Here is a 69,190-nt window from a genome sequence, read left to right on the forward strand (position 1 = left end):
CCCAAAGGATGTATTGAACCTATTGACAGCCGTCAATATGGTTTTAGCGACGGACAAATTCTGTAGCTAAACATAAAAATTCGTTGCTAATCTTATTTAGCGACAGATTAGCGACGGATTTTCAAGAAGTTCTGCTAGCTACCGGCGATTTAGCGACAGATTAGTGATGGCGTTCGTAACTAATTTCAATTTTTTTTGTAGCGTTTAACATTATAGAAGATTAATTATTGGGGAGAAATAATTCTTGAACAAACTTCGAATCATATTAATATACTATAAGACGACTTAGAGATAGTCAGAGTAATTAAGGATATTACTAATTCTATCATACAAAGTTTATAACAAATGAGTTGTTTGTGGTTGATTAATATGATGTTAATTGCTAAGTAGCATTTACTATCTTTTTTCTTCTTCTTTTGGAGTTGCACGCTTATTCCTCCGTGAGGGTTTACCGAGACACTTGACAAGAGAAGGGATTTAGAAGTATTTAATACTCCTTTCGTTGCATTTTAACTTTCGCGTAAGCTTTTTTACGTCCACAATAAAAATAATAAATATAATATATAATTTATTAAGTTACCCCCATTAAATGTTATTTGAGAAATGAACATTATTAAAAAAAACTACTCGTACTTTTTAATATTAGAGGTATAGTTGAAAATAATTAAAGTTAAAAGTTAAATTATTTATTGGCCTTATTTATTCAACCCGAATAAATTGAAGTTACCATACATAATAGATTGAAATCGAAAGGAAAAAAATTAAATCATACTAAATTTAATTAGGTATGATAATGGTATAACATTTTAAGCAATCGAATATAAAAAATGAAGGAAAAATATTTTATTAAATCTCTGAAAACTCTCTACAGTTCTCACGAATCACCACACATATAATAATATAGTAATACCCCTATTTATAATATGAAATTTTACCTCATACAACAAAGGTATACACCCTATTTATTATAAACCAAAATTATTTTAAAATATTATTTTCTATAGCTATCTTTTATATTTTACAGCAAAATAAGTATTTATGGTATATACTACCATTGAGGCATGAAATAAGGCATGAAATACACTATTTATATTTTTTCTCTCTATTAGACATTTGGACATGCCTATTTTAAGATGATTGTTGTTACTCTATTCATGAATACATGACGCGAATACATGTGAATACATGCGCGTACAGCTAGACTGCCCTGATTTTAGGCGCTTTTTACAGTTGTATTCATGAATATAGCAACACGAATACATGAGAATACATGCGCATACAGTTGGACTGTCTGATTTTAGGCGCTTTTTGCTGCTGTATTCATGAATATATGGCGTGAATACATATGAATACATGCGCGTACAACCGGACTACCCTGATTTTAGGTATTTTTTTATTGTTGTATTCATGAATACAGTAGCGTGATTACGTGTGAATACATGCTCGTACAGTTGGACTATCCTGATTTTAGGCTCTTTTTGCTGTTGTATTCATGAATACATAGCGCAAATACATGTGAATACATGTGCGTACAGCTAGACTACCCTGTTTTAGGCGCTTTTTGATGTTGTATTCATGAATACAGCATCACGAATACAACGAATACACTATCATAACAACTGAATAGTAGCTATAGGGAGTAATTATGTAAATGATAGCTATATGAAGTTAATAGGCACTAAACAATAGTGATTTATGAAAATTCCTATTTATAATAGTGCAAAACTATTTCAACTGAAAACAGGAAAGTTTATTCCTATATTAATTTTGACTACAAATCTTATTTAGATATGAATTAAATAAATCAAATTCTAAATAATTAAGGTTTCATAATTTTCCAAAAAAAAATATCGACGAACGTCCCTATCGGTATGGCCACCAAATGAAAGACAAGGCACGTGGTCGACGTATGATTTATACGGTGCTTCAATAAATTGACGTGTCATGGTCAATTTGTACACTTGTGAGTCATTTGTCACCGTTAGATCTCCCATGCCTTACTTATTTGTCCGTTGCTAATATCTTTGGATTCTCATCATTTTTCTCCACTATTTATTCTTTTGTTTTATTTTAATTGATGGAACAAACTACATACAAAGTTTAAAAATTAATTATATAAAGCTATTAAAGTATCATGAGCTTAGAAGTTCATTAAGACAAACTAATATGATATATTACAATTAAAATTTCTTTGTTATGAATTTAAGTACTTGAAATTTACGAAATTTAAATTTTGTGTCTATTATTTGAGGCCGTTTTTCTATTGAGTTGACTGACATATTAGGGGTTGTTTTGTTTTTTAAAAATAAAATTTCCATCCCAACTAGGGATCAAATGCGATTTCCCTATCCCTTAATTAATTAGTAATAACTTGAACTCTGAGTTACCTACCGAGTAAAAAAAGAAGCATCTCACAAACTAAGCTATTCCTCTTGCACAAAAATAAGATAAACACCTCACAACTAATCAACAATTATTGTCGATCACCATCATCGTTAGCTACTATTAACACAAAGCTCTTAAGAGTGTTTTGTCAAACAAACAAATATCGTGAAATTTTTTTTTAAAAATCTCATATTTCGTAAATATAATATTCAATTATTATGTTATTAAAATTTTATATTTATCAATTTTTTAATAAAGATAAATTTTACAAATCAAGATATACTTAAATTTAGATTTCTAATTAATGGATACTGCACCCGGCAAACAATGGCGGAGCCACCTTAAAGGAAGGGATGTCAGATGATACCCTTTCGCGGGAAAAATAAATTATGTAGATAGGTAAAAAAATAAATTGTATATATATATATATATATATATATATATATATATATATATATATATATATATATATATATAATATGTATTGACTCCCCTTAATTTTCTAATATGTCTACTTTTATATATTTATACACCCCTTACCAAAAATTCAAGCTGCTTCAAATGTGGACCGAAAGAGGATTGGGAAACATATTGCATGTGAGAATCGTCCTAAGGGACAGCTTGCGTTCCCTTCTAGTGGCCATGTTGGCTGTTGTTTGTTGACTCTCTTCAATTTTGGGCGTTAAGTTTTCCAAAATTAACCATCTCACTTCTTCAATCCTTTCTTAATTTGTAACAAAGAATTAGATGAATAACTATTAAAAGTTGTGATGGGTGATAAATATTATTCATTTTAACCAAAAGTCTAGGGTCGATCGATGGATAACAAGTCGCATTTGATAGAGAGTATTTATCTCTCGAAATAGAATTTTTCAACAAAGTTTTGAAAGGCCATTTTTTCGCTGCTCTGATAATTCGAAGGGAGGCTGGACACTGTGAGATGGATAATTTATCTTGAGTGAATACCTCCTAAATAGTAATAGAGACGTGCGAAGGTAGGCTCAAACTAAGATTCTGATCGTGAGCGTAATGGTATAAACCTATTTGACTGCGAAACCGACAGGTCAAACAAAGACAAAAGTCGATCATAATGATCCGGAAGTCATATGTATTAGTCGAACCCTTAAATAAATACCGTGTTAAAAATGAAAAAAAAATAAAAAATGAATAATTATGTCACTTGGGAAGCTGACCATGGGCGTAGAGCCACAATCATGACACGTGAGTTCAAGTTCCTATATCTTACTTTTGCATACATCTCGGAGTACTTCAACACCCAATGAATACTTCGACCAATGTTCAACGGCAAAATTAAGAAATTGTAGCGATGTTCTATTTTTAGAATTTTATGAACGTAGGATGTGCTCATGGTCTCTTGAACTTTTGCTATTACAACAATAATATATTTATTATTTTTTGTTATATTAAAATAATTAAATAATGTGTGAATCGTTCACAAAATAAAAATTATCAAAAAGTTAAATTTTTAGCGAGTCAGATTGCTCAAAACATATAAAGTAGATTTTCAAGTTTCAGACATGTTAGATCGTGATAACTTGCGTAGAATCGACTTATTTTGACTGTCTAGATTTAGTCAACCCATACATTTGACACCTTAAGTTGGGTCATGAATTAAACTTTAATTTGGATAATGTGTTATATATATATATCTTACTCTCATCTCTAATGGACCACGAGAGCTCAGGTAATTCAGTAGCCTCAAAATGCTCAACGTCAATATTGACAACAGTACTCCATTAAAGAATCTGCAAGTGACCATGAATGTGGTCCTTGAGAAAAGAATGTTCTGATGTTGACGGCCTAATATATTCAGAATTTGAATTTGATAAATTCTAAATTTTTCATGCATTATCAAAAATATTGAATTCAATTTAATCCGTAGCTCAAAAGATACATCGGATCCATTTATAGGGAAATGTTCACATAACAAGTTGTTTAATATTCGTAGCTCAAAAGCTACATCCACCCCACTTATAAGGAAATGTTCACAGAACAAGTTGAGATTTTCATATCCGTATGTCACGTCCTTACTCGTTAACTAAGTACACGTGCGACACTTGACAACTCGCTCACGATCTTGCTATGCCAAGTCAGCCTTACTAAACTCAAGATCGCTAAGAGAATGGTAGAAAGAACACAAGAAAATTGTTAAAGAAAGCTTTGTATTAGAGAGAACTTAAATTGTTTGCTTGATGAAATACAAATGAATGACCCCCTTTATATACTAGTCTCCTAGGGGCTAGTGTATAAATATAAATTGTTACACAAGTCCTTAATATTTACAAGATAAGGGCTTTCTCTAGAATTCTCTACAAGCCTAGAAGATTCTAAGTACTTTCCTAGCAAATCCATAGGCATCTAGGGTCTTCCAAAGGAAATGGCCATACTTCTCTAGAATCTTCCCACAAATACTAGATTTTCTCCTATGTAAGCTTCCACATGGTATTAATATATAACAAATGGTGCCTCCATATCTCATCACACATGTTGTCTTCGGCTCATCCCTTTCTGCAATGCGAACCTGGTAGTATCCCTTCCGAATATCCACCTTGGTAAAGTACTCAGCTTGTCCAAGTGTATCGAACAAGTCAGTAATGAGCGGGATCGAGTACTTATTCTTCACTGTGACTTTATTAAGTGCTTGGTAGTGTATGCACAAGCGCAGAGATCCATCCTTCTTCTTTTGGAACAATACTGGTGCGCCGAAAGGTGCCTTTGATGGGCGAATGTGACCAGGATCTAGCAGCTCTTTCAATTGTTCCCTGAGCTCCTCTAGCTCAGGCGGTGCCATACGATATGGAGCAAATGCGGGTGGCTTAGCCCCTGGCTCCAATTCAATCTTGTGATCCACCTTTCGCCTAGGCGGTAAGTGCTTAGGCAACTCCTCGGGCATGACGTCTTTGTTTTCCTCAAGCAACTTTTCTATGCAAGGCGGCAGTGTCTCTTGAAAACTCTTGTCTTTCTCTAGACTTGCGATGGTTGTCAAGAATGTCGGCTTCCCCTTCTTGATCCCCTTGACAACCTGCATAACTGAGAGTTGTGGTTGGATCTGTCTGTGTGGCATAGTCACTGTAGGTACCATGCAAGCTCTTTCTCGCTCCATAACCAAGAGATGTTGGAGGTAGGGGTCAATCAAAGTATGACAATGTCTAAATAACTCTTGCCCCAATATGATGTCAAAGATATCCATAGCAGTTACGGTAAAGTTTATCATACCTTTCCAAGTTCCGAATTTGACACCAACTCCATTAACTACCCCACGAGCATTCTGTACCTCTGCATTCACACTCTTAACGTGAGAGTTAGTTGTAGCAAGCTTCAATTCTAGTCTCTTTGCGGTAGCCTCAGTCACGAAATTATGAGTTGCTCCAGTATCCACCATTGCACGAGCAGGCTTGTTATTGATGGTGAGATCCACGTACTGATTGCCATTCTCGGTAGGTTTGATAGCTTGCTTCGTGACAGCACCACATAATCCGATCATACCCAACTGTGCGGTTCCCAAATTCTCTCCTTACTGCTGCTCCTTCTGTTCATGAACCATGGCACTGAGGCTCTTTAGGTCGAGACAATTCCTGAAAACTGTGCGGCCCTCCGCATATGTAACATCCCTTCTTCTCAACCTGTACCTTCTACTCGGCGTAGCCCTGACGGCCACTCAACTTTTTGGAATCTTGAGTCTTGTAGTATTGTTGATGTATCTCCTTGCCTTTGCCACGGTCTTCCCCACATTTGAGATTGTTAAACTTTGTTTCTTTGCCTTTGCCTTTGTTGTGCTTGTCATGCGTGAAATCCATCAATGATTTGGCCTCCACTATGGCTTGGTCTATATCTACGACTTGCCAGCATTGCAACTCCTATTTAGCCTAATTTTGTAACCCGCCCATGAAGTGGAACAACAAGTCATCATTGGTCAGGTTGGGGATTTGAAGCATAAGGGTAGTGAACTCTTTGACATAGACATGTATGCTCCATGTTTGTTTCAACTCCCTAAGCTTGCGCCTCACCTCGTACAAGACATTGTTTGGAAATAACTGTCGCTTGAACTCGGCTTTGGACTGATCCCACGTGCTAATAGTACATAGATTTTTTATCCTCATCGGCCATCTTCCTTATCCACCATAGCATGGCAGTCTCTGAGAGGTACAACACTGCAGTGTTGATCATGGCCTCGTCGTCCCTCACTTTGCTGTGCCTGGAGTAGTTCTCCAAGTGCCAAAGGAAGTTTTCCACTTCTTGTGCATCACAAACACCTTTGAACACCCGGGGTTTGGGAGCCTCGATCTTGGCCTCCCTCGTCACCACAACATTGCTGGCTGCCTCGGTCACGCCAGCACTAACATGCTCCTCGAGTGACTCTATCTTTGCCTTCATAACATCGATAGTACTCAAAGCCTCCATGAGTCTGCACTCTAAGTCAGTGATGGTTTGCCTTAGTTCCATCTCGGTCTATATACGTCCCTCCAAGTCATTTCAGATACTCTCAATCTCTTCAAGAGTGTGCCCCTCAAGAACGCTAAGGGTGCCTTCCACCTTCCCCAAGTGTTGGCCAAAGATCTCCACGGCGTCCATACCCGCGTTCATCTTCATCACTCACTCTTTACCGAGCGAGACGTCCTCAGGCAGGACTTCTACTTCATCCTCGCTCCCCTCAGTAGCAGATGGCTCTTGGGATGTAAGCCCTTCGTTTGACACAACCACGGGTGGCACCTCCTGGCTCTTGTTGGTGGTATTCTTCCTTTTGTTACGGCCACTCTTGCCAGCAGCATCTTGGATGATATTGGCTTGGGTGTTGGCAATGTTAATTTCTCCGTCGTTCGCCATTCCCTTAGTTGCAACCTTTGCTCTGATACCACGTTATCACGTCCTTAGTCGTTAACTAAGTACACGTGCGACACTTGACAACTCGCTCACGATCTTGCTATGCCAAGTCAGCTTTACCAAACTCAAGATCGCTAAGAGAATGGTAGAAAGAACACAAGAGAACTGTTAAAGGAAGCTTTGTATTAGAGATAACTTAAATTGTTTACTTGATGAAATACAAATGAATGACCCCCTTTATATGCTAGTCTCCTAGGGGCTAGTGTGTAAATATAAATTGTTACACAAGTCCTTAATATTTACAAGATAAGGGCTTTCTCTAGAATTCTCTACAAGCCTAGAAGAATCCAAGGATTTTCCTAGCAAATCCATAGGCATCTAGGATCTTCTAAAGGAAATGTCCATACTTTTCTAGAATCTTCCCACAAATACTAAATTTTCTCCTATGTAAGTTTTCACATAATATTAATATATGCAAAATGGTACCTATATGGCATGGTGATGTGGCGGATCATCACATGTTGCTCAAAAGCTATGTCCGCTCCATTTATAGGAAAATGTTCACACATAAAGTTGAGATTTTTGTATCCGTAGCTCAAAAGCTACATGTACTCCACTTATAAGAAAATGTTCACAGGACAAGTTGAGATTTTTATATTTGTAGCTCAAAAATTACATTAGCCCCACTTAAAGGGAAATGTTCACAGAACAAGTTGAGGTTTCTGTATCCGTAGCTCAAAAGCTACATCCGCTTCACTTATAGGGAAATGTTCACGGAACAAGTTGAGATTTTCGTATCCATAAGAGTTAAGACTCGTGATTTCAGCTTTATTTATTATGTCATAAAACGTATTCTTTAGAAAAAAATAAACTATGCCCTAATTGTTTACACAATCGATTTTGGACCAGAAAAGTAAAGGCATCTTTACACAACTAGCCGGCCATATTGATTATTTACTTTTTCTAGTTATATACATAGTTTATACATTGATTATACATAATTATATATATATATAATACATAAATTATGTATATATTATATCTTCACCGGCTATTTTTAGTTTAAGTGATTAGGTGAACGACATTTTGGATTAATTCTTCAAAAGTAAATGACGAAAAAAGAATTTATGAGTTTTTAGCCACACGCGGTGTCCATTTGATTTGGACACGGTTATATAAATAATGAAAGTGAAAGTATATCCAATTTCAACTAAAATGAAATTAAGGTAGACATAGATTGACTTTTTGACAATTTGGTTTAGAGTGAAAATAATTAGTGAAAATTTGTATAAGTTATTACTGAAATGAACCTTTAATCAGGCCCGCCCACATAGCTTCATTTGACCTTCTAGAAAATTAATATAAATTATACGCTAATTATATACGATATCATTTGCATCATCTTGATCATTTAGAAATCATTTAAAAACTCCGTTGTACGTCAATCATAAACGACATGTTTCAAATATTTCCAACTGCCCACTTGTGCTTTTCCCCCCTTCTCTTATGTGTAACTACTAGCTCCCATGAAATGACGTGACTACAACAGTCATGTTGAGAACTTATTTGAACCTTATAAAAGTCCTGGGATCCGTCTCTACTGGCAAAATACATAAAGACCCCATTAAACTTGTTCAAAAAATAGGTTTAAACACTTAATTAAACGGGTGTTCTTTTACCCCTATTCTTGTTCGGAGTGAATTAAATGCTACCCTAACACATAATACCAACCTCACAATGTGATGTGCTTTACACACGTGCCACATCATTGCCACATCAGAGCCATATCAGCACCACGTTAGAGCCACGTCAGAAATTATCTAAATTTTGATTTTTTTAACCTTTTCGTTTCTTTTTTGTCTATTCATATTTTTTTCCTTACTCTTTATTTAATACACTAATAAATCTCTAATTAATTAATAAATTCCTCTTAATTATATTTTTTTCATCGAATTCTCATCCGTATATACACTACAAATTTAAATCCCTTCGATCTTGGTTTACTCTCCTCTTTTTTTGTTTCGTTATCTTATCATATTAATTATTTTTAATTTTTTATTTCAATCTTCAACATCCACTATGATTTTTTCTTATTTAATTAACCGCAACAGAGAAAATACGAAAAGATGCTATATTAATTTCTTAATTTTTAGAACAAAGAAAATTTCATTATCATGTTCTTAATATGTTGGGACTGAATAAAAGATGAGGCAGATGGCGAGAAAGAAAAAAATTAAAAGAAAAAAGATCGAGCAGATAGTGGGAAAGGAAGAAGATGAATAGCTGGGCGAATGGAGGGGGGGGGGGGGGGGGGGGTTTAGAAGAAGGAGAAAGAAGGCAGGTGGTAGGTTAAAAAAATGAGAGGAGCCCAATTTTATTTTTTATTTTTATTTTATTACATATTATCAGCGGGCCCATTTTTTAAAAAATTTTACGCTCTCTTTTTTTTTTTTTTTTTCCTTTTCTTTCATATAAGCCTTTAGGGTAGCATTTAATTCACTTCGAACAAGTTTAATGGGGTCTTTATATATTTTTGCCTTCTTTATACTCATTTTATATATGAATTTTACATATATTATACATCTGCCAGCTCTACTAGATGAGCGACTATTTAGGTAAATTCTTCTTTTACTAATTAGGCCTAATCCTTGCTCCAAATATGGGGAAAGTGCACAATTAACCACTAATTAGAGATGTCTTTACTCTTAGCCACTGTTTAAAATATATTTACTCTTTGGTCAGTGCTTAATAAATTTTTACCCGTTCGGACGAAAATACCCTTGTGCTAAACATGAGTGCTGTGTAAATATTAAGGACATGATATCCTTAACTTCATGAATGTTGTGTAAATATTAAGGACATGATGTCCTTAACTTCATAAATATTGTGTAAATATTAAGGACAAAGTGTCCTGTATTTGCACATTTAGTTGTTAAACTTTAGAACATCATGTCCTTAACTTCATATGTGCAGTGTAAGTGTTAAGGACATGTCGTCCTTAACTTCATATGTGCAGTATAAATGTTAAGGACATAATGTCCTTAACTTGTATTTGCACCTTCTGTTGTTAAACTTTAGGACCTCATGTCCTTAATATTTACACAACACTCATGAAGAAAGGGTAAAAACGTCTTTTTATATTAATTTTAATAGAGTAGTGGCTATTTTTGCCCAACATTAAAAATATCGGATAAAAACTAAATATCATATTAAAAAGTGGTTATCCCACACCATTTCTACACAAACTATCATTTCTCAGCGTCAATGAATGGGCTTTAGTTAGTTAAAGCCCAAACTTTACCGATACGACTCGATGCATTCTTTCCATAATTGGACCTATGAGGTCTAACTAAATTCATTATTTCCCTATGAGACAGCCCATTTTTCAGTTTTGACAGGAGACCATAACCAAACCGATCCAATTTTTGGTGGGTGAAGTTCAAAATAGCCACAGTTTAGAAATAGCCAAACTCATTGAAAACTAACCAATTTTTGGAATCCAAGACACTATCATGGATTTCAATAATCAGGGCGCTTTTACTTCTTTAAGTATGAAATCCATGACACCGTCTTGGTGTTTTTGCATTTACAGTGGCTACTTTTCAATGGATTTTCTAACACTAATTATTTTTTCAAAAATTTCGATCTAAAAAGTGGCTAGCTCGCTCGTACAATTGTTACATTTTTGGTTTGATTCTTCGGCCCAATGCTTGGGATAAGAGTAATTCGAACTCAATAGTCAATACACGACTTTGAACCTTGAAAATAGTTTAATGAAAAAATCATCAAAAAAAAAGTGAAATGAAACAATAAAAATGAGCAAAACCTTGCTTCTATTTTGTGATGATTAAATGATTAGATAGTTATGTAGCGTTTCTCTATAAGTAGCCTTCGATAAGGACATCCAATAATAATTGATTAAGTTCATTTAAAGAGTAATTCTCCTCACCAGATTATGATAAAAATGAAATGATCATGATAAAGTTATTATATAGAGATCAATTTCCTTAAGTTGCGATAAAAATGAAATGAGTAACAAACAAAGGTATTCCACAGGTCAAAATTACGACATAAGTTAATTTTGGCAAGGTTTTGTAAACATTAACCAAATTTAGTTTCATCAGCCACCAAAAGCACATGAATAGTTTTCCTTTTCATTTGCTTCTTAAAAAAACTTGTATTCAGGTTAATTTATAACCTTATAATCCAAAACTAACAAACCATCCATTAATCACGTAAAAGCACAGTACAGAATGTGATATTCTACCTAGTTATCATGGTTGAGAGTGACGAACAATAAGATTCTAGTTCTTCTATATAGATTTTTTTTAAAAAAAAACTATATATATATATATATATATATATATATATATATATATATATATATATATATATATATGAATATTAAGTACAGCAAAACCATTTCTTTCAAACTATGAATCTAGGTCCGTCTCAGCAGAGGCGTATGTAGTGTTATCGTACAGATTCATCTGAACCCAGTACTTTCGACACAAAGTTTAAGAATTTACTAAAAGTGTAACATATAGTATGTCCGAACCCATAACTTTAAAAATATAATAGGTTCAATACTAAGAACAGTAAAGCTGAATCCACCTCTGCATCTCAATACTCCAAAACTAATCCAACCAATCCATAGTTTGATGTGAAATTATAAGTTGATGGTTAGTAGTTTAACTTAATACATATTGTTATGAAATATCTTTCTCCACTGCAAATAAAATATCTTTCTATCAAGGTGAAAATAATGCTTTTCTTGAGAGTCCAACTAGCTGATGATTAGTGATAATACAGATTGTTAACAAGAGTATCCAACTTGTTTATAGCTCGTAGGAACCTATTTTATATTATTCAAGATTCTAATGATTATAAAATATAAATGATACTCCTTAACCATGTCATTTTCAATGTTATACCACTCTCTAATATTCTCATATACTGGATATAGAAGTAATCACACTTTCTTGTTTATCTATATCTATCCATCTATCTATTTATCTATCTATCTATATTCTATTAAAAGCATGAATACTCTATCGAAATGTCGTTCGCATTTTTTACCCTCATAACTGTATTCTGTGTTGGATATAATTGTAATTGTAATCACTATTTTTTTTTTTGGTGGGAAAAAAATCAAAACTATTTATTCTCTTCATTTATTTAGATTTACCGTGCTGTAAGTTTTTCATTGTTTAGAATTAGGATTCATTAGTGCCGTAGGGCTTTTACTTAGATTTAGTATTCTTTAGGTTTTGTTTAGGACTCTTTACTCCTTTAGGTTTAAGATTCTTTTATTACCAATGTTATTTTTGCTTAAAGATTCTTTAGGTTAGAGGTTTTCGTTTTTTTTTAAGAATTCACTATAGGGTTTTTAGAATATGTATACGGCAGTTTAATTTGGTGCATCTAATCATAGCAATGTTATCAACCACTCTAATTTGGTGTAATACGTTTACACACCAATACAATAAGCATTCTTATATTAATTCTTTGGTTGTGTTCCCTTGTTTCAGGATTAAACAACCACTGACGCAGGGAATAGCAGTACCTATTTCTTGAGGTAATTTATTTTTTTCAACATATGAATTCTTTCTCAAAGATTAATTCCATGTGTCAATCTCAATGAAGGTTAGAGTTAACATATTATAAAGTTGTGTATGTGAAAGGTATTACAACAATAGTTCTCATAGTCAAATTTTGTTTAAAAAAAAAAATTTGGCTTGACAAAAATTAGAACCAACTTCTGGAGACATTGGTCGTCACACACTACAACAAAAAGGGGCTTTAGCGGCAATAACAATAGCCGCTATATTCTTTACCTGCCATTGGTGTTTAGCCGTTGAAGCCGGGGTCGGCAAAGCTCTTAGCGGCCTTTCTAACAAAAGCTGAAAAAAGGTATGATGTATTGCCGCTAAAAATTATTATCTTTAATGGCAATTGTTTGTGGCAATTATAATGGCTGCTAAATCCAATCCAAAATAGCTAAATGTACTCCTTTAGCATCCATTTATACAGCCACTAAATCTAAAATAATTGCCGCTAAAAGTTTGCATCTTTAACGAAAATTATTGTGAAAATTAAAATGACTATAATATCCCTTCTAAAAACATCTTAGTTTGCCCTTTTAGCGTCCATTTTAACGGCTATTTGAACTTACAATGGATTTACACTAATTGAATGTCCTACCTTCATATTGGAGAGCTCTTGTATTTTTTTTTTATTTTTTATTTTTGGTTTAGCATACAAATTAGTTTGAGATTGTCACATTGGCTCTTATCAAATTGAATTTTTCTTTTTTTGTTTAATGTGCATATTAGAGATGGTTATTATCTTTATTTTTTTAATGATTCTAAGGTGAGTATTTCTATTTCAATTGCAGTCATTAAATATTTTTTGTTTTCTATGCCTTGCATATGAATGAGCATAAGATTTACGTATCTTGCATGTGTATTTGAGTGTAGTTGGTATTCAGTTCATTTAAATTAATCAAATATTTTAGCCCAGGCTACATAATAAATTTATTTTCTAGTATGTTTTATGTCTTTGTGAAATAAATATATAACTCGGTTCCCTCTGCAAGAGTGTCAACTTTATATAGTTTCATATTTGAAACAAATTGCAACCGTCGTCTTTATTCTTCACAGTCACGTTCAGCTCCACAATAATTAGACACATTTCTATTATATAGAAATGAGAAGTTGGTCGACCAAGAGCAAAACTGTCTTTTAGCTCCGTCATTTACTGCATGCTGGACATAATTCCAGAATTATTATGTTCCATTGCCTTCTTTCCACTTTTCTTAGTTGCTCTCACTCTCCCTGGTCTTCTTTTCAGAAAGTGTAAAGATCTTTCTTGCAAGCAAAATTGAATTGTCGTTTGTAGGCGTCGACAAACCCCTAGACTAGTGACTTCATGATTTTTCTCTGGTGGTTGAGGACATTTCTAAAGTTTGAAAAGCAATCAAACTGTTAAATATCAATGGTAAAAGATGTAGTTTTCTCCTTAAATTTCAATCTTTTCCTTGCTTTATAGTTGTTCATAGATTCTTATAAGCAATTTATGATCGGAATTTTAATGAGTTTTCTCAAAACCGGGTTTGGGGATTATATTAGAATTTTATTTAGAAATTGGGGCTTTTCCTTTTGAGTTCCTGAATAAGCTATGTTTCTACATTAGATGTGTGCTGCTCTTACAGGTGATTGCATTTTATGCTCCAGTAATTGTGAAAATAAGCCCTTAACTTTATTGCCCTCTATGGTATCTTTTCACTGTCTCTGTGACAACATATTTCTGACTTTTCTTGAAGGCTGTTTTTTGTATTCTTGTCTCTTTATTTTTTTTAATTTGTTTTAGAATTTTGTTGGTGATTACGAAGAGCTTATTTGGGCTCTTTTTGTTTTGGCAGCATGCGATTCCAAATAACTACTCTTATTAATATGAAAAGGTGTAAGAAACAACAACCTTTGCCATCGCTGGCAAGTTGCAAGTAATGAGTGGTATATTAAGAGCAATTTTATAACATTCATATAACTCTTGGAGTTTATATTTACACTTTTTGAGATCAAAGCTATAGTATAAGAAATATTCTATGAGAGCTATATTGAATACTAACTGTCAGAAGTTAAAAAGATTTCATTTTGAGAACTACAGTGAATACCTACTGTTAAAAGTTGAAAAGATTCCACTTTGGATAACTCATCATTCACATGATATCATAAGTCAATTGAAGTATGCATTTGTAATATTAAATATGTAATAGCTGACTAAAGAAACAAAGACTGATCGTAGGACAAGACCCAAAAACAAATAAGTTAGGTGAATCTTGCGAGTTCTTCTGCTCCGCATCAAAATTTCTTTATCTTGATAATTTATTTATGGTTATTAAAATTGAAAAACTAGACATAGGTAATTTCCGAAGGTCGGTAGTGCTCAGTCTCTTCGTTCGTAGGCTTGAATCACATTATTGTAAACTAGCTTTGTTAGAAGATATCACACTCACTGCCACAGCTGAATATGCTTCACATTTTCAGTATATCAATTAATTTGGTTCAACTAAGATAATGAACCAGTGGATGGTCACTGAACAAGTATGAATGTCATTTAGTGCTAAGATCTCTCCGTATGCTATTTGCAATCTCTTTACCTTAAAAATGATTATATAAATATATGAGATTTCACTGTAATAAAAAGTTTCTCTTTTTGGTACAAAGTAGGATGTGTCTTATATGAATTAGTACATTAAGATGTAGCTTAATTATTAACCGTCTTCTAATGCCCAATGCCTTTTGAACTGGAAACACTGAACAAACATTGTAAAATGCTACTAACGACCTGCCAAAGATGACTGACGAGGTTTCATGCTTAGCTTTTGTGATGTTATATAATTCTGTCATTATTTGCACATTTCTTAGTTGTTCAAATTTTCAGTACCAATATCAACAAGTGTGGTGAAGTTGATAATTTATTCTCTGGGTCTTAGATCTTTTTCTTGAATATGCCTAGGCTCCTTCAGATGATGTAGTTAAAATGGTGGTAGATAAGTTGTTGGTATAGTGGTTGATACAAAAAGTAATTATAAAATGAATAAACAATTCTTAGGTAGTAATTATAGCTTGGCTAATTGGCTTGGAATGTTTGACCTGTCAACGTTGTGATGTAGGCTCTGTAGTGTGATTAACAAATGCAGTTTTTCAAATTTGTAAAGCATATATTCATTTCAATATTGTCACGATAAATCTGGTTGCTTGAAGGCACATAAGCTGAATCTATATAGACGGCGATATTTCCAAAAATGCAAATGGAGACACTGAAAACATTTGATGGTGTAAATATGGGTATATGAATTTTAGTTTTAGTTGTATATGTTAAGAATTAATTGCTATTTTATAAACAATTAAAATTAACTTTCTATTTTTTGCTCAACATAATGGTAATTATCATGATGTTGGCATATAATAGGCTTAGTAGGCGGTCAGCAAGATGCACTCCTAGGTGATGGTAAGACTATACTGCATACACAACTTTGTGTGCAAAATTTTCTTCAGACAGATCTTATGTATGCTCAAGAAGGTACCTATGGAATATAATTCTTTACAGTGCAGCATGGAGGTAAGAGATTGAGACTCATTAAAACTATTGAACTATAGAAACATAGCACTGCGAGGGGAATGATTAGCTAGCATGATTGGAATAACTCTGGATATGGCTGAAAACATGTATAGTGCACATCTTTATTCGTCTTAATATTGAAAAACGAGTGTAATCGTGTACGTTTGTTCTTTACTGTTATTACTTCACCTTATCCTGTTATGTGAAAAGTTGAAGGTAGGACTTATATTTTCATTGGAATTAACGTTGTAAAGTTTGTTGTTGTCGTATTAATGTCCTATTACATTCACTTCTGTCTTGTGAAAAAGAAAGCCTAATCCAGAGAAATGTTCATTCAGTGAGGAAGGTAAAGCCTTCCATGGTGAACTTGAGTAATGGGAGATGGAAGTGATTGCTCAAGGTCTGTTTTGAGAAATGGAAGAGAACAGTAGGGCCTTTCAGAACTACTTTTATCAAGAAGCACATACCTAAATCATCAATAATTTAAATTGCGCATGTAACTTTAAAGGTGAAATTGAAAATACTCTTGCAATACTTATTCCCAAGTGCCTTCTTATATACTAGATAACAATTTAAGTTTAAGAAATAGATAACGAAAATGATTCTTTTCTATATAAAAATGAAAAATAAATGTACTAATGAACAAGAGCCGATATAAATTGTTGGTCTTGTACTTTTCATTTCAAATTGTTGGGCCCGTGCATATAGTATACTTAAAAAAGAGTGGGAAAAGTGCATTTTGTTATAAATATATTATATTATGGATGTTCATTTAGTACTCCGTAGTAAATAAGTTTCCTGAAGAAGCTTATCCATATGAGGCTCTGCCGTAAATATGTTTATCTATTTAGTACTCCATTGGAAATAAGCCTCCTGAAGAAGCTTATCTTTTCGGTACTCCATTATGGATAAATATTATCCATGGTAGAAGATTATCTATATCTGGCACAACAGCTTAAAGTAGCAGCTTACACAACAGCTTACAAGCAGCTTACACAACATCTTGCAGCAGCATCTTACAAGCAACTTACACAACAGCTTGCAGCAGCATCTTACAAGCAGCTTACACAACAGCTTGCAGTAGCAGCTTACACAACAACTTCCTTTCTTCTATAAATAGAGGAGAATTCAGTTCATTATGTACATAAGTTTGAAGTTTGAATAATATATCAGTTTCTCTCTATACTTGTCTTTACTTTACTGTCTTTATTTTATAACACGTTATCAGCACGAGACTCTGCCATCTCGAGAAAATACTTTGAAAGTATCAGATGTACGAACTTTCTTTTTCTAAATAATGTCAAATCTTTCTAAACTTGAGTTTGTAGACCTGGATATATCGGGCAAAAACTACATATCTTGGGTGCTTGATACCGAAATTCATCTTGATGCGATGGGTCTGGCAGACACCATCAAAGATAAAAATCAGGCATCAAACCAAGATCGTGCCAAAGCAATGATATTCCTACGCCATTACCTTGATGAAGACCTGAAAATAGAATATATTACTGTTAAAGATCCAATCATACTGTGAAATAATTTGAAAGATAGATATGACCACCTGAAGATGGTCGTTCTTCCACAGGCACGTTATGATTGGACTCATCTAAGGCTACAAGATTTTAAATCTATCAGTGAGTATAATTCTGCTATGTTCTGAATTATTTCCCAATTGAAACTATGTGGTGATAATATTACTGATCATGATATGTTGGAGAAAACTTTCACCACTTTTCATGCCTCGAATATGCTCCTGCAGCAGCAATATCGAGAGATGGGATTCAAAAAGTATTCTGAACTTATCTCACATCTTCTTGTAGCCGAGCAACATAATGGGATATTAATGAAAAACCATGAAAGCTGACCTATTGGTTCTTGTCCATTCCCTGAAGTGAATGAGACGAACTTCCACCAAGTTAAGTGTGGAAGAGGACGTGGCCCCAGTCGTGGTCATGGCCGTGGTCGGGGAGGAAACTCTAATCGTGGTAATAACAATGCACCAAAGAACCCTCCTCACCACCAGCAATGGAAAAGGAAGGAATAAAAGCATGAAGCGGTGCAAGCAGCAAAGCCAGAAAATGCATGCTATAGACGTGGAGGAAAAGGGCACTGGTCACGTACATGTCGTACGCCAAAGCACCTGGTTGAGCTGTATCAAGCCTCCCTGAAGAAGACAGAGAAAAATGCTGAAGCAAATTTTATTTCTGAAGATAATTTAGACTTCATGCATTTGGATGTAGCTGATTATTTTGCACTCCCAGAAGGAGAAACAAGTCATGTGATCGGTAGTGAATCTGTAGAAATATAAATATTTTAATTTTTGTTGTTTATAGTAGATAGTATGGTTATGTAATTGTTGTACATAAATAAAAGTTATGCTTTGAAAATGATGTTTACTATCATATTTATTTTGTTTATGTCATTTTGAAGAATATGGATAATCCTCAAATTGTGTTTGGATCAAAGACCAATCATGAAGATATTTGTGTAATTGATAGTGGAACAACTCATGCCATATTTAAAGATCAGAAATACTTTTCTTATTTGCATTAGGAAAAAGCAAATGTTTCAACAATTTCTGGTAATATAAGTTTGATTGAAGGCTCCGGAAGAGCTACTGTATTTCTGTCTAAGGGAACAAAACTTATTATCGATAATGCATTGTTCTCCTCCAAGTCCCGAAGAAACTTGTTGAGTTTTATAGATATCCGCCGAAATGGGTATCATGTTGAGACAATAGATGAAATGAACGTGGAATATCTTTGTATTACAAAGAATATTTCTGGCCAGAAATGCATTGTAGAAAAGTTACCAACTTTATCTTCTGGCTTATACTATTCAAAGATTAGTACAGTTGAAGCACACTCTATCGTAAACCAGAAGTTTACTGATTCAAATACTTTTGTGCTTTGGCATGGCCGTTTGGGCCATCCTGGATCAATAATGATGAGACGAATTACTGAAAATTCGAGTGGGCATCCGTTAAAGAACGTGAAGATTCTTACAAATGATGAATTTTCTTGTGATACTTGTTATCAAGGCAAAATGATTACTAGATCATCACCAATGAAGGTTGGCATTGAGTCCCCTGCCTTTTTAGAACGTATACATGGGGATATATTTAGGCCTATTCACCCACCAAGTGGGTTGTTTAGATATTTTATGGTCCTAATAGATGCACCTTCAAGATAGTCTCATGTGTGCCTACTATCATCTCGCAACCTAGCGTTTGTAAAGTTATTAGCCCAAATAATTTGATTAAGGGCATAATTCCCAGATTATCCTATAAAGGCTATTCGCCTTGATAATGCTGGAGAATTCTCATCTCAAGCTTTTGATAATTACTGTCTATCAGTTGGGATAAAAGTTGAACATCCTGTAGCTTATGTTCATACTCAAAATGGCCTTGGAGAGTCATTTATTAAATGACTGCAATTGATAGCAAGACCACTACTTATGAAAACAAAATTGCCCATTACTGTTTGGGGCCATGCTATCTTGCACGCAATATCACTTATACGTCTCAGACCGACACATTATAATAAATATTTTCCATCACAATTAGTTTTTGGTCATGAACCAGATATTGCCCATCTACAATTTTTTGGATGTGCTAGTAACACCACCACAACGCAATAAGATGGGCCCCCAAAGAAGGTTAGGAATATATATTGGGTTTGAATCACCCTCTATTATGTCACGACCCAACTGGAGGGTCATGACTAGCACCCGGACCATACTTGCCGAGCACCAACGTACATTTTATCTAACCTTCCTTATTATCTTTAAGGGTCGACAAGATCAATATAAATAGTAGACATGGATCATGAACATCCAACAATGAAAGATAATATCATGAACATACATAACATGGGACGACAAGACTGTCAAGAAACTATATATAAGGTACGAGCTATCATGATGCCATGAAAGACTATACAACAAAAATCAGCTGAAAAGGCATTCTAAACCATACATAAGTCGACACCTGTCTATGAGCCTCTAAAAGAACATAAGTGCTACAACATTGCCGGAACAGGGCCCCGACATACCCATAAGGTCTATAACAAAAATGCATACCAAGACCACGGCAAGTCCGGAGAAGGGATCTCGCCAATAACCGCTGAACTGGACAGCCTATTGTGGTGGGGGAGCTACGTCTACCTGTCTATCAGGACCTGCAGCACGACATGCAGCGTCCACAAATAAAAAGGACGTCAGTACGAATAAAGTGCTGAGTATGTGAGGCAAGAAAGCATAAGTAAGAACAATAATGTAAACATGGATAGAGAATATACAACCTGTGACATCTGGGTACCTCTGAGGGCTACTGACATGAAATACATGATACATATATATATATACATAAACTTTTAAAACATACGCCTTTGTGGGCATCACCATCATCATATCGTACCCGGCCATAATAGGCTCGGTAAAACGTACCCGGCCATCATAGGGCTCGGTAGAATCGTACCCGGCCACGTGGAGCTCGGTAAAACCCAACTGATCAGTGGTTGCACAATAGGTGCCATACCCGGCCAACTATAGCGTGGCTCGGTAGAGTAAAATAGATACATATATATGATGCATGCTGGACTCATTGGAATCACATTTTGAACCTTTCGAAGTGACGTAAGGTCGGTATCCTTCGTACACGTTATTAGGATTAACTCTTCATCAAGAAACTTATAAGAATCAGGAACTACCAACAACATTGATAATATAAGAATAAGAGAAGTAACATCAATACCAATCGTTTCATAAGAAGGGCAGCAATGTAAGTACTGCTAGCTTCTAAGAGTAGAGTATCTTTGGGAGCTCGTTCATTATATTATGTACAATCGGAGTCGTGCAAAAGAATGAAGGGGATAGCCTCACATACCTTGTATATACTGCCCAACCTCAAGCTATGCAAATGTCACGACTCCTTAGTCTACAATAAGACAAATGACACTATCATTATCGTTTAAGCGTCGTAACTATTATGTATCGATCACAACCTATTTTACGATGAAACGGACAGCACCTCCCCTATTTATATGACTTCCCACAAGTCAATACAATCACCAAACAGCCCAAACAACATCATTAATAATCATATTGAGCCTCCAAAACAGTCCACCAACCAACAACATTACTACCAAGCTTTTCGATATATATTTCACAAGTTCTAGCTTCAACGACTTAGCTGCAACTTGGATAATCTTAAATATATATAGAGTAAGAGGTTCCTTACCTTTAAACAGAAAGAACAACTCCAATTTGACCTTAATTTTCCACGAAATATCCCTTCAATTCTGCCACAAGAACAAGGAAGCGAAACTAGCAATTAATTCGGGTTTTTCGGCACTAGAATTACTTTAGAAGACTTGAAATCACCTAGGGTTGATATTAAAAACTTTAAGGTGTATTTACAGGACATAAAACACTTAAAACAACCTCCCACACGAGCTGGAACAACACAAAAATCAGCAACAACAAGAAGAACAAGAAACTTACTAGCGCCACGGGATTCCCGATATTTGATTTGTGTTGTTTGCCCTTTGTTTGGGTCTTGGATCATGAGAGAACCTTGAGAGACTGTTTTTAGGGTTATAAGATCTGAATATACTGAAAAATAATGACTTAAAACGGGGTTGAGGTATCTTATATATGTCCATATGTCTTAAACCGCCTTTGTGGGCCCCATAGAAAGCAGCTTGGCGCACTCTCGCGAAAACGCGAATATCTCTCTATTCCGAGATCGTATCAACGAACGGTTTAATGCGTTGGAAACTAGACTCATAGATCTTCAATTTGATAGGTAGATCACCCCATAATTCCAAGCACATTGGGAGAAAAATACAGTAACATTTGACCTAAAGTTTAAGTAAAATTATAAACCTAAGTTGCGACAACTTTTATCGACTTTTATTTCATAACTCGCTTGACTTCAAGACTTATGATGCGGATATTATATGATTCAAATACATTAAAACAAGACCTCTTGGGACAGTTAATCACCTCTAGTGTTATCCGAAAATACGGGTTACAACATCCTTGATTCGTTTAACTTCTAATATTTGTTAACCACTCTTATACACCCTTGTATCGTTTAAGACCAATAGGATTAACTTCTTATCATCTCAAAGATAATCTCTTCTTGGATTTACATCGACTAACTTACGACGTGATCTATGGTATGCGAATTTGGTTTGTAACACCCTCTCCCCCTTAGGAACATTCGTCCTCGAATGTAAGGGTTTATGGGGTGTCTAACTCATCGTGGATTCCGACGGAGATTTCCGGCTGAGTTTCCCCCATAAAATGGACACTAGCCAAACTTGCAAGCAGTTAAACCCAACCTATGGCCTTACAAGACTATACAAAGCATTATGGATATGTACATTATCTGCATATCACCATTTTGTATTAAAAAAAAGAGTATTCACAAGCTATTGCTTACCTCATAGAGCCGTTTCACCTTATAATGCGTCCTTCTTTCCCCCGGCATCCTCGTTATCTTCACTCTGGAATAGGTAAGGGTATTTAGACTTCATCTCCTCTTCTGCTTCCCATGTCATTTCTTCTATATTCTTGTTCCTCCATAATACTTTCACGGAAGCTACATCCTTTGTTCTCAGCTTGCGGACTTGTCGATCTAATATAGCCACTGGCACTTCATCATATGATAGATCCTTTGTAACTTGTACATATTTGATAGGGACGACCCGAGAAGGGTCTCCAATACATTTCCTCAACATAGATACATGGAATACCGGGTGGACAAATTCCAATTCAGATGGCAATTCTAACTCGTAAGCAACCTGTCCAATTCGTCGAAGAATTTTGTACGGCCCAATATACCGCGGACTCAACTTACCCTTCTTCCCAAAACGCATAACACCCTTCATCGGCGAGATCTTCAGGAAAACCCAATCACCAACCTCAAATTCCAGATCACGACGTCGGACGTCGGAATAAGACTTTTGCCTGCTTTGTGCCGTCCTCAGTCTCTCTTGTATCACTTTCACCTTCTCAATGGCTTGGTGAATCAAATCTGGCCCATATAATTCTGTCTCACCGACTTCGAACCATCCAACTGGTGATCTACATCTCCTCCCGTACAGTGCCTCATACGGGGCCATTTTAATACTGGAATGGTAGCTATTATTGTAGGCAAATTCTATAAGTGCCAGATGGTCATCCCAATTCCCCTTGAAATCTAGAACACATGCTCGTAGCATATCTTCAAGCGTCTGGATGGTACGTTCAGCCTGTCCGTCAGTCTGCGGATGGAATGCAGTGCTGAGATTTACTTGTGTGCCTAAACCCTTCTGAAAAGACCTCCAAAAGTTAGCCGTAAATTGAGCTCCTCGGTCTGATATAATAGATACCGGCACACCATGAAGCCTAACAATCTCCTTGATATACAACTTCGCATAATCTTCAGCCGTGTAAGTTGTCTTAACTGGCAGAAAATGGGCAGATTTTGTAAGTCGATCAACTATCACCCAGATGGAGTCAAACTTATGATAAGAGCGAGGTAATCCAATAATGAAGTCCATATTAATCACCTCCCATTTCCAGGTCGGAATCTCTATATTCTGAATCAATCCACTAGGTTTCTGATGCTCGATCTTTACTTGTTGACAATTAGGACACTGGGCTACAAATTCTGCAATAGACTTCTTCATGTTATCCCACCAATACTGCTCCTTAACGTCATGATACATCTTTGTCGAGCCAGGATGGATAGAATATCGGGACTGGTGAATCTCAATCATAATCTTCTCTCGCAACCCTGCCACACTAGGTACACATAATCGGCCCTGGTATCTCAGTGTCCCATCTCCTCCGATCTTGAAAGCTGTAATCTTACACTGCTGAATTCCCTCTCTCAATCTTACTAAGGTAGGATCTTCATATTGCCGTGCTTTTACCTCGGCTACCAAAGATGATTCTGCTGTATTCTGTACAGTAACACCTCCGTCATCAGAGTCCAACAATCTGATTCTCATATTGGCCAGCTGGTGAAGCTCTTTGGTCAACCCTTGTCTACCTGCCTCAATATGTATTAAGCTTCCCATTGACTTACGGCTGAGAGCGTCTGCCACAACATTAGCTTTACCGGGATGGTACAATATCTCGACATCGTAGTCTTTCAGTAATTCAAGCCACCTACGCTGCCTCAAATTCAACTCCTTCTGCTTGAAGATGTATTGTAAACTCTTGTGATCTGTGTAGATGTCAACATGGACGCCGTATAAGTAGTGCCGCCATATCTTCAAAGCATAAATTACTGCAGCCAATTCCAAATCATGAGTCGGGTAATTCTTTTCATGCTTCTTCAATTGTCTTGATGCATAAGCAATCACCTTCCCACGTTGCATCAATACGCACCCCAAACCTATACCTGAGGCATCACAATATACCACATAACCTTCTGTTCCTTCTGGGAGAGTGAGCACTGGCGCGGATGTCAATCGATTCTTTAGCTCCTGAAAACTATGTTCACAAGCATCAGACCACTGGAACTTGGTAGCTTTCTGTGTTAACTTAGTCAATGGTGCTGATATAGAGGAAAACCCTTCTACAAACCGCCTATAATATCCTGCTAGCCCCAGGAAGCTGCGGACTTCTAACGGTGTTGTAGGTCTCGGCCAATTCTTCACTGCATCGATCTTCTGAGTGTCGACACTAATACCCTCATCAGATATCACATGGCCAAGGAATGCTACTGAGTTCAGCCAGAATTCACATTTAGAGAGCTTAGCATATAACTTATGATCCTGAAGGGTCTGTAATACTATCCGCAAGTGGCCCGCATGTTCCGCCTCCGAACGAGAATACACCAGAATGTCATCAATGAATACGATCACGAACACATCAAGATAGGGCCTGAATACACTATTCATGAGATCCATAAAAGCTGCTGGGGCATTTGTTAGCCCGAACGACATCACCAAGAACTCAAAATGCCCATATCTTGTCCGGAAGGCCGTCTTTGGAATATCCTTCTCCTTAACCCTCACCTGATGATACCCTGAACGCAAGTCAATCTTGGAGAAATACTTGGCACCCTGGAGTTGGTCAAACAGGTCATCAATTCTTGGAAGTGGATACTTGTTCTTTATTGTAAACTTATTCAACTGTCGATAATCGATACACATCCTTAACGACCCATCTTTCTTCCGCACGAACAAGACTGGCGCACCCCAAGGTGAAGTGCTAGGCCTAATGAAACCCTTATCCAGCAAGTCCTTCAACTGTGCCTTCAACTCTCGCAACTCTGCCGGGGCCATCCTGTATGGAGGGATAGAGATCGGTTGAGTGTCAGGCAATGCATCAATGCTAAACTCAATCTCCCTTTCAGGAGGAAGGCCTGGGAGTTCATCTGGGAAAACATCTGGAAATTCATTGACCACGGGGATTAATTGTAGAGTAGGCGGCTTCGCCTCCGCATCCCTAACGCGAACAAGATGATAAATGTAACCTTTTGAGATCATCTTCCTTGCCTTAAGATAGGAAATAAACCTACCTTTCGGCGTAGCAATGTTCCCCTTCCATTCAATGGCGGGTTCACAAGGAAACTGAAACCTAACCATCTTCGTACGACAGTCAACATTTGCATAGCATGAGGCCAACCAGTCCATTCCCATTATCACATCAAAATCAACCATTTCTAACTCAAATAAATTTGCCGAGGTTTGACGACTACAAATCATCACAGTGCAACCTTTATAAACCCTTCTAGCAATCACAGAATCTCCTATCGGAGTGGATACCGCAAGTGGTTTACTTATCAATTCAGGTTCAATGCCAAACTTATTAGCCACAAAGGGTGTAACATATGATAAGGTAGATCCTGGATCAATTAGCGCATATACATCATAAGAAAACACAGACAATATACCTGTAACAACATCCGGAGATGACTCGAGATCTTGTCGACCTATTAGAGCATAGGTTCGATTTTGAGCACCACTCGAACTCGGCACTGAACCTCTACCTCTACCACGACCTGTCGACTGTTGAAAACCTTGTGCTGGAGGTCGAACTGATGAGGAAGAACTAGACACAGATCCAGTCGATTGAGCCATACCACCACCTCCTCTGTTAGGACAATCCCGCATCATATGGCCACGCTGTCCGCAAGAATAGCACGCATCGGAACCTCGACGGCACAGTCCAAAGTGGGCCTTGCCGCACTGATCATAACGAGGTGTTGGGGGTCTCGTCTGACTAGTATCTCTATGAAATTGTGAGCCTGATGCCCTCGAACTCTGACCTGAACCAGAATAGGTAAATCGATCATACCGAGGCCTCTGAAACTGTGGAGGAGCACTAGCTACAGGTGGCGCCGAACTCCTCGAAGATTGGGGCCTGATACTGCCTCTGAACTCATCAGAATACCCTGCAAATCTTGCCCTCTTATGCTGGCCCCTATCCTGCTCCCTATCTGCCCTTTGCTGGCGCTTACGATCCTCTAGGGTCTGGGCATAAGCCTGAATACGGGAAATATCCATGCCCTCTACCAAGGAGGCTGTTGTGCACTCATTTATCAGATGTGGTCCCAACCCGTTCACGAACAGATGCACCCTATCACTCATCTCTGACACCATATGGGGAGCATACCTTGCTAAAGAATCAAACTGTATACTATACTCTCGTACACTCATATTACCCTGTCGAAGGTTCAAGAACTTATCAGCTCTAGCTCGTCGTATCTCAACTGGCAAGTAGTGACGAAGAAAGGCCTCAGAAAATTCCTTCCACACGGCTGGAGGAGCGTTCGGACCCCTAGATCTCTCCCAACTATCATACCAGAAAACCGCTAAATCCCGTAACCGATAAGAAGCCAACTCTACTGCCTCCGTATCACTAGCATGCATAACCCGCAATGTACGATGAATCTGATCAATAAATATTTGTGGGTCCTCCTTGGGGTCTGATCCGGTAAACACTGGAGGGTCTAGATTAATAAAATCACGAACTCTCGCACTAACCGGTTTATCAGCAGCACCGGTATTCTGCCTCTGAGCCTGAGCAGCTACCAAGCTAGTCAACAATTGCACCGCACTGCGCATATCATGGTCTGTAGTGCCAGACGGAGGAACTGGATGTACTGGGTGCCTCCTAATATCCTCGGGAGGAGACAGAGAGGTATGAGACGGCATCTCACTCTGAGCCTCACTTTGGCCTGCTCTGGCTGGAGGCACCTGAATGTTACCCTCTCCCACAGCTGTATCAAGCCGTTTACTAATCGCTTGCTTCCTAGTCGAAGGCATCGCTGAAAGAAAACAAGGTGAATATTAGATATGAACACTTACTACTCAACTCTACGCACGATCTAGATTCAGGAAGAAGGTAACAACCCTAGATGTCACGTAGCCTCCTGATTATAAATGTGGCGCGCTACACATCCATAATCAAAACTCTACTAGACACGGCTCATAGACAACCCCTAGGACAGACTTGCTCTGATACCAAGTTTGTCACGACCCAACTGGAGGGTCATGACTAGCACCCGGACCATACTTGCCGAGCACCAACGTACATTTTATCTAACCTTCCTTATTATCTTTAAGGGTCGACAAGATCAATATAAATAGTAGACATGGATCATGAACATCCAACAATGAAAGATAATGTCATGAACATACATAACATGGGACGACAAAACTGTCAAGAAACTATATATAAGGTACGAGCTATCATGATGCCATGAAAGACTATACAACAAAAATCAGCTGAAAAGGCATTCTAAACCATACATAAGTCGACACCTGTCTATGAGCCTCTAAAAGAACATAAGTGCTACAACATTGCCGGAACAGGGCCCCGACATACCCATAAGGTCTATAACAAAAATGCATACCAAGACCACGGCAAGTCCGGAGAAGGGATCTCGCCAATAACCGCTGAACTGGACAGCCTATTGTGGTGGGGGAGCTACGTCTACCTGTCTATCAGGACCTGCAGCACGACATGCAGCGTCCACAAATAAAAAGGACGTCAGTACGAATAAAGTGCTGAGTATGTGAGGCAAGAAAGCATAAGTAAGAACAATAATGTAAACATGGATAGAGAATATACAACCTGTGACATCTGGGTACCTCTGAGGGCTACTGACATGAAATACATGATACATATATATATATATACATAAACTTTTAAAACATACGCCTTTGTGGGCATCACCATCATCATATCGTACCCGGCCATAATAGGCTCGGTAAAACGTACCCGGCCATCATAGGGCTCGGTAGAATCGTACCCGGCCACGTGGAGCTCGGTAAAACCCAACTGATCAGTGGTTGCACAATAGGTGCCATACCCGGCCAACTATAGCGTGGCTCGGTAGAGTAAAATAGATACATATATATGATGCATGCTGGACTCATTGGAATCACATTTTGAACCTTTCGAAGTGACGTAAGGTCGGTATCCTTCGTACACGTTATTAGGATTAACTCTTCATCAAGAAACTTATAAGAATCAGGAACTACCAACAACATTGATAATATAAGAATAAGAGAAGTAACATCAATACCAATCGTTTCATAAGAAGGGCAGCAATGTAAGTACTGCTAGCTTCTAAGAGTAGAGTATCTTTGGGAGCTCGTTCATTATATTATGTACAATCGGAGTCGTGCAAAAGAATGAAGGGGATAGCCTCACATACCTTGTATATACTGCCCAACCTCAAGCTATGCAAATATCACGACTCCTTAGTCTACAATAAGACAAATGACACTATCATTATCGTTTAAGCGTCGTAACTATTATGTATCGACCACAACCTATTTTACGATGAAACGGACAGCACCTCCCCTATTTATATGACTTCCCACAAGTCAATACAATCACCAAACAGCCCAAACAACATCATTAATAATCATATTGAGCCTCCAAAACAGTCCACCAACTAACAACATTACTACCAAGCTTTTCGATATATATTTCACAAGTTCTAGCTTCAACGACTTAGCTGCAACTTGGATAATCTTAAATATATATAGAGTAAGAGGTTCCTTACCTTTAAACAGAAAGAACAACTCCAATTTGACCTTAATTTTCCACGAAATATCCCTTCAATTCTGCCACAAGAACAAGGAAGCGAAACTAGCAATTAATTCGGGTTTTTCGGCACTAGAATTACTTTAGAAGACTTGAAATCACCTAGGGTTGATATTAAAAACTTTAAGGTGTATTTACAGGACATAAAACACTTAAAACAACCTCCCACATGAGCTGGAACAACACAAAAATCAGCAACAACAAGAAGAACAAGAAACTTACTAGCGCCACGGGATTCCCGATATTTGATTTGTGTTGTTTGCCCTTTGTTTGGGTCTTGGATCATGAGAGAACCTTGAGAGACTGTTTTTAGGGTTATAAGGTCTGAATATACTGAAAAATAATGACTTAAAACGGGGTTGAGGTATCTTATATATGTCCATATGTCTTAAACCGCCTTTGTGGGCCCCATAGAGAGCAGCTTGGCGCACTCTCGCGAAAACGCGAATATCTCTCTATTCCGAGATCGTATCAACGAACGGTTTAATGCGTTGGAAACTAGACTCATAGATCTTCAATTTGATAGGTAGATCACCCCATAATTCCAAGCACATTGGGAGAAAAATACAGTAACATTTGACCTAAAGTTTAAGTAAAATTATAAACCTAAGTTGCGACAACTTTTATCGACTTTTATTTCATAACTCGCTTGACTTCAAGACTTATGATGCGGATATTATATGATTCAAATACATTAAAACAAGACCTCTTGGGACAGTTAATCACCTCTAGTGTTATCCGAAAATACGGGTTACAACATCCTTGATTCGTTTAACTTCTAATATTTGTTAACCACTCTTATACACCCTTGTATCATTTAAGACCAATAGGATTAACTTCTTATCATCTCAAAGATAATCTCTTCTTGGATTTACATCGACTAACTTACGACGTGATCTATGGTATGCGAATTTGGTTTGTAACATATTATTCGCTATCTTGAACCATTGACGGGAGATTTATTTACTGCTCGATTTGTAGATCGTCGATTTAATGAAATAAATTTCCCACAATTAGGGGGAGAGAAAAAGGAAATCAAAAGAGAAATTGTGTGGAAAATTTTATCATTATCTCACTTTGATCCACGTACCCCTATATGTAATCAGGAGGTCCAGAAGATCATCCATTTACAAAATATAGCAAATCAAATGCCAGACGCATTTACTGATTTGAAAAGGATAACTAAGTCACATATCCCTGCAGAGAATGTTCCTATCCGAATTGATATCCCAGCAGGACCATCTACTAGCATGAGAGCTAGTGAACCTAAAGCACTCCTGAAGCGTGGTAGGCCTTTGAGTTCTAAGGATGGAAATCCTAGAAAAAGAAAATCGACAAATGATCAAAATGATATTATGAAGGGATCTCCTGAAGAGACCCAAGATCTGATTAGTTCTGAGATTCTTGATGAAATCAATGAACCCGAAACTCAAGTGAGCGAGGAACTTTTAATAAGTTCTGATGGGATTAATTTAAATCGATCTGAAATGGTGGTGGATAATATTTTTGCTTATAATGTTGCACTTAACATTATGCAAGATAATGAGGATTTTGAACCCCGATCTATCGAAAAATGTCAACAAAGATCTGATTGGCCAAAATGGCTAGAGTCAATTCAATCGGAATTGAAGTCACTTGCTAAAAGAGAGGTCTTTGGACCAGTAGTCCAAACACCTGCTGGTATAAAGCTAGTTGGTCATAAATGGGTTTTTGTGAGAAAAGGGAATGATAAAAATGAAGTTGAAAGATACAAGGCTCGCCTTGTTGCACAAGAATTCTCACAACGACCTGGAGTCGATTATGAAGAAACATATTCACCAGTTATGGATGCCATAATATTTCGATATCTCATCAGTTTAGCCTTACGTGAAAGGCTTGAAATACATCTAATGGATGTAGTTACAGCTTATCTGTACGGGTCACTTGATAATGAAATTTACATGAAAATCCCCGAAGGATTCAAAATTCCTGAAGCATATTCAAAATCTCGGGAAATGTACTCAATCAGATTACAAAGATCTTTGTACGGTTTAAAACAATCTGGGCGCATGTGGTATAATCGCCTCAGTGAATATTTGCTGAAAGAGGGTTACATAAATGATGTTATTTGCCCATGTATTTTTATAAAGAAAATGGCTTCAGAATTTGTTATACTTGCTATTTATGTTGATGACATAAATCTTGTTAGGACTTCAGAAGAGTTCCAAAAGGCAATTGAATATCTTAAGAAAGAATTTGAGATGAAAGATTTTGGAAAGACAAAACTTTGCCTTGGTCTGCAAATTGAACATTTAGCAGACGGAATCTTTATTCATCAATCTGCCTATATAGAAAGGGTCTTAAAACGCTTTTACATGGACAAAGCGCACCCATTGAGTACACCAATGGTTGTTCGATCACTTGAAGTGAATAAAGATTTGTTCCGACCTCCAGAAGAGGATGAGGAACTCCTTGGTCCCGAAGTACCCTATCTCAGTGCAATTGGTGCACTAATGTATCTTGCTAATGCTACAAGGCCTGACATAGCATTTTCTGTTAATTTACTTGTAAGATATAGTTCTTCTCCTACACGGAGACATTAGAACGGGATTAATCATATACTGCAATATTTAAAGGGAACTCTTGATATGGGTTTGTTTTATGCTAACAAAGATAGTGCAGATCTTGTTGGTTATGCAGATGCAGGTTATTTATCTGATCCCTATAAAGCTAGATCTCAAACCGGGTACATGTGGAGGTACTATCATATCATGGCGCTCCACAAAGCAATCTATTGCTGATACTTCTTCAAATCATGCTGAAATAATAGCTATTCATGAAGCAAGTAGGGAATGCGTAGGGTTGAGATCAATAATTCATTTTATTCGAGAAAAATATGGTTTGGAATGTGAGAAAAGACCCACAATTTTATACGAAGACAATGTTGCATGCATAGCCCAATTGAAGGGAAGATTTATAAAAGGAGATAGAACGAAGCATATTTCACCAAAATTATTCTACACACACGATCTTCAGAAAAATGGTGAAATTGATGTGCAACAAATTCGTTCAAGTGACAATCCGGCAGATTTATTCACTAAATCTTTACCAACTTCAACTTTTGAGAAGATGGTATACAAGATTGGAATGCGAAGACTTAAATATTCAAAATAAGGTTTTCATTAGGGGGAGTAAAATACGCGATGTACTCTTTTTTTTCTTACTAAGGCTTTTTCCCACAGGGTTTTCCTTATAAGGTTTTTAATGAGGCAGCTAGTAATGCGTATTACTAAATATGTGTACTCTTTTTCCTTCACTAGAATTTTTTCCCACAGGGTTTTTTTTCTAGTAAGGTTTTAATGAGGCACATTATCTTTTAATGAATATCCAAGGGGGATGGTGTTATAAATATATTATATTATGGATGTTCATTTAGTACTCCGTTGTAAATAAGCTTCCTGAAGAAGTTTATCCATATGAGGCTCCGCCGTAAATATGTTTATCTATTTAGTACTCCATTGAAAATAAGCCTCCTGAAGAAGCTTATCCTTTCGGTACTCCGTTATAGATAAATATTACCCATGGTAGAAGATTATCTATATCTGGCACAACATCTTAAAGTAGCAGCTTATACAACAGTTTACAAGCAGCTTGCAGCAGTAGCTTACAAGCAGCTTACAGTAGCAGCTTACACAACAACTTCCTTTCTTCTATAAATAGAGGAGAATTCAGTTCATTATATACATAAATTTAAAGTTTGAATAATATATCAATTTTTTTCTATATTTATTTTTACTTTACTGTCTTTATTTTATAACACATTTGTCCTTTTCATGAGCTCGCTTACGTTTGCACGTGTGTTTTTTAGCAGCCATTTATTTTGTCAAAAACCATATGAAAGCTCTAGGAAATGTTCTAGAAACCTCAAAGGAAACCCAACATTAATAAAAATAAAAACTCTCTCTTACTTTTCTTCTTTCTTTCGTTCCGCTCGCATCACCTGACCTGAAAAATTCCTTAATCCACATGATTGACAAAACGCGGTCTATTTTTATCCGCTTTTAGAACACCGGCCATTTCGTTGACTAAACTTAACCAACAAGGAAAATTAAAACAACAATAATACTACTATTAAATTGTCCTAAAACTGTCATGTATTTGAGAAACACGCAAAAGTCAGAAACAAGCTTAAATCAAAACCTAGATATATGTGAAGCAAAACCAACCCAAGTGTATCATATATCCTCTTACTTCTAAGTTCTCACATTTCTCTCAAAGTTTCAAATTTGGTATACAATAAGACGTCTTAGTATCTTCATTCTTTTTTCTCCATCAATATTATGAATGCCATGAAAAGAAGCAGAGAAGAGGACAGGCAAGTGGAAGCAGAAGCCATGGCTAACTGTGCCTTAATGCTATTGTCTCGTTTAAACAACAACAACAACACGACTTCAACAGATCGAGATTATCACAATGATTTCGAATGCAAGACTTGCAATAAACGCTTTCCATCTTTCCAAGCTCTTGGCGGCCAACGTGCAAGTCATAAACGGCCAAGATTACTTGCCAGAGATTTTCTTGTGCAATCAAAAAAGAATAAAATGCATGAATGTTCTATTTGTGGTATGGAGTTTTCTTTGGGTCAAGCTTTAGGTGGTCACATGAGACGTCACCGTGATGAAATTAATAATACTTCAGCGGCAGCCGGAAAGACAATGATTCCGGTGTTGAAGAAGTCAAATAGCAGCAAGAGAATTTTCTGCGGCTTGGACTTGAACTTAACCCCTGATGTAGATGTTGAACTGAAGTTATGGCCGACGGCACTAGTTTTATCTCCTGTTTTGAGAATCTTTATTTAAGTCCCTTTTCTTAGTTAACCTTTTAGGATTAGCAGAAATTGATTTGCTAACTCTTTTCGGGTTCTGCCCTTGTATATTTCCATAACTAGTGAATACGCACTTCGCGCGCTTGTATAAAAGATAATTAAGCAAATCAGGTTACTTATAAGACCTAATTGGATTTGTTTTTCCGAAATGGAGTTTTATAATTTATACTTAGAAGAATACTAATTTTATTAAAATTCTTAATTTACGTGAACTAATTCTTCTTTGGATAGATCAGAGCTTCTGAAAACTGAAGATAGTATTTACAGTTTTATCATCTAGTGAAGTAGGAGCCACAAACTTCAAGATTGTTATTTTTTTCTTTTTCTTTTCCAGATAATTTTATTGTACGGCAAATATAGTAATATGTTAGCAGGTGAAAATAAAAAAAAATTAGTTTTTGACAACTTATTCACGTCCCAAATTCACCTGCCATCGAATGATTGGTTGTTGTCGGGCCACGACACTATGAGTTTATTGAACGCGTATTTGAGGTGCAAAATAGCTCGAAAAATAGTGTTGGTCTTAAAAGTATCATTAGGTCGTGGAATTGCATGCAATTAATTACGGTATTACAATAGTTGAGTGCACTAAGTTTATTTGTGAAATAAAAAAGAAAACAAGAGAATTGGTACTTTTCTTTTCATTATTTTCTTCACGCAAATAACTATATTGCAGTAACTTGTTTAGAGTCATACTAATGCAGCAACAAATATATAAAACCAATAGAATACATAATAGTGAACTACAAATGTATAATAACGGCGGAGTTCACCTTTATATTACTCACACAAATAGTAATCAGTTCACCTTGTTTCCTCACATTGACGGAGTTTCACGCCCGATAAAGTACTTGAATCATTGCAGTCCAATCATCTATATTATCATTCAACTCGAAAGAAAAAGGTATTTTATTACAATAGAACAATAAAAGATCAAGTTAGATGCGGTTCAATACATATGTAATGCACAAATTTATATTAAAAATATGATGAAGCATAGAGATTAGTATGAATTATTATTCAGATTAATCAGATAACGTGGGAAGAAAATTTTAAACAAAGGTACAGAAGCAAGTAAATGGAAATGGCAATGAGTTTTGCATGTAATGAGATGGGATATTTGTGATGAATACAAGCAACAAACCAAAGGACACACCAGCCCAATTAAAATAATTTAATAGGTGCAATATTTATTAATACCTATTTCCTGGGCCCTAGAGTATAGCTTCCGCCTTACCTGGTCTAATACAGAACCACAGATTTTATAAAATTTGGTTCAATACAATTGAATAAAACTGTACGTTCACATTGTATTGCTTTTAAATAAATCACGGTGTGCATAGAAAAAAGAGATAAATTTAAAAATAGCCAGATTTACAAGTAATAATTGAAAAATAGTCACAATTTCAAAAGTAATCGAAATTTAGCTAATTTTCATATAAAGATAAATCTGAACGAAAACACTGTTCAAAATTTTAAAAATATTCCCGCATAATATACTGGAGTTCGAATTTTTTACATGTGAACTTCCAGCATAATATACTGAAGTTCTAGCATAATATGCTGGAAGTTCATACATAGGTGCACCAATCTCCAGTATATTATACTGGAACTATCCGTATTGCAACAAAATAGTGACTATTTTTCAATGACTTTGTTCACACTGGCTATTTTTCAATTATCAATCCGAAAATTGGCTAGCCCGTGCTATTTTCACAACAAAAAAAAATATGCACAATGGATCTGACGATGCACTTAAGTGGAGAAATAGGAAAAAAGAACAAAGGGCCCAAAAAATTGTACAAATTTAGCAACTGTCTCGATAATAAAATTATTAAACAAATGAAGGAGATAAGACATGGACAAAGGGGGAAAGTTGGTGCTGAAATACTACTCCCGAGAAATATATATCCTAATACACCAAAAAAACGAGTAGTATATATCTCATTACCACCCTCTAAGTATTGCAAAGCCAATATATTTAAGAAATGCAAAGAGAAAATTTGAAAAGACCATGATACAACTTCAATGTTGTGTATGTGAGAATTTGAAGAAACGTTACAATTGAGTTCATGATTACCAATTACAAAACATCTATTCCGAGAGCGTTTGATTCCTGAGAGCTTTCAAGTTTTTATAATCCTTCTCCACATAGGTGTATACGGTAAAAATCGGTTAGTCTTTCGTACGAACTGGTCGAAATGGTAATGCATTGGATCGGAGAATCGTCTTCATAATATCAGGTTGAGGTCCGAAGTCAGGTCACCAAGCTTCGAGCCCTAGGGACCGATCAATGTCGAGCTCGATATCATTATCAAACTCGAATCTAAATCGAACTATGATGCAAAGTGAAGTTATCAAGCTTATGAGGCAGAGACCGACCAACACTGACCCCGAATTAATACAAGGATCCGAGTCAGAATCGAGCTCGAGTCAAGATTGAGAGCTTGAGTCGATACCAAGCTCGAGTCAATATCGAGCTCACAGACAAGAGCCGTTGCAATCCCACAAGAGGAGAGAATCCTGGCAAGAACTATGGAATAGCTGATTTATCATGTGTCTCCCACTATGTATTTTTAAATATATCTAAAGTAGGATCCCTCCACTATAAAGGGGATGTTTATTATTTCTGTAAGGACCAAGTTTTTGCATACATTGTAACTGAGATATCATACAATCTTATATTGAAGAGTTATCATTTTTTAGCTTCATAAATTGATTCATCTTGCTTAATCTATAAATCATCTTCTTCCCAAATTTGCTTATTTTTTATTCTCTACAGTCAACACTTGATATTTCTATTCATTCTTACGATTTGTGTCAAGTTATACCACATACCCTTAGAACTACGTACAAATTTAACTCAATCCATTTTTCGGGTAAACAGTTTGGCGCCCACCGTGGAGCTAAGGATAACAGTGGTTATTTGGTACAAATCTGCTAAACGCACCCTCTTACACTTATTGTTAAAAGTATCTTTGATTTCGAATTAGCAACAATGAACTCTCAATTAATGGCCTTACCTATCGACAACGAAAGTGGCCTTCAAGGAGAAAACAACAACTTGACAACCAGGGCCGAAAGACTGCTTGTCGATATCGTTGGGGCCCGAGTTGAAGTACCATTAGATGTTAATTCGCATGTGGCTGGCTATTGAGGAAAACCAACGTTCTGAGCCTGAAAATAACAATCATGGTGGTACTTGATCTGCACCTCGAGACACCCATAACGTTGAGGAAAACAGAATCAGCTTGCATATGATTTTCGAAATGTTGCAAGCTCAACAGGTAGTGATAGCTCAGTTGCAGAGTCAAACACAGGTACCAAGCAGACCGGAGCCCAGTCTACCCCGAGAAATTACCCACAAAATGGAGCCAGCTGTACTAAGGTCAAATAAGCAAGAATCGGGGACCAATCCCGAAATTGTTAAGATGTTCGAAGAACTGACAAAACGAATAGAATCAGGAGAAAAGAGGATCGAAGAAAATAACAAAAAGGTGGAAACGTACAACTCCAGGGTTGATCAGATCCAGGGGGCACCCCCGATATTGAAAGGCTTAGATTCTAAAAAATTCGTACAGAAGCCTTTCCCCCCGAGCGCGGCCCCTAAACCAATCCCAAAGAAGTTTTGCATGCCCGAAATTCCTAAGTATTATGGGACGACCGACCCCAACGAACATGTCACCTCTTACACATGTGCCATTAAAGGAAACGATCTAGAAGATGATGAGATCGAATCTGTATTATTGAAAAAATTCGGTGAAACCTTGTCGAATGGGGCAATGATATGGTATCATAATTTACCATCTAACTCTATTGATTCTTTTGCTATGCTTGCATATTATTTCGTAAAAGCACATACCAGGGCCATAAAAGTCGAGACCTGGAAGTCGGACCTATTCAAGGTAAGACAAAAGGATAACGAGATGCTAAGAGAATTTGTATCTCGTTTCCAAATGGAACGAATGGATCTACCACCAGTCACAGACGATTGGTTTGTTCAAGCTTTCACTCAAGGTCTGAACGAATGAAGCTCGATGGCTTCACGGCGGCTGAAACATAACCTAATCCAATACCCAGCTATTACTTGGGCCGATGTGCACAATCGGTATCAATCTATAATAAGGGTCGAAGACGATCAGTTGGGTTCCGGGTCCGGTTTTAAAAGGGATACCGATCGAGAACCAAGGTCAAGCAAGGATCGATACTGGCCGTACAACGGAGATCGTCGGGGTAGCGAACTTTTACGTAACCTCGTACGAGGCAAAAAGAGAAATAATCGAAGCCAATGGTCTCGGGGACTAATGAACATAAATGGGTTCGATAGGCATAACAGACCTAAGGAAGCACCACGACTATTGGAGTATAACTTCAGCATCGATGCATCCGCCATCGTGTCGGCTATCGGACGCATCAAGGACACTAAATGGCCTCGACCCATGTGGACCGATCCTGCCCAGAGGAAACCCAATCAAATGTGTGAATATCATGGCACCCATGGGCACAGAACGGAAGATTGCAGGCAACTAAGAGAGGAAGTAGCCCGATTATTCAATAAAGGGCACCTTCGAGATTTTTTAAGCAACAAAGCCAAAACCCATTTCAAAAACAAGGATTTCGGTAAACAAAACGAACAGGAAGAACCATATCACGTCATCCACATGATCATCAGTGGCGTCGATACCCCTCAGGGGTCGGTACTTAAACACACTAAGACATCGGTTAAGAGAGAAAAATGATCTCGAACTTGGGATTATGCACCCATAGGAACCTTGTCCTTTAATGATGAAGATGTATAAGGAGTCATGCAACCTCACAACAATGCACTGGTAATATCCATACTTATGAATAAAATTAAAGTTAAGCGTGTGTTAATTGATCCGGGTAGCTCGGCCAACATTATTTGATCGAAGGTTGTAGAACAATTCGGTCTACATGACCAGGTCGTACCCATAACCCTGGTTCTAAACGGATTCAATATGGCATGTGAAACTATCAAAGGCGAGATAATTTTGCCGATAAACGTGGCCGGAACTATCCAGGAAATGAAGTTCCACGTAATAGAAGGCGATATGAGATACAACGCCCTTTTTGGAAGGCCGTGGATCCACAATATGAGAGCTGTACCTTCGACCTTCCACTAGGTTCTTAAATTCTCAACATCGGAGGGAATCAAAACAGTGTACAGGGAACAACCAGCCGCAAGGGAAATGTTTGTCGTCGAAGAAGCAATTCCGATATCCTCGCCTTCATCGACAAAGGGTTTGGGCTCGAAGGGGGAATGTGATGCCAAATATCAATCACAGACGTCAGCTTCGAACCAACTAGAAGATCAGAAGATTGACGAAGATGATGAGCAACGGATCCCAAGATCCTTCGTGGTCCCCGATGATTCCGACGCTACCCAATCAACGGTCGAAGAACTGGAGCAAGTTGTACTAATTGAATATCTGCCCGAACGAAAGGTATACCTAGGAATGGGATTAACCCTCGAACTCAGGAAAAAGCTTATTCGATTTCTTATTGATAATATAGATTGTTTTGCTTGGTCCCATTTAGACATAACAGGGATCCCACCGGATATAACGACGCATCGGCTAAGCTTGGACCCTAGGTTTAAACCAATGAAGTAAAAGAGAAGACCCCAGTCCGAGGTAAAACACGCATTCATAAAAAATGAGGTAACTAAACTTCTCAAAATAGGGTCCATTCGGGAAGTAAAATATCCCGAATGGTTAGCCAATGTGGTTGTAGTCCCTAAAAAAGGGAACAAACTTAGAATGTGTGTAGATTACAAGGATTTAAACAAGACATACCCCAAAGATTTTATTCCACTGCCTAACATCGATCGCATGATCGATGCCATGGCCGGCCTCGAGATCCTTACTTTTCTCGATGCCTATTCCCGGTACAATCAAATCCAAATGAACCCGGAGGACCGAGAAAAGACTTTGTTTATCACCAAGTATGGAACCTATTGTTATAATGTAATGTCATAGTGCTAATAAGAAAATATAGGATCTTGCCAGCACATACTGTCGTGTGGTTAAGGTGGTCCTCTCATGAGTCTGTTTTTTGTTTTTACTCAAATTGGTGTTTACAAAAATCACAAGGTTGTTGGTGATTTTTAGGATATTTAGGATATCAAAATCAATTATATTTACCATATACAATATTATAATATTATAATACTAAAAATATAAATATTTATGTATTATATTTTGTAACGAGCCGACTGGTCGTTTTCAGCTCTAGCGCGTCGTTCAGCGATTTGAGGTCTTGAACAGCTTCACTTCAAGTATTATGACTTGTATGTGTGGCCGGAATTAAATTTCGGGAAGTTCAGAGTTGATTTGGAAAGAGAATTCTAATTTAGGAAGCCTTAAGTTGGAGGAATTGACTAAAGTATGATTTTTGAGTAAACGGCCTCGGAACTGGGATTTGAAGGTTCCAACAGGTTCATATGATGATATTGGACTTGGGCGTATGTCCGGATCAGATTTTTGGATGACCCGGGAGCGTTTCGGCGCCTATTGTAGAAGTTGGCATTTTGGAAGAATTTCATAAATTTGAATTGAAGAGTATTTCAATGTAATCGATGTCCGTTTTGGATTCCGAGTCTAGGAATAGTTCTGTATGGTGATTCTGGTATTGGGAGTGCGTCCGGAAGTGGATTCGGAGGTCCGTAGATCATTTTCGGGTCATTTGGTGGAAGTTAGAAATCTAAAGGTTTATGAGAAGTTTGACCGGGAGTGGACTTTTTGATATCGGGGTCGGAATCCGATTCCGGGAGTTGGAGTAGGTCCATAATATCGAATGTGACTTGTGTGTAAAATTTGAGGTCAATTGGACGTGATTTGATGGGTTTCGGCATCGAATGTAGAAGTTTGAAGTTCTAAAGTTCATTAAGTTTGAATTGGGGTGCGATTCATGATTTTGATGTTGTTTGATGTGATTTGAGGCCTCGAGCAGGTCCGTGTTATGTTATGGGACTGGTTTGTGCGACTTGGATGGGGGCCTCGGGTGTGTTTCAGGGTGGTTTCGGATCAATTCGGGCTGTTTTGGCTGCTGCTGTTGTTGGTTCTAATGTTGTCCTTCGTGAACGCGAAGGGAGTCCCGTGATCGCGAAGGGAGGATTTCTGGGCTGCTGATGGTTGTTCGTCGCGAATGCGGCACGGGGGCTGCGAACGCGGAAGAAGGTATGGAACAGCCTACGCGAAATCGGGAGAGCTATCGCGAACGCGTAGAAGGAAGAGGGAGCGGGCCTGGAGCAGCTGGCCTTCGCGAACGCGGCTGGTGGAACCCGAACGCGAAGGGTGGTGGTCTCAAATGTTCGCGAACGCGACCAGGATGATGCGAACGCGAAGAGGAAATCGGAGGCGGTGTTTCTTTGGCCTTCGCGATTGCAATGGTCTTTCCGCAATCGCAAAGAAGGGCGGACCTGGGCAGTAAAGATTTAAAGACGGGATTTGGCCATTTCCTTCCATTTTTCATTTGGTTGGGTGATTTTTGGAGCTCTTGGAAGGGAGATTTTCGTCATCTATGTCAAGGTAAGTGGATTGTATATAGATTTTAACATTGAAATTCATGGAAAATTAGTGAAAATTTGGGGTTTTGGTAGAAATCTAGAAATTTGGTATTTTTGGATTTTAACCACGAATTTGGGCATGGAATTGAGAATAAATTATATATTTGGGTTCGTGATTCTATGGGTAATGTTTATATTCGAAAGTTTTCGGAATCCGGGCACGTGAGCCCGAGGGTGATTTTATCGACTTTTCGAACGGAGTTGGAAATTATAGTAAATTGAATTATAATGAGTATTAGAGTATATATTTATGGGTTTGTACATTTATTGACTAGTTTTGGAGCGTTGGGCATTGGTTTGAGTTGTTGGAAGGGCTTGGGAGCCGGTTATGGAATTTCGGAGTGAGGTAAGTCTCCTTTCTAACCTTGTAAGAGGGAATTAACCCTATAGGTGAATCAAATTATTATGTAATTCTATTTATGGGGGCTACGTACGCACGAGGTGACGAGAGTCCGTGCGTAACTACTATTATGCTTATGTCCGGGTAGTCTAGGACCCATATCATGTTGTACTTGCGATGTTTGCCCCTACTTGTTAATTTAATTATTTAAAATATTTAGAAACTCGATAAAGGAATTGTAAAAAGGTTAAACTTCATTTACTTGACCGTTAAATGAGAATTTAAAATTCTTGGAATATTTGCCGCTTAATAAATCTTGAATTTATTGTTTAATGTATTTTTTTCTTTTGTGGAGCGGGCCGAACACCTCAGTAGCAGATAGATGCATCTATGGTTCGTGCCGTTAGACCCTAGGCTGTGCACAGTTTAAATATTATGTTGGATCGGGCCGTACGGCCTCGGCATAATTTGCGCATGATAAATCTTTGGAACCAAATATAATTGATATTGCTTCTGTGGCTTGAGATATAAATTATTAAATGACGAGAATAATTTTGGAAAAAAATTTCCTATTAGTAAAAGAATCGTCCACTCACTTCTTGCTATTGAGTTTACGGCTATTTCATACAATCCATGCTTAAGTATAATATAAGTATTTATTGTTAACCCATAGCAAGTGTCAGAGTCGACCCCTCGTCACTACTTCTTCGAGGTTAGACGGGATACTTACTGGGTACGCGTTGATTTACGTTCTCATACTACACTTGCTGCACATTTTGTGCAGGTACATATATATCTATTTGCCTTGTGGGCGCAGAGGCGCGGTTATTGCGGAGATTTAGTTGAGCTGCATTCTATACTACGATCCGCAACCAGCAGAGTCTCCTTCAGAGTATTTATATTTCTCTTGTCTAAATTTGTATTCCGGACAGATATTGTATTTTATTTTACATTCCTAGTTGAGGCTCATGCACTTGTGACACATGATTTTGGGGTGATTATGGGTTGTCCTGTATTGAAATTGTTAAAAATATTATTATTTACTTTGTAAATTATATCTTTTACTATTTAATTGAAGGAAATATGATTTCAAAAATATTAAAATGAGAACCAAATCAAGTATTTATTTTTGACTTGCATGACAGTGGTGTCCGACGCCATCACGACCTTTAATGAATTTTGGAACGTGACATATTTCCTAGGAGGACGTGCATATAATTAATGGAAGGAAACGGCCCGACTTATACTAGAATAGCCCAACCATAATTTGAAAACTAACAAAGGCAGCAAACTTTTGATATTAAAATAGCTATATAATTAAGCTCTTAATTAACTGATTAAAAAAATTCAATTTAATTATTTTTCAACTTCATCATATTATTTTATGAATTTACAAATAACTTTTGAAAGAAAACTTGACAATTATTCTTCGGGTTCAAATAATCTAATTTAAGAGGAGACAAAGTGATATATCAATAAGATCTTATCATTTCACTCATTTATATTAAGCATATGCTAATTAATCGAAAAATTAAAAAGACAATTAAATAACTTTATGCAACTGAGAATTTATGTAGGACATGATTTTATCTTTTAAGCTATCTAAATAAGATTAACATTCATCATTTTTAGAACCTTGCATTTTTTTTTCTATAACTTTTTTAATAACTCATACCCATTAGTTAATATGGATATGCAATATTTAAAAGTTATATATTCATTAATATAGAGTACACACGCAAAGCGCGTAACCTATGACTAGTATAATATTAAAAGCACGAAGGCCCTTAGTGAAATGTCGTTCGCCTTTTTTACCCTCTAGAAATAGATTTCACACTTGACAAAATAGTCATTTGATTATTTCTCTAATATTAGAAATATGAATAGTCATTTAATAGTTTCCTAATATTTAGGAATTCGATATCAATTAGATTTTGGGTGTGTTTGGTATAACAGAAAATATATTCATTTGGAAAACAAGTAGTAATCTTACTCATTTTTCGGTATTTGGTACGCAAATTAAGAAAAATAACTTTTCAAGAGTATTCATAAATAATTTAGATACAATAAACATGAAGCCATAAACTTTCGAACCAACAACCTTCCTAACCCATAAATTTGATAAACTTCTGAACCGCTAAACTTTCGAACCCGTAAACTCTATAATTTTTAAACCCGCAAACTTTCAAATACATAAACCTCTGAACTCATAACTTTGGAACTCGTAAAATTTTGAACTTGTAAACCCAAAAAATGAAAAAATCAGCACTGAAAATATTTTTTAAAAAATTGCCACGGGGTGGGGGGAGGGGGGGAGGTTGAATGGTGCAGAAAAATGAAAAAACAGAAAATAAAAAATTAAAAATATATTTAAAAAAAATTTGGCGGACGAAAAAACAGAAAATTTAAAAAAAAAAAAAAAAAAAAAGCCCCGGGGGTTGACGGTGAAAAAAAACTGAAATAAAAAAAAAAACTTTTTGGAGAAGGGGGCGGGGTAGGAGAGAGAAGGGGATTGGGGTTAGATGTGAGAGTATGTGGAGTTTTTGGAAAATGTTTTCCTAACTTTTTCTAGGGAAGTAATTTTCCTCCAATTTCAGGAAAATGTGATATCTAGAAAAATATTTTCCAAATTATTTTGTGCAACCAAATAGTGAAAAATGAAAAAATATTTTTCGAAAAATATTTTTTGTCATACCAAACACACCCTTTATGTATTAAATATTTTTCTATTTGAACTATGTAATATAACAAATTAGTAAAAGAAAAATAATAACAATGATAAATCACAATATTTTGTGACGTGTTTCAAAAAAGCCGTTTACTATTTTTACATTTTGGGACTCCTTTCATACATTCAACAATCAATTCTTTAAAAAAATAGGCAATTTAGGTAAAAGTTTTGAGTACTTTCAATTCCTTTTAGATTTAGGAGTTTTTTTTTTATTTGATACAAGTTATAAAAACTTTGAGTGCTTTTGACCACTTTTTAGCTTTAGGAATCTTTTTATAAAAAAAATTAACCGATCAATTCCTTAATTATGTTATGTACAAAATTAAGTACAAAAGCTTGTACGAAAAATATTACTAATTCTTTATAATTATGTTAGGTACAAAATTTATTAATTAGTTATAAATATTTTAGGTAAACTTTTCAAGCACTTCCACCTGGGTTTAGGTTTAGGAATTTTTTATTTTTTACGGTAAAAATCTCGAGCACTATTTCCTCAAGTTTAGGAGTATGCGTTTATGCATGAAACCTAATATTTAGGACTTAAATTTTATTAAAATTTTACTTTATATAAATCCTTCATTAATTATATTATGTAACATGACTATAATTTCTTACATACTTTTTTTTCATAATTCTTTTCTTTTTGGTTAGTTAAGAGACATAATAACATTGTGAATGAATATTAGAGGCAAATAATATGGTTTCGAAACCCTTGTTTTTAGTATTTGTTAACATAAATCTCCGTAAGTATCCAATATGCTGTCTAGCCCTTCCTTATTTTTAGGATTTTTTTAAAATTCCTTCAACTTTAAGGTTTTTGTCTTTCTTCATTAAACTTTTGAGATTTGTGTTTGTATAAATTTAATATTTAAGCTTAACTTTCTTTTTAACAAATTCAAGCTTAAATTTTACAACTTATAAAAATAGATCTCGTGGAAAGAAAATTAAATTTTGGCCAAGAATCGAAATTGTTCAAGCATTACTATTCATGGAGATAATTGGAGTTTTTATTCTTTGTCAACGTAAGAATTATATCCCACTCTATTCTTGATAAATCACATATTCATAAATTTATGACTAAATAAAATTTAAATATAAAATATTGTATACTTTTGCCTAATAAAGGAGTTTGAAATCAATTAAAATTTAATGATCTATTGGATAAACTTTGTCCTTTCAGTATTGCATTAAGACTATAAACTATAATTTATTTTTATATCATATTTGTAGGCTCAAAACCAATAGTTATGGCAAGTTAGTCTAGAGCGCAGATTTGTCATTTTAGTATGTTTTTGTAATGTCTGCATTAAGCATGAAGGTTCCGTTCGACAATTATGAAAAAAATTTGAATCATTCTTTTTCTCTTTATTATGATCTTACCACTTACGATTAATTATGATGCATTAATTTTAGTGTAGGACCTAATGAAGCTGAACTACATTTTATGCTCCTAGCTCAAATCTGTTTCTACTATTCAAACTAATGTTTGAAATCAACTATTGATTTATATTTTCTTTGAATATTCTTTTCTCGAATTTTTGCTATTAATCTTGCATTATATGTCTATACGTAGTTTGACAATATATAGTTCATTGAAATTATATATTCTTCATTTATATATTTTTCTGTACATTTACGTTTTTTGTTCCTTTTACAACTTTAAATTATTAATTATATTTAAATACGCTGATTAGCTTAAAAAATATTTTTCATAGTTTCTTTGATTAAATATTTTACTTGATAAGTTATTGTTATTGTAAATTAGTACGCATCTAAATGATTAAATGATAAAGAGTCATCATTTTTTTTCAATATTAAATAATAATTTAAAAGTTTTAGGACCGGCAACATCGTTTATGAAAGAGAAATTGGGTTAGATTCAATAATATACTAACATATTATTATCTCATAAAATAAAATATCTATAATTAAAATAATATATATCCAATTACTACATCTATGTACTCACGTTTATTTTTGTCACTTAAATGACTATTATTTTAACGTTATTTTCTATTTTGCACAATTAATTTTTTCTTATATACAAGTTTTAGTTTACTGGCGTTATATACACGTGCAACGCATGTACCCTATGACTAGTACTATATTAAAAGCACGAAGACCCTTAGCGAAATGTCATTCGATTTTTTTACCCTTTTAAAATATAGTTTATATTGGACAAATTAGTTATTTAATTATTTTTCTAATATTTAGGACTTTAAAATCAACTAAAATATTGCATATTAAATTATTTTCTTATTTGAACTAATATAGAAAATCCTAATATTTAGAATTTTGAAATCAATTAGTATTCTAATCTGTAGAACTATAAGGAAAACATAAGATTTAACGTGTGAAATTTTTGGAAACATATTTTTTTTTTTAGGTGTGTATTCCAAACGGCAAAGTACTCTTACATGTGAGCAAAAGTTTTGAAATAATTAAACTCAAACTAATTATCAAATAGGTTATAACATTGAAAATTTACCTTATATAAATCTTGCACATAAATTATATAAAAACAATAAACGAAATTAATAAAGGGAATAATTAAAAATATCAATGAAAGAGAAATGGGGTTTTTGGATAATAACAGAGGTGATCCACTTTTTAATAATGTTTTACGTTTTCGTATATGAAATTACTTATTTTATGTTACTATATTTAAAATAGACCAGAATATTCCGTTAATAATATTATTCTATATTATATATTTAGCTTTCAAAATTTTAAATTATTTATTATATTTATGCAAATGTTGAGAAGAAATCAATTATAACTCAAAAATTACCAGTGATTCCAATAAGATAATTTATGAAAATCTTTTAACCTTTTTAAATAATGATAAATTAAGCTAAATATAAGTGGGTTTCTTGATTAAAAAAGTAATTGTGGTTCATAAGAAATTATTCGAATTTTAATTTTTGGTATATAATGATTGTTAATTCTTTGAGATTTACAAAAGTATTCTTTTCTTTTTTTTTAATGTTTGGAACATGTCTTGCATGGATATTTTCCACCCATTTGATTTTTTAACTATTTGAAAAAGAGAATTCTTATTTAAAAATTTTAATTAGAATTTGGTGATGAAAGAAATCTGAAAATCAAGCGAAATCTCTTACACTAAAGTGTTATTAAGAGTTAAATTATTTAAATTCCAAACTTGAAAAAACAAACACGATTCAATAGAAGACAAAATGTATTCAAAATAAGCTGACATTAATATCTTTTTCATTTTTCATCAATTCCTACAATTGGCTCTCTATAAAAAAAAATTTATATTAAGTTATTTATTATAAAATATTCATTCGATATTAGTCATTTTCGGATTTTACATTTGCCACTTAATTATACAATTGTTTAGGAACTATATGACCAACCTCTTTATTTCAAATCTCTAAAAGTAAGATTCAAATTTTTTTCAAAAAAATTGTGTTAATTTGAAGACTCTATAGAATCATGAAAAAACATACAACAAATATCCAGTCATTTTAGATGATATTATGATACAGAAGTGATTATAATTGTCATGTGATATTCCAAAGGACGTGCCTATTAAATTTAAGAGGAAATACATGTGTTCGAACAAGAAATGTTGATCGATTTTTTAGATTTCACATTGAAAAAAGTTAATTATTTTTAAAATATTTAGTATTATAGAGTTAGCTAGTATTAGAATAATTTAAATATTAATTTCACTTGAATAATAACGCTTCAAAACCAAATATATACTTTCAATTCTAGTTCTAAGTCATTCTTTGAAGTAAATATGTCATGGATGGCCCATCTTTCAATTGTAAGTTCTCTCACTAAGTTGTTTTAATGTCACTTTTGAATGTATTTTTGTGTTTTCATTGCATTTTGGTTTTTATGATGATTTGAAATTCATTAATTAATAGTAGCGTGGTTATATGTTTTAAGTTCTATCTTTCAACGATATTTGGATTTTCAAGTTGTTATATGTTCTAGTTGAAAGTCAAAAGGAAGCAGGAGAAATTGTGAAATTGAAGTGATGAAATTATAAAGCAGTTTTTTTTTATTTAAACTGTTGATTGATAATTGAGAACTTCTATGATGCAGTTTCATTCTTTATTGAGTTATTTATACATGATCAACATTTATAATCATCTTTAGTAACTTATAATTTTATTTTATAGTCGTTTTGTGCCATCGTAAATACGACTAGGGTTCCTCTCGTCGCACGATTAGCGTGAGCAGCTAACCTATGCCTCGCCGAAAATGGGGAGGGGAAGACCGCGAAAGAATACGAGTAAAGAGCAACAAGATGAAATCGCACAAATAGAAGGATTCACCACTGGAACTAAACACAATATGACTCCAAAAGGGATAGTGATTGGAACAAAGGAGGTCACGCCCAAAGTAATGGAAATGATGATGGTGGAATCGTCAACGAACAGAGGCAAAGGCAAGATGGACGAAACCACTGAGGTATGGCCAGTGCTTTCAGCTCGCACACCAGTGAATAGCGAGAATCTGCCGGAAAACACTACACAGGAAAAGATACAGACCCAATGCAACAGTAAAACAGTAATTGCAACCAACAGTGGTGCTCAATGAAAATTGCAGCTCGAAAATGGAATCCAGGGGAAGACAGGAGGACATGCATGGGCTAATCTATTTGCAAGCAACAAATTGGCCACATGAGGTATGGATCTCACATTTATTCCTTCTAAAATCATTGAGGGTGAGAAAATTGTAGAACTACACCAAGATGTTACTACTGCTGGGAATGAAAAATAAAAATCAGTTGTTATTCTATATGTTGTGGGAGGATACCCCACAATTGGCACTATAGACAGGTTCATCAATACACAAAGAGAATTCTCGACTAAACCTCAGATTTATCTACATAATGAGGGCTACTTTGTTATCCGGTTTGCTAGTGAAGAGGAGAGAGATCAGGTACTATGCTCAAGACCACACACACTGAATAACATGCCAGTTATTATCAAACTATGGAATCCAGAATTCAATTTTAATGATGAGGTGCTTAAGACCATTCCTATCTGGATCAAACTACCAAACCTTCCTCTTAATTGTTGGACTGCTAATGCACTTAGCAAAATTGGTAGTAGTTTGGGAAAGCTAATTTATGCTGATGATTGTACTACCAGCAATAGCAGAATTTCATTTTCCAGAATTCTTGTTGAGATTGACATAACCAAAGAACTGCCGGCCACAATCAAAGTCCAGGATCCTAAAGGAAAAATGATCAATCAAGAAGTATGGTATGACTGGAAACCTATATACTACCCGAAATGTGTGCAAGTGGGTCATAATTGCCAGAAGGTTCGCAAACAACTAATATCACCTCCTAACAAAGATGCTCAACCAGAACAAAGGCAAGTTCAACTAGCCAAAAACAAGCAACAGTAACAAAGGATAGAATGAAAACCTACAAGTGTTGATGGAAATAGAGCTCCAGGGGTGGAAACAAGTAACAATCAGCTAACTGAGAAGGCAAAAAATACACAACCACCAAATATTATGCCAGATAAGAAAGGAGAGGAAGGTTGGATGAAGTGAAGGGTAGATCTGCAACTAGAAACACTCAAAGGCAGGTACATGACAAAATGATAGTCGTGGTACATAGTCCTACTGTTGTGCTCGAGCCAAGCACGTCTATCAATGAGCGGCAAAATGCTAACCACCCCAAAATATTGCAGTGCAGCACAAGTAGAGAGGAGAAAAGTAAAGAATACAATACATCTCATTCCAAAGTACAAGAATACTAGTCACTTGGAATGTTAGAGGGTTCAATAAAGTGTATAAGCACAATGAGATAAAGAAGTTTATTAGGGAGAATAAAGTAAGTTTTATAGCAATAAGTGAATATAAAGTCCAGAATGATAAAGCTGGGAAACTAATAAATAACTTGTTACCAGAATGGCAATGGTGCACTAATACTGTGAATAAAAAATGAGCCAGACTATGGGTGATTTGGGATCCTAACAGTATTCAATTCACTATGATAAACAGTAATTCACAATATATACAAGGAGCAGTTCAACTAGTACACAACAATAAGAGTTTTCTCTTCACTGCATTCTATGGACTCCATAATATGCAGGACAAAATGGGTCTATGGGAGAGCTTAAGGGATTTGGCTGAACACATGCAAAGACCCTGGCTAGTCATGGGAGATTTTAATGCTATATTAGACTTGGAGGATAGAGTAAATGTCAATGAAGTACAGGACAGTGAAGTTAGGGATTTTAGGGGCTTCATGGAAGATTGCAGGATGTCTTAATTGCCAATAGTAGGTAAATCATACACATGGACAAATGGGCATGTATACATCAGGATTGACAGAGGGATAGTGAATGCTCAATGGATGCTTGAAATGGATCCATCACAAGTACAAGTAATGAATCCCTATTTTTCAGATCACTCCCCAATAAGCATGACTCTAGACATAGCTCTAGAACATGGGAAAAAACTTTTTCGCTTTTATAACTACTGGGCTGATCATCCAGATTTTGGAAAACTAATACAAGAAAATTGGCATGCACAACATGGAGGAATGAAGAGTATATGGCAAAACTTGAAACTAGTAAAAAAGGCACTGACAACCCTAAATAAAAGGGAGTTCTTGGGGGTCACATAAAAGATACAAAGGCTGAGAGATGAATTGCAACACAGTCAAGCACAAATGATAGATGCTACTACCAGTGCTAATCTGTTTGAAGCGGCAAGCAACACCAAACAACAACTGAAGAAATGGAGTTTAATTGAAGAAATGATATATAAGCAAAAATTCAGAGTTCAATGGCTCAAGCTAGGGGATGCAAATACAACCTATTTCTATGCTAGTATGAAAGGTAGAAAAATACAAAATCATATTAGAACTCTAGTAACAGAAGGAGGGACTATACTGAAGAATGCATACTCTATAGAAGCTGAAATTATGGGGTACTACAAGGGATTACTAGGCTCCAGTACCCAGGCACTTCCTCCTATCAATCCCGGAGTTATGCAAGAGGGATCAGTACTAAGTAGAAGTCAACAATTGCAGCTCATGACACTATTTACTAGAAAAAATATAGCTCAAGCCTTGAAGTGGATAGATGATTCAGAAGTCCCGGGTGGAGATAGTTTTAACTCTTGCTTCTTTAAGAAATCTTGACATGCACTCGGCGATGAAGTAACGGATGCAGTACTTCAGTTCTTTGATACTGGTGCAATATACAGACCAATTAACAGTACATCAGTTACCCTCATTCCCAAAACCAAAAACCCTGCATCTATTAGAGAATATAGACTAATATCTTGTTGTACTACTTTGTACAAAATCATTTAAAAATGATCACAAATAGGATGCAGCATGTTGTGGATTCATTGGTGGATTGCAATCAGGCAGCCTTTGTACCTGGCAGACTACTCTTAGATAATATTTTACTTAGCCATGAATTAGTAAAAGGCTATGGTAGAAGGGGTATATCTCCTAGATGCAGGTCAAGATTGACATGCAAAAAACATATGATTCCATTGAATGGGTGTTCCTAGAACAAGTATTATTAGGCCTTAACTTTTCAGAAAAGTTTGTCATATGGATCATGAGTTGTATCAGCATAGTTACATACTCCATCATTATCAATGGTAACCCAACTCCTTCCTTTGCTGCTAAGAGAGGTATAAGATAAGGTGATCCTATGTCACCTTTTATTTTTGTCCTGGCAATGGAGTATCTAACAAGGTTACTGAGAACTTGAAGAGCAAACCAGATTTTAACTATCACCCAAGGTGTGAGAAGCTGGGAGTAATTCAACTAAGCTTTGCTGATGATTTGCTCCTATTTTGTAGAGGTGATAAAGTTTTTGTAATGTTGCTACATAGTTGCTTCCAACAATTCTCATCTGCATCAGGATTGATAGACAATCAAAGCAAAGTTGTGTCTATTTTGGAGGAGTACCAGAGGGAGTTCAACAGGATATTATACAGACTCTTGGATTTAGCAGGGGAACTTTACCATTCAGATACCTTGGGGTACCAATGAGCACAAAGAGATTATCAGTACACTAGTGTCAACCTCTACTGGACAAAATGATAGGAAGGATCACTAATTGGACAGTCAAGTTCCTCTCATATGCTGGAAGATTATAACTGATTAAAAGTGTATTAACTGCCATCCAATCTTTCTGGTCGCAGATTTTCTCTCTCCCAAAGAAAATTATTACAAAGATTAAGACAATTTATTAAAAGTTTCTATGGACAAGAGAAACTGAAGGCAAGAGAAAAGCTTTGATATTATGGGATAAACTATGTTGGCCAAAATCATCAGGGGGTCTGAACATCACCAACTTACAGATATGGAACCAGGCTGCAATTGTCAAACACTTGTGGAACCTACACAAGAAAAATGACGGATTAGGGATCCAATAGGTACACACATATTACATAAAAGGAAGACAAGTTTGGTCTGTCAATACTAAACAAGCCTCATGGCTGATCCAGAAGATTATTCAAGCTGCAAAGTACCTGAATGAGGCTGCCTTGAACATTGAGCAGTAGCTTAATACAGAGAAATACTCCATTAGAGATGTCTACAACAAATTGAGAGGAGGTTTTCCAAAAGTATCTTGGAAAAGGTTGACATGCAACAACATAGGATGTCCAAAATGACTCTTCATTTTATACCTGGCTATACATAATAGACTTTACACTAGGGACATGCTGATCAAATGGGGTATAAACACCAATTCAGAATGCTCGCTATGTGAAGATGAAGCAGAATGTCATCAAGACTTATTTTTTAAATGCCAATTCTCAGCAAGTGTATGGAAAAAACTATTAACATGGCATAACATCCATAGAGGTGTACACGGTTGGAGTGAGGAACTTGAATGGACCATCATGCATGCTAATGGAAGGAACTCAAAAGGGGTGGTGTACAGACTAGTACTTGCTGCTAACATGTACTATGTATGGCAGGAAAGGAACTGCAAAATATTCAACCAGAAGAAGAGGAGAGTGGAAGACATCACACGATTGATTGTCCAGGAAATGCATTACAAGAGTAGTCTAAGACCAAAGTTAGCTAGTTTCATGTAAGATCTTAATGTATATCTATAGCTGCGTACCTGCTTAGAGGCGATTGATAATAGGTTTAGTAGTACCACAGTTGGTCCAGAACCAAGATTGGGGAACAAAGGGTCTGATTATACTTGTACATATTTCCGTTGGTAAATAACATACTTTACTTACCAAAAAAAAATTATAATTAGATATAATTATTAAATAAATCATATTCATTGAGATATGATACATGTGCATCACGAGTCTCTCGAGACTAGTATGACTAAAAATGGAACCTTAAATAATTAACAAGTGGATTAATCCACGTTAGTCTTTGTTTGCGTATGTATGTTCTAATTTCTCGAGTAAGCCTATTACTAGAAGAAACTTTCAAGCAAATTGTATAACAACTATATAATCTATATATAATTTACATTCATGGCAAACTTTATTATATATACTTGTTATTCATTGGGTATACACCGACTACAAACTATTATGGCTATGCGGTTGAAAATTATTTTAGCATCGTGGCTATTAAATCAATGGATCCGACAAAATATTAGAGCCCAAAAATAACGGCCCCCAATTTGAGCCCGACCCAATCCGAATTGATTCCAATCGTTTCTTCTTTTCTTCACAACCTATCTTTCAAATAAAGAGATTGAACATCATTTGACTGGGTATATTAGTAGTAGAAAAATTATAATTATTCGTCAAATTTAGGTTAACAAATAAATCGCGTCAAATTTAACTGCCTTAAATTATGTAATATTATAATAGAAATGAAGATATTTTTGACATCCCAAAATTTAAAAGAAGAAAACTAAAGTGTCATACAATTTGGGATGGAGAAATAATACTTTGCTTCTATTTTTGTCGACCATTTATTAGTTTATTAAGTAACGTCTCTACATTGGTATCCTTCGAAAAGGACATCCAATTAATAATGGATTAAGTGCAATAGTGCACTTAAAATATAAGTTAAAGTGACGTGAAAAAAAGGAAGATACTAGTAATAGTAGTTAGTAGTTACTCTAAGAAATAGAATCTTCAAGATACCCTACTTTGCAATTTTCAAGATTCAATTGGCATTATCAACAAGAAATATAAAATAGTGATGTATTCCCAACCAATGTCTTTTCCAATTTATCAAATTGCAATTAATCCCAAAAATAGAATGTAATTAATGAAGATATTGTTCAACATTTTTGATTTAACCTTTATTTACTTAATTATGTTTTCAATACCTCCCTCAATGCGGGTTCGATTCTTTTTAACGAACCAAGCACATGAAAATTCTTTTTGATATTAGATGACAGTGAAACTCGAACTCAAAACCTATGCACGCGCTTTAATACTCTCATTTTTATATATGTAACCATCTCATCTAAAAAACAGTTATTAGAGAGAATATATTTTTATTTACTTAATTATGTCTTCAACAAATGTCTCAGCATCTTTAAAGACAACTAGAGTCGAAGCAAAAACCTAATATAAAAAATGTATCGATCTTTTTACTATATTTATATTTTATACGTTTATGTGAGGAGAATATTTGTTTCCTCAATCTTATGTTTAGTGAGGTAAAAAGTTGATGAGCGACTTTAAATCTGTTTCTCAAAATTCTATTTAATAAAATTTTATATTAAAACAAAATTTCAAGAATAGATGATGTTTTATATTGGAAGCAAAAATTTGATCAACCATTTATAAAGAAACGAGTAAGGAAAAAAAGGGTATCCAACAAATCAAATCATCCATGTCCTACTTTCTATACGTGCACAGTTTCTATTCTTGTCCTTGTTACGTTTACTTAATTTTGGCAACATTTTGTGAAAGCTTCATCATCACCAAAATCAATCAATAGAAGTGTCTACAATTATATTTCGTGTTACACATTAAAATCTTAGGTCACTATAAAAATATAGTAATACTGCAGGTTCAACAATATGGACTTAATGTTTTGCTTCTCATGTCAAGATACCGTGACAGCCCAGACGAATTTCACATCGCTAAAATACGGAAGAGATGTTGAGTATATAATAAACAAGCTTTAAACCCTATGATGCGCTTTAAAGCCGTGTAAGACTAGACCTAAAGCGGACAATATCATTAGTCGATTATACTATTACATACGGGATATTAAACAATCCTAAAGACCAAAACGATACAAAATCGTCGTCCAACAATCACGTAAAAACACAATGTAGAATGCGATCGATATCATACTTAGCAATCATGAGCTCATTCCAACAATCATATTTTAGTTCTTCTATTTCTACTATCTTACGTTAATAAAAGGGGGCCACTGCATTTTGATAATATAAGTACAAACTTTACAACTGCACCATCTTTTTCTGCACCATTTGTCTCAAACCACAATAATATCCCTTCTTAGCATACACCAGTGGCAAGATAACTAGCCCACTTGTACAAGGAACAATTTCAAGATTAGTAGTACACGAAATAAGGACATAACTAATTAAATAAAGTTCAAATCTTCCTAATTATTCCAACCAATTCCTTGTTTGACATGGAACAGGGTTATCTTTATACCCAAACTAAAATTAAATCAAGAAAATCTTTTTCCATCTGCCTAAATTAGTGGACAAAGTTATTTGTTATACGGTTTGGTTGGTAGTAGTCGATGTTCGTGTAAACTAGCATACATACTACTTCTATAAAAAATATATATATAATAAGTTACAAGCATTAAAAGAGTTTTAGTTTCTTAGATTTTTATCTAACTTCATGTGGAAAAAAATATATACTATCTAATTTAAACCATGATTAAATGATAAGTTTAACTAAAAGCATGACATATGACATGAATTTACTGGATTTCTGTAAACCATTATAAGTTTTAAATTTCCTAATATATGTCCATCAGCAAGGTGGAAATTAAGGTTTACAACTTTACACCAATGTGACATAAATTAAAATTCTAGTCTTTTGCGTGATTGTATTATATTTTCTCAAACTAGTGAATTTTCTCGTGCTTTGCGCGACTATAAATTATGTTAGTAAGTTTTTTTAAAAATAAAATTGTTTACTTTGTCGAGAACGAAAAGATATTTTATGTCAAATATATAGTATATGCATATAAAAACTAATTCTATAAATTGATTAAATCACAAATATAAATATTTTTATTGTAATTAGATATTGATGTTGTTTCTTCCATTAAATAGTAAAACTAAAAACTTTTGTTTTTCTAAATTTTGCTTCTCAAATATAATAAAACATGAAATGAAAAGTAATTAAACCAAAATAGAACCACGATTTGGTTAGGTACTTATTTTCATATTCTTTTTCACTTTGCCATTGTTTTATTCTTTTCGTTTATATTCCTTGACCTCCTCCTCAATTCTCAAATTTCCTAAATAAGCTGTCATTCTAGATATTTTCTACTACTGTATTTCCATTATATATTTTTTAATATTTCCCTAAAATGAAGAAGAAAAAACCTCATTCATGAGTGTACAAAAATGGGATATTGCTTTCTTCTTTTTTCTTTCTAACAGAAATATTCAAGATAAGGTTTTTTTTTCTTCCGTTTATACCTTTCACATAATTAGAACTTGGAATAAAAATTATCCAACTAAACACTTCAAACTTATGAAATTGTGTCGTAAGAACACTTCCAAGAGAAGTTAGAAAGAAAAATGATTCACCATATCTGAATGCCACCAGATTTATGGGACCACATCTCTAAATCATCTTCATATGTATTTTCTCGGTTACTGAAAAGTAAATTAAAATTAACGTTATTGAAGGACGATAAAATAAGGTGAAAATACTACTAAAATAAAATAAGGTGATCACACGAAGGATACAAGACCAGTAATCTCGTACACAAGAACAAAATAAAAAAAAAATAATATATATATATATATATATATATATAGATAGATAGATAATTAACCGACTGACTAAAGAACCCATCTGCACATGCAAATATTAATCATAATTAGTTTATATGCTTAAGGAAACTTGAAATGAATTTCTGTCTGCTTTCTTCTAAATGAACAGACAAAACGCACTTTAGCTTTCGGTCTTGTTTCTAAAAGTTGATTATATTTAGTTTTAGACAGCAATTTACTTAGTATAGGCCTGATTTCTTTATTACTCCTAGTACCTTTCGCATACTTTGACTTAGAGCCCCAAGTTGTAACGTAAAAAGGATTATTATAGAGACTCTAGTCAAATTCTCAAATATTTAACTTAAGTTTCAAGTTATAACGTGACAACACATGGTCCAATATAATTAATTAGTTGAACCTAGTGTTTCGGAGCTAATTAACAAGACTTCAGAAAAACTAAAGCATGAAATATATAATCCAAAAACGTTAAAAAATCATCCATACGTATGATCGATTCATTATACACAGTCGAGGACAACGGACATGACACACAACGATATCTTAGTAATAATTCCATTTTATATACTAAAGTAGAAAATGGATATAGCTTCTTGATAACAGGTGTAGGCACCAGTGAATCCACATTATTAGTTACGGGTTCAGCAAAATTTAGTAATTTTGGCTGTCTCTCTATATTAAAAATCCACTTTATACGTAGTATAAATAATCTTCCCAAACTCGATAGATGGTCCTATCCTAAAATCTAAACATTCATAAATTTAAAATCTAGATCTGTTTCTGGATCTAAGAGCACCCACGTTGTTTTGCTCAAAAATATATAGTTGAAATTATTTATGGCATGTGCAATTTATTAAGTTTAACAAGTACATGCGATATGTACTCAAATTTGCTATCACATGATGAAAGTACAACAACAATAACAACTCAGGGTAGGGGTAATGTTTGCGTATACATTACCCTTTCCAGATCCCACTAGTGTGTACTCAAATTTGCTATCACATGTTGAAAGTACAACAACAATAACAACCCAGTATAATCTCACTAGTGGGATCTGGAAAGAGTAATGTGTACGCAAACCTTACCCCTACCCTGGGCAGAAAGGCTGTTTCCGATAGACCCTCGGTTCCTTCCCTCCAAAAATTCTCCATCTTACTCTTGGAGTGACTCGAACCCACAACCTTTTAGTTGAAAATGAAGGGTGTTTACCACTAGAACAACTCACTCTTGTAAAGTGTGAGACACAATAAGATTTTAGATGTACCTATATTGACAATCTTAATTACGTGAATAAGAATGCAACTGCAATTTTTTTATGTGCATACTAATTTCACAAGTGCACCCTCAGTTTGTTCACCATTTGTCTCAAAAAAGGGTATTTTCTTGATAATATAAATATAAAAATATAGCTTACACGAGTCAAAAGATAACGATCCCAAAAAATCCAATCAATTCGTTTTTTGATGTGAAAATTGTCGCTTGCTATAGTTATCCTTTATCTATTTCGAATAACATCTTTCTATCAACGAGAAATATAAATTCTTGTTCGATGGTCCAAATAGTTAAAAATTAGTGCCAAACATATTGTTAACAAGGGTATCCAATTAGATTAGTGCTCGTAAGGGAACCTCTTTTATTGGTTTAAGTCTCTAATTCTGACTAAAGTGATATGTATTGTCTTTTTCAATGATACATACCCTCTCTAATTTAGGCTTAATACATATATTTTTCATATCAGCATTATTATATTATTTTCGTATTATCTTATTCTTCGATTTCTATTACTACTTGTTAATTTTTTTGGTTCGATTATCTTATTGCTTTATTATTTTAATGTTGTTAACGTTTTTGTCTTCATTATTTTCAACATGATTTCTTCATCGTTATTTTTCTTTTTTCAAACCATCTTTGAAATAATTTTCTTGAGCAGAGAATCTATCGAAATTAACCTCTCTACCTCCACAAGGCATGGGTAAGATTTGTATATACTCCGTTCCAGACCTCGCTTGTAAGAATACACTAGGTATTATATTGTTGCTGGTTGTTGTACATATATTTTCACTGCATGCCACGTGGTAGTTTATGGGAGCCTCAGACGTGGCATGTAGATGAATCCACTTCCTAGCTAAGATGATTGCAGATCACAATCTCGATTAATTAGCAAGTGAAATATGCAAAATATTTGCTCATAATTTTCGATATGTTTAAGGAATTAAGAAGGAAATTTCTTGCGTCTTTCTCTATATCCCTTACTTTATTCATGCGTTGTCTGCTTCTCTTGATCATAATCAGACAAAATACACTTTAATTTACTTTTCGGTTTTTCTTTCTCTTTATTTGTTTTTAGAAGTATTAGCACGTTCTTGATTTTCTTTACGAGGTACCTGTCGCAGTTCTTGACTTGGGAGTATTAAATTAGTAACTTTTTCCCTTTTTAATTTCCCTTTGTCGAGGGGAGATGGACATTTCGTATTAAAGTTAGAAAGGGAAAAAAGTAGGAGAGTATTAACCCAATAAGTTTGAACCTTCTAATCATTAATTAACTTAAGATAAAATTATGAAATGTGCTAGTTCTGAATTTTACGTGTTCCAATAGTTAGTTTAGTCCCCTAGTTTATCATAATATTCCACAAAGTCACTAGAAAAACTTTAAAACAAAGATATATATAGTGGTACGATTTTATTGCATCAACTTGCTCGATCTTGATCGATTAGCTGTCCCATAATGCTATTTCTTCAGTACAAGTTGTCTTTATCTTGATATATATGTATGTAATTTTAGAAAAGATATTGCAAAATATGGGGATGAAATACACTGGCTTTAATAATGTAATCACGGTTATTGAGGAATTTAAGCCTCCCACTTCATACTGCAAGGATGATAGCAAAATTTCTCCGGAATTTAATAAAGCCGATAAAATTAGGTGAGTTTGTAGAAAGCAGATAGAGAGAAGAAGAAAGAATTCTGTAGCTGTTGATATATCGTTCTTGGAGAGAAAACAAGTATTTACGGTTAACTTTAAAAATCTATTGGAATCAACAAACTCAACCTTTGCCACCAGGTACCTTTTAAAAATTAATAGTCACATTTTAAATTTAAATATATAAAACTGTTAAAATATTTTGAATTAATTAATAAATTGGTGCTTTTGTTGCATTTAGTGACTGTTTGCTAAATCAAATTTTGAATTTTTAGAAATAGCGACAAAGCATGGCGAGTAGTCATCTTGTATAATTGGAAAAGTTCTGGCTTCCTAGGGTGTGTTTGGTACTAAGGAAAATGTTTTTCATGGAAAATATTTTCATGGAAAATGAGTAATTTTATCACTTATTTTCTCTTATTTGGTTGGTGAGTGGAAAAAATTTTCCGCAAAATATTTGCTAGTGTTTGGTTAGAGAGTAGAAAATATCTTTTTACGTTACTCTCCTCACCTCCTTCCCACAAGTCCCCGTGTTTCCTTGCTCTCCCTCTCCCCCCCTCCCCCCACTCCAAATACCCAACATTTTTAGGACTCTATTTTCTTCGACAATTTAATTATTATTCTAATCAAACACACTCAAAGGAACTAATGTGTTGCTTTACTTTTTTACGCAAAACAACGTTGAAATTTATAATCTATAACTATAAAGAAAATATCCTTTTTTGGTTGAAAAAGAAAGTACTCTTTCTACAACATGAAAATAAATAATTATTTTATTGAAATAAATGAAAATACTTTTTCTACATCATTAAAAGAAAATACTCATTTTGTTGAAATGAAAGATAATGTTTTTTCTACATCATAAAAAGAAAGTACTTTTTTTGTTAAAATGAAAAAAATACTTTTTTATATCATGAAAAGAAAATACTTTGAAATGAAAAAAAATCTATCTATAACATGAAAAGAAAGTACTATTAATAATATTTTTATTGTAAGGCCCCGTAAAATTCCGTAAAGGAATTTAAGGTTTCGTGGTGCCGAGGTTGGCTTACGTGTTTGAAGATTGTAGAACGGTACAGACTTTTTGGGTTGAAGAATGCACTGAGAGTTGATGGAAATGTTTGGCAAAAGAAGGTGATTCTGCGGTCAAGTTTGCGACCGCAGAACAGGTTTGCGGGCCGCATAACCATCGCATAGTTGAGCAGGGAGTTGTTGAATTTTGAAAGTTATTTTGCGCCCATTCTACGGTCGCATAATTCATTATGTGGCCGCATAAATGGTCTGCGGACCGCAGAACGGTCGCAGACCTGACCAGTGCAGTCCAGTTCTGGGCATCACTTTTGCGGTCTATTTTGCGGACCGCATACCTGTTATGCGGTCCATTTTGCGACCGCAGACCTGAGTTCGGAGGGTCCATTTTCTGATTTTTATAACTCGGCCCCATTTTAATAAAATTGCCTTTAGGGCTTATTTTTAGGTGACCATCTGATGATTTTAGAGAGGTGAGAGCATTTTAGAGAGAGAATGAGGAAACCTAACATTCTAATCATCCATTCTAGCCCCATTCTTCAAGAATCAAGGAAGCCAATCACAAGATCTTCATCTAAAAGATCGAAGTGGCTAGGATTTCTGGAACGTTGTAGTAAAGTAAAAGGCTCGAAGCAAGGTATTTTGGCTAAACTTCTCTCCTAGAATTGAATCCCGTGATGTTCTTGTAAGTCCCGAGTTACTCTTTACAAATTGATTATCTCAAATAAGCCTTGTGTCCAAAAGATATATGCTCAATATGTATTCCAAATGTTCCTATTATGTTATGTGCTATTTGAAGTGTGTTCGAAGCATGGGTTGCATATCTAGTTGTTATAACATCAAGTCGTAGCCCAAATGAAATCTATTATGCTAAATTGTGTAAGAAATCTCAATGTGCTTAACGTTCGTACCTGCTCACATGTGGACTTAAAGTTTTGAATAGAAATATTTTATTGTTGATGATCCGTAATGATGTTTGAAAGTGAATGAAACGAGTATGAGATGTAGAAATGTGGCCATCGTGCCAAGAAGGAGAATTACATTTGTGGCCAATAGTGCTAAAGAAATGAAAGAATGTGTGAAACATTATGAGATGAGTTTTGACTCCTTATATAATAATATCCTATGATCATCGTGACTAGTACAAGTAAGTGGTAGTATGAACATGAACTGTGACTGTTGCCAAAACGAGAATCATGAACTTAGCTAGTGACCCAAGATGACAAATAGATATATAATGAAGTGTAAAAGAGACGTCTTATGCTAAATGATGATGAACCTTAAGGAAAGAAATTGGGTCTATGTACCATTGAAATCTACTTAATGATTGGTCATGCATGTGTTAATGTAATGAGCTATGTTTTTCCATGATGAGCATGAACATGAAGTGTTCCAATGATCCGGGAACTTATGACCTTAAAAGTAGCGTTGATCATGTCGCTTGAGTTTATACATAGTTATGTACATAATGATGTGTTATGAACCCTATAAACGATATATGAAACGCATAGGTGTATTGTGTTATGAATCCTATGGACGGTCTATGAAACGTATAGGTGTATTGTGTTATGAATCCTATGGACGGTCCATGAAACGCATAAGTGCATTGTGTATGGAGTCCTATGGACGGTCTATGAAACGCATAGGTATATTGTGTATGGAATCCTATGGACGGTCTATGAAATGCATAGGCATATTGTGTATGGAATCATATGGACGGTCTATGAAACGCATAGGTATATTGTGTATGGAATCCTATGGACGGTCTATGAAACGCATAGGTATATTGTGTATGGAATCCTATGGACGGTCTATGAAACGCATAGGTATGTATGAAATGTATAGGTTTACGGTATGAATAAATACTATGGACGGTCTATGAGATGCATAGGTGTATAATATGACATGTGAACACTAAGAATGGTTTATAAAATGTATGGTTGTAAAATAAGAGAGGGATATGGAAGGTCTAGTGAGACGCATTATTAACGCAGACAATAGGTGCCGCTTTCATTGACGTTGTTTGTACATGTTGTTTCAATTACATTATATTATGTATTCCACGTATAGTTCATATGGTTCGATTGATCCTAAAAGAGGTTTAAAATGATATAAGTATAATAAGACTTGAAATTTGAATCTATGGGATGTTTCGTAGTTCCTTGATGTCCATTAATTGCCTCTTATTTGAGTTAACGTATTTTCATATGTTGTCTTGTCTGCCTTACATACGAGTACTATTCCACATGTACTCACTTCCCTTTGGCCGGGGGCGCTGCATCTTTTAATGGATGCAGGTGATTCCATAGCAGGCGGCATCGATCAGTGACAGCAGTATATCCTTCTCTCAGCTACTTGGTGAGCCACATTTCATATCGGAGTCATGTACCTTTGTTTTCTCATGGATTGTATTTTGAGGTATAGCCGGGGCCTTGTTGCCAGCATTATTCTAGTACTCTTTTGTACCCGTTAGAGGCTCCGTAGACATGGTGTGGGTTGTACGTTGTTATTGGGAAGGTCAAACTAATGATGTTGTAATTGTAACACATGTTCCATTTCTAAACTATGAATGTGTAATGTAATATTTTGGGGACTTATGAATGAAGTAACTAATAGTAATGGATTGATGTTGTATACACGATCTCCTTAATATCTTATTAATGAAAAGATATCTTCTCGTTATTCATGGGTAAGTTTGGGTACACTACTAAAAATCTGCTAAAAACTGACCAACTATTTCCGACCAACGTTGGTCGGTCAAAAAAAGCGACCAAAAACCGTCCAGGTTGGACGGAAACTGGGGAAAAAAAATATTTATATTTTTTTAAAACTAAATACCGACCAACGTTGGTCGGTAAATTGGTCAACGAATTGACCCAGCTGGTCAGACAAGAAAATTTTGGATTACCGACCAACGTTGGTCGGTAATCTGGATCCAATTTTTTAAATTTTAATAATTATTTTATTATTTAAAATATTTTATAATATTTAAGAATTTATATTTAAAATTACCGACCAACGTTGGTCGGTTAATGTAGGGGAAGCATTTACCGACCAACTTTGGTCGGTAATTGTTATTTTCTGCAAAATAACCGACCAAAGTTGGTCGGTTATTACGTCAACATTGATCAAACTTTCGAATTACTTTTATATTTACTATCTAAATAATATAAATGTAATTCGTTAATACTTTTGTAATACAAATAATGAATACACTAACATATACTATATATAACATGCTATTTGTAAATTGATTCATCGACTTATAACTTACTTAGATGCATCGATGAATATTAAAAACAAAACGTTTGACCTATATCGACTAATAGTAAAAACAAAACGTCTCGACTTATATCGATTAATCTAGCTATGCCATGTATTATTAGTGATGAACGAATGAAAAATAAAAGAATTAATACTAAACATCTTTGACATATATATATATATATATATATATATATATATATATATATATATATATGGATCACAAATTAAATAAACGAAAGAAGATATTAGTATTAAGTAAACGAGTTAAATTAATAGGTCAAACATGGTCAAATTTTAACAAACTATATATATACACACTAACATATATTATAACAAGCTATATATATAGTTAAAGTATTACAGTAAAGTGTGTTTGTATGTGTATATATATATATATATAAGAACACAAAGCGCTAGGACCACAGGGTCGGGTTCTTTTAGGGATAGACTTGGGAAGATACTAATTAGTATATATACTTTATCATCAAATATATCTATTTGTAAATTGATTCATCGACTTATAACTTACTTAGATGTATTGATGAATATTAATCGATGATTCATCAAAACGTCTCGACCTATATATCGATTAATCTATGTCATGCATTATTAGTGATGAACGAATGAAAAAAGAAGTTATTAGCATCAATTACAATATAGTGTGTGTGTGTGAGTGAGAAATTACTCACATACTTAATTATAACTTAGAAAATTTACTTAGATAGATGCTATTATAATTTATTAAAATTAAATAGTTAATATAATTATTTATAAAGATTATGCTTATAGTTTATAATTATTTATAATAATTGCATAGTTAAATAAAATAAATGCTTGTAGTTTATAATATTTTATTTATAGTTTATAATATTTTAAGAAAAAAACACAAAAAAAAAAAGAATTAAAATTATTTTTAAAAAAAAACCGACCAAATTTGGTCGGTTTTTGGTCAAACGGTCAGCACTTAATGTACCGACCAAAATTACCGACCAACTTTGGTCGGTAATTCTAAAATCAGAGAAGTGAAAAAACGGGGGAAACCCCCATTTCTCTGAAATTTTTTCCTCTTCACTCAAAACCTTCCCCTCTCTCCTTCTCCCAGCCCTCCCCCTCGCCGTCCAGCCCTCACCCCGTGCCGTAGCCATCGCCGCAGCCACTACCATTGCCGCCCCTCTCCTTCTCCATCTCCTAAAAATTCTAGGTTTGAATTACAACCCATTTATTTATTATTTCTAGGTTTTGTTAATTAGTTATGAATTAGTTTCAATTGATTAGTGTTTCAATTATTTGAACATTGCATTTTATTGAGGATTAGGGTTTAGGTCTTGTTTTAATTAGTTTTGTTAATTAGTTTTATTAACTAATTAGTTTTGTTAATTAGTCAATTAGTTATGAATTAGTTTAGTTTAGGGTATGGGTTGAATTTCTTTAGTTTAGTTAGTTTATGTTTAAACTCGTAGGATATGAATTGAAATTTTAGTTTTTAGGATTTGTTCTTGTGAATTGAACTTTTAGGATATGAATTGAACTTTTAAGATATGAATTGGACCTTTTGGATATGAATTGAACTTTTAGGATATAAATTGGTGTAATTAGGAAAAAATAATTATCTTGAATTAACTAAAAAAGATATAATTAATTTATAATTGTAGAATAAATTAATTTGTTCTTGTGAATCGAACTTTTAGGGTATGGGTTGAATTTCTTTAGTTTAGTTAGTTTATGTTTAAACTCGTAGGATATGAATTGAAATTTTAGTTTTTAGGATTTGTTCTTGTGAATTGAACTTTTAGGATATGAATTGAACTTTTAGGATATAAATTGGTGTAATTAGGAAAAAATAATTATCTTGAATTAACTAAAAAAGATATAATTAATTTATAATTGTAGAATAAATTTCTGGGTGGATGACTGCTGGGAAGCTAGCTTGTCCTTACTGCATGGAAAATAGTAAAGCGTTCACTTTGAAACATGGCCGAAAGCAATCATGGTTTGATTGTCACCGTCAATTCTTGCCTGATGATCATGAGTTTAGAAGGATGAAAAATGCATTCAAAAAGAATAAAGTGGAATATGATTCTCCACCTCCGATACTTTCAGGTGAGGAAATTTGGGAGAGGGTCCAGAACTTCAGTAAAGTTACTGAGGCTCCACCTTATAGATTCCCCGGATATAGTGTTAATCATAATTGGACGAAACAGAGTATATTTTGGGAGTTGCCTTATTGGAAGTATAATCTTCTCCGACACAACCTTGATGTCATGCATATTGAGAAGAATTATTTTGATAATTTATTCAACACAGTGATGGATGTTAAAGGTAAGACAAAAGATAACCCGAAGGCTAGAATGGACTTACAAGAATATTGCAGGCGGCCTGAATTATACTTGCAGACAGCAAACAATGGTAAGGTGTTCAAGCCCAAAGCAAGTTATACATTCACTTTGGAGGAAAGACGACAAATTTGTGATTGGGTTGCGAAATTAAAGATGCCTGAGGGTTATGCGTCGAATCTTGAAAAAAAAAGTAGATATGGAGGTAGGGAAGTTGAGCCATTTGAAAAGTCATGACTGCCATGTTTTCATGGAGACCTTAGTGCCTATTGTATTTTGTGGTTTGCCTGAAAGAATCTGGAAACCCATCACAGAGATTAGTTTATTTTTCAAAAACTTGTGTTCTACCACATTAAGGGAAGAAAACCTACTTCGGATGGACCAGAACATCCGTGTAATTTCTAGTAAGATGGAAAAAATATTCCCATGTGGTTTCTTTGATGTGATGGAACACCTTCCAATACACCTTGTACACGAGGCACGACTTGGAGGGCCTGTTCAATGCAGATGGATGTATCCCTTTGAGAGGTAATATTATAAGTTTGATGTACTATTCTATTTTATTTGAATGTTATTGGCTAACATGAGATTATGTAGGACAATTGGCAAATGCAAACAATTTGTTAAGCAGAGGAATAAGATTGAAGGATCTATATGCGAAGCCTATCTTGCAAAGGAAACTGCACATTTTTGTTCTTATTATTTTGAGAGTAACGTGCCATGTTCTAGGAATAGGCCCAATAGGCACACGGTCGAATGTGTGAATGATCCATTATATCCACCAATGTCCATATTCAATCAACCAGGCCGATGTTCTAAGGATGTTAGAAAGAGAAGTTTGAGTGATATGGAGTACAAGTCAGCTACACCTTCATGTGTTGCTAAATTATCCCGAAGTTGTACCATTTCTCAAGTAAGTATTGATTTATTAGTTATCAAAATGTAAAATTTACTGTGACTACATATTGATGCAACTACTAAAAATATTTGATATGTCACAGTCACTTCGTGGGTCAATTTGGCTATGATGCTGTATATACGAGATTTGATACGTGATTCAAACAGTTTGTAAGTGTGTGTGTGTGTGTATATATATATATATATATATATATATATATATATATATATATATATATATATATAGTGAATGTATAAAAATTGATTCATAAGTTGTGCTAACTTATGAATTTTTTTAACTCTATGTAGGTAAATAATCCAAATAATGATGTAAATCAATTTTTGAAAGATATATCTTGGGGACCTGGGCTTCAGGTCACAACAATGTCTAAGTACGTAGTGAATGGTTATAAGTTTCATACAGAGGATTGCTCTAAAAATAAAAATAGCAACAACAGCGGGGTGTGGGTTCAAGGTGGTGATGGCAACCAAGTTGGAGATATTGATTATTATGGTGTGGTCAAAGAAATATTACAACTAGAATATACAGGTTGGCCATATAAGAAATTGATACTCTTTAGATGCAAGTGGTTTGACCCAAATCCAACAAGAGGTACAAGAGTACACAACCAATACAACATAATTGAGGTTAATCATACGAGGGAGTATGATCGCTATGATCCTTTCATAATTGCACATAACATTAGGCAAGTGTATTATGCTCATTATCCATTGCGGCGGAATAAGTCCGATTGGTGAGTTGTAATAAAAACTAAGCCTGTAGGTAGGGTGGAAGTCGAGAATGCGTTAGATGTTGCATATCAAAACGATATCTCCAATGTTCACCAAATAGTGGACGATCAGTTAGAAAATAATTTGGAA

At 35.1% G+C, this 69,190-nt stretch overlaps 2 protein-coding genes across 2 annotated transcripts; both read left to right on the forward strand.

Moving 5' to 3' along the window:
• The first annotated feature begins 33,567 nt into the window (after window positions 1–33,567).
• On the forward strand, window positions 33,568–34,687 carry LOC104099376 (zinc finger protein ZAT12-like). The gene has a single exon (XM_009606346.4). The coding sequence runs from the start codon at window positions 33,738–33,740 to the stop codon at window positions 34,254–34,256; it is 519 nt and encodes a 172-aa protein (XP_009604641.1). The 5' UTR covers window positions 33,568–33,737; the 3' UTR covers window positions 34,257–34,687.
• A 16,927-nt stretch (window positions 34,688–51,614) lies between these two features.
• On the forward strand, window positions 51,615–52,088 carry LOC138902069 (uncharacterized). Its single transcript, XM_070189879.1, has one exon. It carries the CDS (start codon window positions 51,615–51,617, stop codon window positions 52,086–52,088), a length of 474 nt encoding a protein of 157 aa, XP_070045980.1.
• Window positions 52,089–69,190: the final 17,102 nt, after the last annotated feature.

This window comes from Nicotiana tomentosiformis, chromosome 11 (genome assembly GCF_000390325.3).
Source record: "Nicotiana tomentosiformis chromosome 11, ASM39032v3, whole genome shotgun sequence".
NCBI classification, from domain to species: Eukaryota; Viridiplantae; Streptophyta; class Magnoliopsida; order Solanales; family Solanaceae; genus Nicotiana; species Nicotiana tomentosiformis.

Bases quoted from the DNA above. Each gene is read 5' to 3' on its own strand.
- LOC104099376 (XM_009606346.4), top strand. From the start codon at position 33,738: ATGAATGCCATGAAAAGAAGCAGAGAAGAGGACAGGCAAGTGGAAGCA.
- LOC138902069 (XM_070189879.1), top strand. From the start codon at position 51,615: ATGATAGATGCTACTACCAGTGCTAATCTGTTTGAAGCGGCAAGCAAC.